Here is a 52,747-nt window from a genome sequence, read left to right as displayed (position 1 = left end):
TTTTTTTTTCTCATCTTTATAATGTCAGTCTGTTCCCCACCACCACCACCACCAATTAATTCTCCCGATGCAGCTTGGGCTATCCTCAGACTCAATTCTGCTGCCTCAATTTAAAGGCTAATATTCCAGGTATGTGCCCCAACGCCAGGCTTCCCCCTCCCTTGCATTTTTTTGCTGCTGCTGTTTTTGAGACATAATCACAAAGGCTGTGTGGCTCTGGCTTGCATGGAACTCACTGTGTAGTCCAGGCTGGCCTCAAACACGCTGTGTAACCAAGTATGACTGAATTTCTGACATGCCACCACACAGTGTCACAAGGTGCTAGGAACTGAGCATTCAACAAAGGAGCCGAGTCTCTGGCCCTTCCCTTTCCCCCCATTCTGTTTGAAGCCAGGGTAAGGGCAAGGTTTTTTTTTTTTTTTTTCCTTTTTTCCCAGCTTCCCTGGAACTCTCTGGCTCCAGATAACTTTAGTTTTAAAGGGCCCTAAACAAACAAACAAACAAACAAACAAACAAACACCCAAGGCCCCTGTTCTGTGTAAATCAAACTGCTCTGTATCCCAGGGACTCTCCTGGTGCCTGCCTGGTGCCTGGGCCAGGTCCTCCTAGCCTTCTCCCCTCCCTCCTGTCCCTCTGTCTGACGTGGACCCTGGATAGTCTTTTGGCCAGGGTTGGGTGACTAGACTGAGAATCTACCCAGCGTTAGCCTCAAACATTCTCTGGGCTGAGGCTGGGGCTGAAGCCATTGTCCCTGCCAAGGAAGGGCCCAGCAACCCCCCCCCCCCCCTGCATCTAACCTCTCCAGACCAGTGGCAAAAACAATGGAAACATCCCTAATCTGTAGAAAAAAAATGAAATGAGTAGGCTTGTTTTTCCTCTTTGCACAGCCTCACCTGACTGCTGTAAACCTGGACAGATGTGCACACTCGCACGCACTGGTTGGGGGGGGGGGGGGACTAGAACAACACACTTGGCTCATATCTGACCACATCCTTCTCTCTACACAGTCTCTAGCTATGCTATGCAGGCGACAGCCACTCTGGCTCAGGTCTGTCAGCCAGTCACCCATGGGCAGTCTCTGGGCACTAAGCCTCATTGTATAGCTTAGTTATCCCCCCGCCCCCCCACACACACACCCAGAGAAGAATCACAAGATTATCCCGAAGGCTCTCCTCTGGATTCCTAGTCTTGCTAACAAGATTCTTCCATAGAGATGTGGGTGCCCCCAACCTAGCAGAGCCCCAAATATACTACTTCCTGAGTTGCTGGGGTTTCAGAAGACTATAAAATATGTGCTTAGGTAGAGCCCAGAGCAGACTTGTTGCTATGGCAACTGAGGTAAGCCAGGCTTCTGGTACCCAGCAGATGATGTCACCTGACACTGCTTACTTCTCTGTACATTACTGCTCACCTCTCTTTGTTAGTCCACACCCCAGGTCCTTGGGTGGCTGCTGCTTCCTGCTTTGTCTTTTACCCAGCACTCCAGGGCTGAGTGACACAGAGCGTTTGGAGCTGTCTCTGTGACAGCAGATGTGATTTCACAAGGACAGATGTTTGCAAGATAAGCAGGGTCAGGGAGGCAGGAAGAAGATAGGAAGAGACCCTTCCTGGATAGCTTCAGTCCTGAGGGAATGAAGCCCAGTTTCCTTTGAGATTGAGTCTCGTTTGCCATTGCATGCTCCAGGCTAGCAGGCTAGAGAGCTTCTAGAAACTCTCCTGTCTCCACTACCCTTATCACTCTGGGGCCCTGGGTTTAAGGCTGCACTACCATGTCCAGCATTCTGTGCATCCTGAGGACCCAGCTCAGGCCTCAAACTTTCTTTCTTTCTTTTTCTCTTTCTTTCTTTCTTTCTTATCTATTTATTTATTTCATGTACGTGAGTACACCATCACTGTCCTCAGACACACCAGAAAAGGGCATCAGATCCCATTACAGATGGTTGTGAGTCACCATGTGGTTGCTGGGAATTGAACTCAGGACCTCTGGAAGAGCAGTCGATGCTCTTAACCACTGAGCCATCATCTTTCCAGTCCCTCAAGTCTCAAACTTGCATGAGTACTATATCCTTGGGGCCATCTTCCAGGATTTACCAACTAAACTTTGAGCCCTGGGTGGGGCTCTGCCCTGCTGAGAGGCACTTGCGGCAGGCCTCAGGCACGAGGTGCCCATACCTGCTAAGTGCTCAAAGTGCAGCCTTAAACCGGACAGGCGATGGTGCTGCACCCCTTTAAGCCCAGCACTTGGGAGGCAGAGGTAGTCAGATCTCTGAGTGCCGAGGCCAGCCTGACTTGAGAAGGGGGGGGGGGGGGGGGAGGGAGAGAGAGGAAAGGAAAGAGATAGAGGGAGGGAGGGGGAGAAGGAAGAAGAGAGGAGGAGGGAGGGAGGGAAGGAGGGAGAGAGAGGGACCTAGCATCATTACTGCAATGATTTCTCTAGGATTCAAGATTACAGATGGGCCATAGGCCTCTGCTCGGACTGCCCTTGAAGTGTTCTGAGAAAAAGACTCAGGTTGTCTGGGTTCTGTTTACCTGTTAGATGGGTCCCTTACCTGAGGGAGCCCCTCCCCCAAATACCCTACCAGGGTCCCACGGCTTGGCCTTTCCTTCTCTATTCCTTTATCTTCCCCCACATGGCCACATCCTTAGGGGATTGCCAGGTCAGCTTTGTCTGACAGAATGTGTCAAGCCACTGCCCGCCCTTTGTGACCCTAATATGGGGAAACAAAATATCCAGGGGGCTGGGAACACAGTTCAATTGGTAAAGCACTTGCTAGGCAAGCCTGATGCCCAAATCCGATCATCGGAACCCACAGAAAAAGTAGAATTCATGGTGTGCACCATAATCCCAGTATTCTTAGAGCAAGATAGATGACTTCCGGCAGGGCACACGTTTTTTATCCCAACACTCAGAAAGCAGAGACAGATCTCTGAGTTCCAGGTCAGCTAGAGCTACAGAGAGAGAGTTCCTGCCTCAGAAAGGCGGAAGGCAAGGACCCACTTCCAGAAGTTGTCCTCTGACCACATGCAGGAGGCAACCTGTACAACACACGGAATATTTTCAAAGCTGGGTGTGGTAGCATGCACTGTAACCCCAGGCATATGGGAAGTGGAGTCAGACATATGATATGCCTGGGGCTTCCAGGCCTATGCCTGGAGGTTGCTAACCTAACCTCCTAGACAAGTTCCAAGCCAGTGAGCCTGTCTCAAAAACAAGAGCTCTTGAGGAATGATACCGGAGGTTGTCTTCCGGCCTCCACAAGCATGTGTGTGCATCCATGGTGTGTGATCTCCAGCCCCACCCAAACCGATCAGGATACAAAGAGTCACCGGGACATCAGCCACAGGATCCCAGCTTCTGTGACCAGAACCACCATCAGGTTCAAGTTGGCATTTTGGCTTGATGGTGGTGAGAGGTACTTTTAGGAAGATGTCCCCTAACTCCTCTTTCACGAGTCCTTCAGTGGCCATTTGTACACATGGGAATCTGGGGGGTACGGTTGGTTACCAGAGACTAATCTAGTTAGTTTGGTTTCCCTCTCCTGGGGTATCCACCACCCGAAACTCATTGAAGAACAGCAGTTAGTTCGGCACACTGCTCGGCAGCCATGTTCCCGGAATAACTCAGAAGCAAAGGCACAAATATCATCTCTGGGTGGGAAGGGAAAGAACACTGAGGACCTACGACTAGAGGCTCAGCGAGGTGGCTCCTCCCGGAGAACTGCTGCTGTCAGGGTGGCCCGCTAGGCCAAGCTGCTCGTCTAATCTTTAGTGCCATCACTGCTAACCATAGCCGCTTCTGCACCCTGGCTTTCTGGCTTTCCAGATTGCCTCAGGCTGCCCCTGGCGGTACTCCTCCACCCCCATATCCAGTCAGCTGATTGGTAGAGGCGCCCCCCACCCCCGTCACTCCCCGCCCCTGTGAAAGTTTGGTCCCAGCGGTGCAAGATTCCTACTCTAGCCTGTGAATCCTAAACTCTAATTCCTGCGCTTGGGCGTGGGAGGGTTAACTTGAAGGGGTGGAGATTCCAACAAGGAGGCTGACCTCCAGCTGGGTCAGCCTCCCTTAGACCTAGGAGTCCTGGTGTCACAGGCCACTGGGACACACGCACCCCTGTGTGCAGGCTCCTTGCTCACTCCAAGTCAGGAGAGGGCGTGGAGAGATGCAGGGCGGCTAGGCCGGTTGCGATCTCCCTGGTCTACTTGTCCCAAGCCGGTGGAAGCTCAGGGTGGGCAGACCCATTCAATCAAATCAGTCTTTCTAAGGACAATTTACTGCCTTTGGCCGAAGATGAAGCCCGCAGGTACCGGGCCCACAGTCTCTTCCGGGGGCGAGTCCACCGACGTGTCCCTCGGCTCGCCGTTCCCTTGGCCCTGTTCGCCCGACGTGCGGCTCTGTGGCCATCTGAGAAAGCAGAAGTCCCAGCGCCGCCGCTTTTTCGTGCTGCGCGCTGACCCACCACGCCTGGAGTGCTACGAGAGCGAGAAGAAGTTCTTGGCCAGCGGCTGCCGCCCACCTCGACCCCGGCGTACCGTGAGCCTGGAAGGTGCCTGCACTATTAGCAAGCGCGCGGATGCCCGTCAGCGCCACCTGATCGTCATCTATACCAACGACAGCAGCCTGGGCGTGGCGGCGGCCAGCGAAGCGGAGCAGCAAGCGTGGTACAGCGCCTTGCTCGAGGTGCGCGCCACCGCCGCTGCAGCTGCTGCTGCCGCTATGGGTGAGCCCTGGGTGACCTACGGGGAGGTCAGGGGGTTGCCGACTTAGTTTATCTTGAACCGGTTTCCCCTCAGATCAACAGAGGTTCAAATCTTAAGTTTTTACTTAAGTCTTGGTCACCTGGCACCCGGTGACCCCAACCCATGCCTCCCAGTGACTTGTCCATTCTCCCCAGGTTTCAGTCCCCAAGAGGCCCCTGAGTCTTGGATCTTCGCCCCATTCCAGGACGTCTGGCCTGTGACACTGCGGTCCAAGGGGCTGGGGAGAGCACGAGGCCTGAGCAGCGGCAGCTATCGTCTGTGCCTGGGTTCTGGGACCCTGAGCCTCCTGCGAAAGCCGGGAAGCAAAGGCTCCAAAGACGGCCGGGCAACGCCACCACCAGTCCTGCGCCTGTCCTTGCTCAGCGTCCGCCGCTGCGGCCACGCAGACTCTTTTTTCTTCCTGGAACTCGGGCGTTCAGCGCCCATGGGTCCTGGTGAGCTGTGGCTGCAGGCCCCTGATGCAGTGGTAGCCCAAAGCATCCATGAGACAGTCCTGGCTGCCATGAAGAGGCTGGGGAGCAGTGCAGCCAGTGGCAAAGCTGAGCCACCGTCGCCGCCGCCCGGAGATCCTCCAAAGAGTGTTCCCGCAGCTCCTACCCTGGCACCATATGAAATCCCTGCTTCGGCATCGGCAGCACAAGCAAGAATCCCGAATGACCGAGCAAAGCAGGACTACTTTAAGCCCCCGGAAAGGATGGAATCAACGAGCTCCTACAGGGGGCTAGATCTGGGCGGGGACTACATCACCATGGGAGTCAGGAATGAGTATGTGCACATGCGGGGAGGAGAAGCAGGTGACTATATGTGGATGGCGCCCCCGGGCCTTCCTCCCACCCCTGCCAGGGCAGATCCCAGTAAGCAGCCTGAGGATTGTGAGAGCACAGAGTACGTGCCCATGAACAGATTTTTACCGGGGCCTTTTTACTATGAGCTCAAAGCCAGGGAGTCTGAATTTGGGCATCCGGGTGCCCACTGTCGCATTAGGGACAGATGGAGACCCACAGTGGCTCAGCCCCGCTCTTCCCAAGGGTCAGAGCTCTCTGGGGACTACATGTACATCCCTGACTATGTAGGAACGGACAGTGATAGGGTGGGGTCTCTGGACAGCTGCCTCAACTATGTGGACCTGGACCTAGTCCCTCCCCTGGAGGTCCCTGGAGCAGCCCCAGGGAATAGTCCACATCGCTATGCCAGCATCAAGTTCTAGAACTTTTGGGAGGTAGGTGAGGAGACCCCGGCATTGTCAAGGAAGAGAGGAAAAGAAAAGAAAACCTTAGTACTGTTCAGCTCAGCTCCTACACACATGAGCCAGGAACCTCGAGGTTCATAGCCACTGTGAGCTGCTTATGCTGCCCCCTTGCCTGCTCTGTCCCTTCCAGCTGTACCATCTAAGAAACCCCTAGGAAGAAGTGCTCCAAAGAAATTAGATTCTTTTAAGAGAAAGTACTAGAACTTCTCTCTGCCTTCCCAAACCCTCCCCCACCCCAATCCAAATAACAAATAAATAAAACCCTTCCCAGCTGAATGCCTACAGAGTCAGTCTAGGCTAGCTTGTGGCCAAAGCATGGATGAAGACTTTCACCCTGGTTTGGGACAGCTCTGTCCCCTCATATGTTGGCAGCTAGATATCACTGTGTCTCCTCAGCCAAAGCATTATTCTCACCCAGTGTTTTCAAGCCAGAGCATAACTTCTCCAAGGCTCAGAAATGATGGGAGGACCAGGGACCATGTCAATGCTCCCCAAACAGCCTGTCCTCCCCAGTCATCCTGCTCGGGTCCGAGTCAGGCTCACCTGACCCTTTCTCTGGGCCTGGCAGGCATGATCGAGTTCCTTATTTCCCAGAGTATAGCCCAGTCCCAACTGTGGACCCAACCCACCCATTATAGGTGCCCTGCTCCCTGACTGTACTGCTCAATGGCTGTCCCAGTCCCAGGTAGTGGGTGACCAGTGAGTAAGGAGACCCGGAGGAAGAGCAAGTGAGTTCATTGGCATACTGGGAGCCAGCCTGCCTCCGCAGCCCATGCCCCACCACAGACAGCCTGGTTTGCAAACTCTGATTTATTGTCAACAAAAGAGCTTGGGGGGAAGAGAGCACCCATGGAGGGAGAGGCAGGGTACACTATGGACAGTAGCTATCGGGGTTCTGTGTGGGTTGTGGGTCAGGGTCAGAACAGCTCTGGCCACCACTGAGGCCTAGGTCTTCAGGGGCAGGGTCTGGGCAGCTGGTAGAAGAGAGAGAGCTTGCCAGGGAGTTGGGGGTCTGCTCTGCCTGGCCCATCTGTAGCAGCCCAGCAAGGGCGATCATCTCCGCCTCAGTGAGCCAGGTGGAGGTGGAGGAGGAGGAGCAGGCCTGGGATGACGGCGGAAGCACAGAGGCCGGCACAGAGGTAGACATAATGGGAGGTGGGAGCAGCAGCCTCCGTGGGTCCATTGCCTGAGAAGACAAGAAGGGAAGCTTGTTCTCCCAGCTTTGCACAAAGAAAGGGAGCAGAGAATGGAGGGAGGCTCACTCTTACCTGCTGAGGGGGGTTGGACAGGCATAGGGGAACACGCTGCTGCCCAGGCAGTAGCAGGGGATCCAAGAGAAAGACATCTTCATAGCTTTTCACTGGGAGCCCTGAGGAGGAGACCCTGGTAGCTTGGTGGCCTAGGCCATCCACCCTATCCCTCAATGCAGTTTCCCCAGCAACTTCACAACTAAGCTGAAGGGCCAAGAGATGTACCTGTGTCCCTAGACACCACCTGCTCTTCTTCTGGATGTCCTGAGGTAGTAAGGTTCCTGCCATAGTTATCATACATAGGCCAGGAAGGATGGCACAGTGTCCTGCCAGACAAAGATGCCGCTGACCCACAGCTGGGCCCCTGTGGAGAACAGGAAGTTACAGGGCTCCGTCTCTCTCCCTGCATCTCTGCTACCTGGGGACTGAGCCACAGATACCCCAACTCACCACCGGCTGAGACCCTGCATTAGCCTGGTAGCTGGGATCCCAAGGTGGCAGTGGAGTCGTCCTTGAGAGGGTACCCTGGGAGGTCACCCGGGGAGAAAGAGGTTCTGTGAATGAACGAGACGAGATTAGAACGGGCTCTGAATCTCTGGGGCCTTGTGGGTAAAAACAGCAAGACCTGGTGCCTACCTGGGGCTTCTGCAGTTGGCTTAGTAGCCAGCTGCCTGGAAGGCTGCAGCTGATCTCTCCCGGTCTCAGATGGGCTAAGGGCCTGGAGCTGTGAGCTGTGTGAAGGGAAGGACGGGCTTCCCCACTCACTTCCCTTCCTGATGCTGACCCGAGTTAGTCACAGGACCAACAATATACCCATTTCCCAGTACCGACCTCCTAGATTTTGTTCTGGAAAGCGCCAGAACAACGCCTCCTAGCGGCCCCCAGCAAGCCCTCACCTGTCCTGCACAGGCGTTTCTTGCTCTTCCATGGTTTCCTCTCCAGAGCTCCAGGCCTCTCCTTGGGCACTGCCCGTGGAGAGGCCTAGCCCCTCTGACGCCTCCTTCTGGCCTGTGCCCCATGGCCCAAGCCAAGGTAACATCCCGCGTCTGGTGAAGCACCAGGCAATACCCACCGCCGTGCTTGCGTGCGGCCCTGACTACATGAGCGCCCAAGTCCTAGCCCACCTCAGAGGTGTCGCCACAACGCCTGCGCCAGCGTTTCTCCAGCCACGTGGCACGCTCCCACCAGGTTCTCAAGGGCTCCCCCTGGCGGCAGAGGCACGGGGCACTTGTACCCGTATAGCTCCTCTACCAGGCATAGAAACATAGCACTCCACGGTGGGTCTCACAGTAGAGGACTCAGGTCCCCAGGAAGCGCACGCATTCATGGACAGGCAGGCAGACAGCCGAGGGCCAACCTACAGGCCTTTGGGCTTCTCTTTATTGTGTTTGACACAACAGTCTTCACCCAGATGGGGGCTGCACCCGAAGCAGCCTAACGGCAGGGGGATACCCAAGGCCAGCGCTACACACAAGACCATGGTCACCAAGTCCTTGTTAATTGGCAGGGCCCAGGTGTCATCTGCTCCCAGGATAGGTCAGGGGTAGTTGGGGCCCAGAGCCCCAACCTCTATCCCTAAGGCTCTTCCAGAAGTGCGTGAAGGACAGCAGCGATGTGAGGGAGGCCCCTTCCAGGGGCCCCTTCCTCTTCCAGGATGTGGTGGGGCTGGCACAGGGACTCCTGGGGGGAGGGGCCCAGGTTAAGTTTTCCCCTCGAATTCCCCCAGCAAGGTTAAGAGGGTGGCGGGTAGACACTGCCCCACGCCTGGGCACAAATGACACACGGAAGCTGCCAGCAGATAACAGAAGGGTGGTTAACACAGGGGGCTTGGGCAGGAGAGGCCTGTCATTTCCAAAGGGCAATGCTTGTACAGGCAGGTAGCCCAGGCAGGACGAACGAGGCCTGGCTGCAGCAGGAGCTCACACAAGCACACACAGAGGTGACAGTCTATACAGTTTATACAGAGCCAGGGGCCCAGACTGGGCTCACATCCCCTACAAATAGAGTCTCTCTACAAAACAGAGATAACTTAGCTCCCCCATAGCAGCCAGTAGGGGGAGGGAGGACAGAAGGGAAGCCAAGGTCCTGTCATCCCTCCAGGGACAGAGGGCTGGTGGGGAGGACACGAAGGCACCATCAGCACTAATGGGAAGGGCTATTGTGGGTACTAGAGTGGGGCCTCTGAGGTCAGCGTTCGTGAGGGTACACTAGTGTCTTTGGTAGGGCTGAAGGCACCGCCGGTGGGAACAGGCTCAACAGGAGTCTTATAAATAGAAGGTGGGGAAGGAAGGGCAGCGTGGGTCCTAGGAGCCCAGGAGCCGCGTGTAGACGGCATAGAGCAGCAGCATGGAGACCACGTAGAAGAGGAGGAAGCCACCCAGACCAGAGGACGGCTGGCCTAGCAGAGGAGCCTCGCCCCTAACCAGGGTCACAGCCTCCAGTATGGTCTGCAGCCCCTGGGGGGTGCCCCGGAGGAGATCCGAGGGCGAGCACAGGTCAGCCTGGGAGGGAGGACAAGGCAGATGGACAAGGACAAATAACACAAGTTAGCAGCATCAAGCTGCAGGCCTTCCCACCCTGCCCTCACAAACCAGGACCACAACCAGGGCCATACTGACATGCAGACATGCAGACATGCGGACATGCAGACATGCAGACATGCAGACATGCGGACAGGGAGGCAGGAGGGAGAGCAGGGCAGATGTGAGGGGTGGGACCAGGACACATGCTTCCTGTAGAAGTAAACACCCCTGTGGATGGAACTCCGCCCCTCATGCATGGTATCCAGCTGAGCCCTAGAAACCAGCATCCTCCAGAGCAAAGGGCAGCCCCCATACCTCAGGCACACCCATTTTTCGACAGGCTTCTAGGAAACTCTCTACATTCTTCCGAGACTTGAGGGCACTGAGCTTTGGCTGAAGGAGGAGGAGAAAGGAGAGGAATTTGGAAAGGCAAAGCCACAGTCCCGTCCTGCCCCTCTTCCTCCTTTTGGGCTCCCACTGACCACAGCAGGTGAGGGCACATGAATGAAGGGTACAGAGCGGGGCCGCAGCTGGTTCGCCAGCTGGCAGAGGATGACCCCATTGGCGAGAGCCTCTGCCAGATCCTCAGGCAGGGGTCGCTGCAACCGTGACTCTAGGACCTGGACACAGACACAGGAGGAGCAGGTGGGGTCAGCAGGGTCACTCCATCCCTTCCCCTCCTCAATGACAGTTAGGAATTGTTGCAGGCTGTGTGGGTCCTGAGAAAGGAAAGGGGAAGGGGGTACCATGCTGGGCCAGGCCTCTGCTCAATGGATTTTGCTTACCTGGCGAAGTTGGGATATTAGCTCCTTCTCCTGAGGAAATGGCCGGGGTCTCAAAACAGACTCTGGAGAGGACGGGCCTAGGAGGAAAAGAAGGACGTGGAAAGCTCTGCTTCATGGATAAACTTTGGAGCCTGTTTCCAACAGTCTGGTACCAATACCAACTCTTGCCTACGGGATTTTCCATGAAATCCCATAGTTAGTGCCAGGAAGAGAGAGACTTACTCGAGCCACTCTGAGAAGAGGAACGGAAGAGGAAGCTGTTTGGTCTCTGAATGGAGCCCAGCGGCCTGGGAACGGGAGCAGTCACTGGGGGGGGGGGGGGGGGGGAAGCCAGGGACAGGCAAGAGAGACGTCTCCTCAGTAGCTCATTCTTCCTTCAGGCCTCTATGTCCCAACCACCTCCAAGCCATCACCTAAAGATACTGTCCTACCTGGTCCAGATACAGGAAGGGGGTCTTGGGAAATGGGGGGCGGTGTGGGAGCTCCCTGCCCCCCTGAAACTCCCACTTGGGTAGCACTGGACTTCGGTGGGCCACTGAGGAAAGAAGAAGGGACTCAGAGAAGGCCATGAAGAAGACCTAGGGAGGTGGGTCTTGGACGACACCTACTTGCAGGTGGCCTGTGTGGACGGGGCCGCAGCACCTGCCCCAGCAGCCCTGATTCCCCGCTTCAGGACGCTGCAAAAAGCAAAAGAGGAAAAAGCTGGGCAGTCAGGCCTCACATTCAATAGAACAGAAGTCTGAGAGGCATCTGCCTCTGCTTCCTCAGGCCCCGAGCCCTTACCTGTCCTTCCTGGAGGACCCCCACACCGCACTCTGCTGCTGTTGCCTCCGCTCCCGCTCCTGCCACAACTGCAAAGTGTCTGGGCGCCGCCTCTCCTCCCCTGCTGGCTCCTCCCGCCTGGCAGAAGACAGGACAAGAGAGACCTTTGTCAGGTGAAGAGGAGGTGCCCAGGGCTGCTGAGTAGGAGGCAGAAGAGTGGGTGTGGGGTTGGAATACCTGCTGCTAGATGGCTTCTCCATATCCCCTGCCACAAGGCTTAATTCAGAAGGCAGCTGCTCCTGAAGAGAGGACAGCAAAGGCTGAAGAGAGAGGCCTGGCCCCCATTTACACTGATTTCTCCATTCAGAGCCTCTCCACCTGCCAAAGGACAGCCCTGGGTCCTAACCTCAGCTGCACTTCGCTCTTCATCTTCCCCAGGAACATGGCTGTCAATAAAGTCAATCTGCTCCAGGTCTCCATCGCCTGCAAGACCAGGGCCCATCAGCGAGCGAAGAGGAGGGGGCTTCCAGGCCTACACTCACCCCTCACTTCCTGGGCAAACTCCCTCACTCACCAGAGCCATCTTCCCTAGGTTGTCTAGGCCCCCGGGGCTCCCGAGCCAGTTCTGAGATCCGGAAAGACAGTTCTGAAAAATCATCTGTGGACTTTAAGGCAGAGAGACAGAGATGGGACATGGGCTCCCTGCAGGGCTGGGGACCATAAGGGTTCAGGCTGCACAGTAGAGACTGGGGTCAAGTGGAAGGCCAGCCTCTTGGGCATAGTAGGGGAGGAGCCCCAGCCATGACCTCTTACTGAGACACCAACATATTAGGTATAGGGTCCCCAGTACCAAGTTTCTCTCCCAATCACATCCCTAAATGCCTTTATAAGGGAAGTCCTCACCTCATTTCCTGACCACCTCTTGCTGCCACTGTCAACGCTATGGAAGCCCGAGTCCAAGCCACCGTCATAACGACGTCCCGGAAATAAATCTTCGGCAGGGCTGGAACAGCCAGGAAGACCCAATGAGCCCCAGGTTAGTGGCACCCCTACCCTCCCACTGGAATCCAGGGGAGTTCTTTGGTCCCAAGAAGGGGATTCCTTCCCCTGGGCCTTACCAGGGACTAAAACTTGGAGGGCGGGAAGGGACCAGGTCCCCGAGGGCAGCTCCCCTCCGGCCAGCTTCCATTGTTAAGTACTTGAAGATGTGAAGTTTCCCCTTCAGGCATATCTGTGGGAGGGGCAATGCACAGAATGAGGGGGCTCCCCAAGCCCTGGTGGACCCTCCCACTACCTCACGGCACCACAGTACTCAAGGTCCACCCAGGCTGCACCTTACCTGGGCAGGTGGACTCTGTAGGGGGTTGCTATCCAGAAGAATGACCTGCAGGTGCCTGAGGCGGCAGAAGGAGACTGGGATTCGGGAGACACGGTTACAGGAGAAATCCAGACGGACCAGAGGAAGGTCCCCCAGCTCTAGGGTCAGGCAAAGGGAGAGTCAGGAGATGCCTGGGCCAAGGCCTTGAATTCCCTTCCTTACTTGGTTCTGAGCAGTCAATCGCCCCTGGCTCCTTCATAGCACCTCCAACCCTAGCCGGCTCAGCTCACTTCCCACGAACAAAAGGCTGTCCATCTCCTCAAGTCGAGCAAGCGAGCGAGCGGAACCCTCTCCACTTCAGCTCTGCTCAGCTCTGTGCGCCTCTCCTGCCAGCCCCCCCCCCCACCCCCGCAATCCACCCTACATTCTCCAGGGAGCAGTGCAAGATACAAACCAGCGGATGTTACTGCTCAAAAGCCCCCCAAAACCACATAGCCAGGCCTGCTAAAGTGGCAAACGCCTGTATTCCCAGCACTCAGAGGCTCAGCAGGAGAAGTGGGGTTCAAGGCCATTCTTGCCTACACACTGATTGGAGGACAGTCTGAAGTACAAGACACTGCCTCTCAAAACAAAACAAAAAAGACAAAATTCCAGCCAGGTAGGGTGGCACATGCCTTTAATCCCAGAACTTGGGAAGCAGAGGCAGACAGATGCCTGTGAGCTCCAGGCCAGTCTGGTTTACACGGTGAAACCCTGTCTCAACTAAACAAAAAAAACAGGACAAAACAAAATTCCTTGGCTTCACTTATTTTGAAACAGAAAAGTAATAAAGACACTTAACAGACTGGGAGGGCATGGGCAGAGGCAGACGGGGTGGGAGGACGCAGGGAAAATGGATGGCCGTTATTCTTGGTCTTCAAAGCCAAGTCTGTACCCTTCCTTCCTCTCTCTAGCTTGTCTTTCTAACTGCCCAAGATAGATCAGGCTATCCCTGCCTCCGTGCTCTGTACATGGTGCTCCTCTGCCTGGACGAAGGGCAAAGCATTCTCCTCTAAGATGAGTGCCTGAGGATCTCTCAGACGCCCCAGAAGAACCCTGCTTCCCACTCCTGGGTTCCCAAGCCACATGCTTTAGCAGTTCCCTATGAATGGCTATCTCTCCTCCATTAAGCCACTAAACCTTTGAGGGTTGGTCTTAGATCTCAGTCACATCTATTGGGCTCCCACCTGAAACACAGGAAGCACACACGAGCACACAGGAGAAGGCATGCTGCTTCCCAGCAGTGACTATCCAATGTTGGTGTGTCACAATGACCCCATTGAACAGGGCTGCTCAAGTTCTTATGTCAGATACCCTGCAGGTCAGAGTCCTCAAGAGGAGATTCAAGAGCATCACCTGACTAGTGTTGGTCCAAGAGCTCCTGCTGGGGTGAGGTGGTGTTGGGTGGGCTTTCAGGTCCCTTCCTACCTTAGTGTTCTACAGTTGCCTGATTCCCTCCTACCCTTCTTTCCTACCCTGTCTCCACACTCGTAAAAGCAGAACTAGGAGTCCATGCCTTCTCAGCCTCAGAGGGTTGCCATGGTCAGAAGCAAATACAACTGTTTACTGTTTGCTTTAGATACTGAAAATCCCTGAGCAACTAAGGCTAGATTATTTTTGAACGGTTTCTTTCCTGTGACTTCTCCAAGGTAGAGGCATTATTTCAAGTTAAATGTTTGTGCTCCGCCCCCATTCTGTATATTTAAATCATAACCTTTAAAGTGACTGGTACTAAGAAGTGGGGCCTAAGGGCGGTAATTCAGGTCATGAGGACAGAGTCCAGAGAGGATTAGCATCCTTATAAAACAGAGCGCAAAGACCCTGGAGCCCTCTCTGCTCTGTTGATGAGGATACAGAAAGGTGGTGTTTTGTCATCCATGGAGAGCCCTAATACCACCTACAGTATCGGACCTGACTGTAGGAAAGGCCTGTGCTGCTCAGAAGCCACCCAGAGTATGGCACGTGTGTTCCTGCCGCTGAGCTGATGAGGACAGACAGACAAGCATGGACACCACCATGCCCTCTGGTTTACTTTCCTTACCATCCGGCAGGGTACTGAGCTGGTTCCTTCGAACATTGAGATCCCGCAGGGCCCGGAGGCTGCACAGCTCCACGGGGAGGGACCGCAGCTCATTGCTGCTCACATCCTAGGTCAGAGAAAGCTCTGTAAGCCCAGGGCTAGCAGAACTCGCTCTGCCACTGCTCTGGCTACTTGCCTTTCATGTAAGCCTTTTCCCAAAGGTGCCTCCTACCTTTCTCTAGCCAGTCCCTCCCCAAAGTCCCTGGGCCCTGGCTCAACAGGCCCTCTCTGGCCCTATCCTCACAAGCTGCCGCAGGCTTCCTAAGGTGCTGATGTCTGGAGGCAGGGCTTCTAGCTTGTTGTTGCTGATGATAAGCACTCGCAGGGGCAGCTGGCAGATGTAGGGCGGCAACGAGGACAGCTGGTTCCGGCTGTGGACGGGAGAAAGGCAGCAGGCTCACTCCCCAGGCAAGGCATACAGCACCCGGCCTCCAGTGGGGACTGGGAGGGATAAGGATCTTCGAGCGAAGCCCACGGAATCAGCCCCACTACCTGAGGTTGAGGTAGGTGAGGGCTGTGAGGTTCCCCAAGGCTGGGTTTAGGCATCTCAGGCAGTTGTGGTAGAGGCTCAGGCCTTCCAGGGACACCAGCTGGCAAGCTGCCTCGGGCACCTCGGGAAACCGGTTCCGAGATAAGTCTAAGGAAAGCAAGGGTCTGCAATGAGCTGAGAAAAGGTCCCGGAGTGTCCCCTGAAGCAGCTGCCAGCTCCCTATCCCCCACTGACCTAAAGACTCAAGCCCATAGGGTTAAGGCGAGAACTAAGTGGGTAAAGGCTTGCCACAGTGAATGACGACCTCAGTTCAACCCCCCAGAATCCGTGTATAAAAAGCCAGTCATGGTAGTGTTGGCTTGCAACCCCACCCCTGGAGAGGTGGGATAAGTGGATCCTTGGTGCTCATTGGCCAGCTGACCAGTCAGTCTATCTGACTCAGTGGCCAGGTCACTGCAAAGTGGACAATACCTGAACAGTTGAGACTGATCCCCTAGCTTCCACAGGTGTGTGCACACACGTGCAACATATGAACACATCTAAGTTCATAAACCTGGCCTCCCTGGGGAGACAACCCGTCTTCTATAAACCAAAGCACATTATAAGCATGACCAGAAAGGCAAAGAGAAGCCCTGACTTGGGAGAGTAATAACAGACCATAAACATAATCTTTAAATTCACATATGAAACTGCATGCGGTGGCTCAGGCCTGTAATTGCAGCAATCAGAACGCTGAGAGACAAGAATTCAGGCTTCTCCAGGGGTGGGATGGCAAGTGAACACTGCCATACCTGAGTTTTATTCAGAGTTCAGGACTAGACACTGTCCCACCCAGCAAAATCTAGGACAACTGAAGACTTCCACTGGCAGTGTACAGCAGGTGGGTTCTATGACACTGTGGTTGTGTGCTGAGATGTCAGGAGAACTGAAAGGAGGTGGGAGATCACACAAGGGGGCCCTGCTTGTTCAGAGAGTCAGGGGGATAAACAGAAGGTTCAGTGAAGAACACACTAACTGCACACGCATGAGGACCTGAGTTAGACCCCAGCACTCATGTAAAACACTGGGCATGGGCACATATACCTGTGACCTCAGTGCTGTGGGGACAGAGCAGCACCCCAGCATCCTCTTCTGGCCTCCATATACAAGCATGCACTCTCTGCCCCACTTCCCACCAAAACTCAGGGCCTGGTTAGGGGCTGGATACGACTCAATGGGTCTAGCACAGAGCAGGCTCTGGATGGGATCCCAGCACAAGAAAGAGAAGCTGAAAACAACAGTAAGGCGATAGGCAGGAAAGGTCAAGAGGAGAATGCAGAAACCTCCGGGGAACCACAGGCTCCAGCCCTTCCTCCTACCTTCAACCTGTTTTCAACACAGGGAAGAAATCACCTCAAGAGATACATCGCCTTTTGTGATTAAGTGAAGCCCTCCACTTGGCCAGTTTTTCATGAGCTTCCAAGACCAAAAGACTATGAACACTTAGCTTCAGGAAGTCAGGGAGGGAAAGGCCGGTTAAGCTGGAGCTGTTCTCAGAGAACTCAAGGTCTCTGGTCCCCAGGCTGGCTGCCCATTTTCAACCTCAGCAGCGTCCCTCTGCTTCCTCTCTGCCCTGGGCCTCAGGTCCAGAGTCTTTCCATTTACCATGAGCAGAGCAAGGAGAAGTGAGAGGCTGACACCCTCTTATCTCAAAGACTGACTCACTATGGCAGTGGCAGAGGCAAGCCCATAGTTCCCTCCAGTGTGGAGACATAGACCACAGACCCCTAGAAGCCTGCATTTCTGTCTGTTCTGTTCAGCATGCCCTAGGAGGTGTCTGGGTATTCTAGGGGAAATCCCAGGCCAGAGTGCTTGTGATCGGCTTTAAAAGCCTCCTTCAGCAGGGGGCAAAAGCCGAGAGGAAGAGAAGCTGGGGAACATTCCCCCAAGGAAACGTGTCTTATGACAGGAAATGCAGTAGAAACAGTCCATTAGCTTGTGGCTTGTACATCTGTTTCCCAGGGGACAGTAGCCTGGTGCCCTACAAACGGTGCTTCTTCTTCTTTGCCCCTGCCCCAGTGGACAGACAGAGCTAGTATAGGAAGAGCAGTTCTGCCAGGAGAGGGTGGGAGGCCTGCATCTGGTCCTCCACCCAGGCCCAACACCTGCCTCTTTCCTTTGTGCTCACAAATGCATATGTGTTATGCATGCATGCATGGGAGTGGAGACCAAACTGGGACTGGGTAAAGGGTAGAGGGGCAGAAGTCAGGGGCGGAAAGAGCCCAGGCTGGAGGAGGCAGGGCTCAGGGGCACAGGATGTGGTCTGTGGGAGAATGATCGACACTTCTCCTTTGTTAGAACTTGCCCTGCCCCAACCCAGGTCTCTACTAGTAGGCCAAGGGAACGCAATCCTTGGTTGTCAGGGAATTCCACTGAGGAAACATTCAGGGCAGACAGCAAGCAGGAGAGGGTTCAGAATCACCCAGCAGCACAACCCTGAAGCACACAGTCTGGGTTGGAGGGTGACAGGATGCAGAGGACAGGGCACCAGGTAACTCTGCGCTTCTGCCATGCACAGAGAAAGAGAAGACAGAGGAGGACAGCTGGACATAATGGAACCCACCTGCCTAGAACCTGGGCTCCAACAAGACTGAAGGAGGCAGAGAGGGGCTTTCAGGAGGCTGGGAAGTTCCCACAGCACACAAGTGAACCTGCACCCAGGGGAGCCCTAGCTGCACCCTGAGCCGGAATGTTGAAGGAGGAGACTGGGTTGGGGCAGGAGCTGGGAGGGGCTGGGAGGGCTCGGTAGTTTTCCCAAGAGTCCACTCACTGAGACAGAGCCCTGAGGAAGTAAAGAAAAACATTTGGTCTTTGTCAAAAAACAAGCAAGGGGGGGGGGAGGGGAAAGGGAACAGACGGCCAGTGTCACACAGCTGCTGAGGTCAATCTGGAGCTTGCGGGTTGGGGGGACCTGGGAGGGGTAAGGATGGCTCCTGGGGCTCACCCATTCCCAGGACTCATTCAACCATGTAGGGGGAAAATAATTTAAAAGCAGAGAGATTTAAACTTTTTCTCTGCAGAGCTGTAAGGGGAGACTGTGCCCCAGCCAGCCCAGTATGACTGCAGGTGGGCAGGCACCTGCCGGAGCTCTTTGATCCAGCTCTATAGGCCCTGGACCAGGAGAGAGAGGCCAGGAGAAGGGGCCCTCACACTCCAGCCCAGGCTGGGGTGGGGCTCCCGGAATGCAGTCCTCTGTTGTGATTCCCCGCCCTCAGTTGCCAGCCCAAGTTCATAGGCTGCCTTCTAAGCAGCTGAAGCCTGACTCACCTGTCATAGTACAGTTCCCAGTGCCTGGCCATAACAGACCCAAGTGGAGAGTGTACATGATTAGAGGAATCCCAAACACACACACCCCAGGGTGGAGGGGACATGATTAGAGGGATCCTGAGGGCAGGGACTGGAAGGAGAGTCTCTAGGAGGTCAGCACTCCTAGCTAAGAGCCACAATGTCCTTCCTTTCAGCAAGCTGCCTCAAGTTCCTCCCCTAAGGGAAAAGCAGAATTGTAGGGCTCCTATGAGGTCACAACCTCCACAGTGACCTCACAGAGCCGGGAAGGAGATAAAGAGGACAGGGATAATGGATGGGAAGTTAAGGGCGGGAGATTCACGTCTTTCACATAGACAAGCTGAGGTGGACGGCAGAGAGGGGCTGGAGACTGTGGAAAAGCAAGCAGAAACGTCGGGTTGTTAGGGGCCACCCTTAGGAAAGGGAGAACGGGGGGGGGCTGCTTGTTGGGATCGAGGTGGACCGGTGAGGAAGACGTAGGAAACGATTTAAAGGGTGAAAAATGAAGCGATTAATGATAGGTTATACATGGAGGCTTGCCTTAAGGGCTGATCAGATCTAGGGTTGAAGAAGCCAACTCAGTGAGGGGCGGGACCATGCTACAGGTGCGCAATATGCAAATAAAGGGGAGAGTCTGACAGAGCTCGGCCAAAAGTGTTCTGTGCACTCTTGAAGGAAACGCATTGTCCAGTGGTTCTTACAGAGGGGAGGGGAGGTCGCGGGCTCAATGCCAATCCCAAGGGGCGAGCATTCAAGACTGCCAGGTGAAGGGGTGGGCCCGATTCGAACGCGAGGCGGGGCTATGCAAATGAGGGTCGCGGTCCGGTGTGGGTCCCCTGCTCTCTAGGCACCAGCGCAACTCACCAGCCTGGGTGATGTCTGACAGGTCGTAACTGCGGGCCGCGCCCCGGGGGAAGTGCTTCAAACGCCGGTTGGACAAGTTCAGGGTCCCGGTGGCCACAGCCTCCTCTAAGGCTCGCTCTGCGCTACGGCTCCCGGGTAGACCAGGAGACCCCGGTACGGAGACTGAAGCAGCAGCTTCCTCACCCCCGGCGCCGAGTGGGCCCGCTACCACCGCCGCCATCCGCTCCCGGCGGCTCCCCTTGCCTGACTGACGGCACCGGCCGGCCCTTCTCGCCCTTCCCCCTCCTCGGAGCCGCCGTAGTCTCCACGGGAGGGAGGAAGCGAGGGTCAGGAACCCCGCGGACCAATCATAAACCAGAGACGCGTTAGAAGTGCCCAATCAAAAACCGGCAAAGGGGCGGAGCCTCTCAATTCTAGACTACACTGAGGAACGGGAGGGGGCAAAAGCGGAGCACCCCGCCAACGGCTGCGGTTCCTGGTCGGCCCGCCCCTCTCTGCGATATCCAATCACAACTCTTGAGACTGGAGATGGAGCCAATGAGACCCACCCGGGAGGCGGGGACTACAGCTCCACTTTAGGGGATTAGAGACCCAGAGACCACAAACCTGCGGGTCAACCAAGACCAATTGCAATGTAGATTGAGGCGAGTGACTGAAGAAAACCAATTAGAACCTTCAAAGGGAACCTGTTTCAGCCTATAGTCTGAGGGACGGTTCTGCCTACCAATAGCACGGGCTAGGAGATACTCCATTCACTAGACAGAAGGCGAGCTAGAGTTTTTGAGATCCAGGTAAAGACAGTAAACGCGGCGCGCTGGGCTGGCTGACGGTGCAGGAGTAGAGCTGGGTGGTAGCTGGACTTGTTGGGGAGCAAGCTGGCGTCCGGGAAGTGAGAAAAGGCAGGGATGCCCCAGTCAGCACTCAGGCTGTTGTCTCAACAGAAGGGACCATTTCCGCCTGCGCAGTCTGGGGAACGCCTGGGTTGACCGGTGAGGGTGTTTCCAGCTCAGAGAGGGAAAGTTGTCTGACCTGCCATCTCCACCAAAGTCCCCCCGGAGAAGACTTGTGATGGCCAGACTAAACTTTATAGAGACTACGAAGGATCTCATGGTCTCTAGAACAAAATCTTTGGGGTTTTGGTTGGTTGGTTTTCGAGACAGGATTTCTCTGTGTAGCCCTGGCTGTCCTGGAACTTGCTCTGTAGACCAGGCTGGCCTAGCACTCAGAGCTCCACCTGCCTCTGTCTCCCGAATGCTGGGACTAAATGCGTGCATCCCCACCGCCCAGCTTAGACCTTGGTGGTTTGTTTGTTTGAATAAATGAGGAAAGGGAGACTGGACAAATCTCAGGCCTCCACGTAGAACTACCCCCACCCCCCACTTTCATAACAGACTTTGTTGGAAGCCTCTTATTTGAAGCCGAGTGTGGTGGCATGAGCCTGTCGTGAAAGTTCTTAAAAAGAGTAGGCAGAAGGATCAGGACTTTGAGGTCAGTTCCAGGAAAGCCTGGACTACATACATAGTTCAAAACTAACATTTTTTTTTTTTTAAAAAAACTTCTTGAGATACAGGAAGGAGTCCCAGATGTGAAAGATGGTAGTAAAATAATACTTTTTTTTTTTTTGAGATTTATTTACTTTTAAAAGTTAGCATTTAATGAACCTCCCTGTGTGGCTTCGAGTCACTAAGAAACAGGTACCCCAATACCCTTAACCGCCTCGGCTCTTCCCAGGTTAACCTGTGGTGAGGCATGCCACTAAGTGTCCCCCTTGTCCCCTTGGGCGACTCCACTGCTCACCAATGTGGCTGTAGCTGTGGCTAACATGGCCCTGTAATTTCAGTCTTTTTTTTTTCTTAGTGTGGGTGACATGGTAACCTGAAGGAAAGACGGAGACTAGCTTTCTGAGACAAGATCCCCTATTGCCGTTGCTCGCCTCTAACTGGTGATGTAGCTAGGAGTGACCAGGAACAACTCCTGACTGTCACCACCTCTCACGTGCTGGGATTACAGGTGTGCACCCTCATGCAGGGCTCTCTTAGAGAGCTTAAGATCTTCTGTAGTGACAGAAGACCCCAAGTCTGCTTCCTGTGTTGCCTGACCACCAGTAACTGAAGCTTCTCTGAAGTCATACCTGCTATGCTGACATGCCTAAACACTAGATTATTAAAGACTGGGGGCTGGAGAGAGAGTTTAGCTGGTTAAAAATGTACATTGATTTACTATTGGAAGCACCCAACAGAGTGGCTCAAAGCAGCCTTCATCTCCTGCTCCAGGCTATCCAGTGCTCTCTTCTGGTCACCACAAGCACTGGACTCACAGGCATGTCCCTAGACACACACACACACACACACACACACACAGGCATACACAATTAAAAGGAAATTAAGCCTTACGGGGCTGGGGAGAGAGAGATCTGAGAAGTTGTGAGCACTGGCTGCTCTTGCAGAGGACCCAGGTTTTATTTGCAGCAACCACATGGCACCTTACAGCCATGTGAAACTCCCAATTCCATGGCATCCAGGCATTGATATGGTACGCATACATGCGGCAACACACACACACACACACACACACACACACACACACACGCTTGTTTTACAAAGTAAATTTAAAAAAAAAAAAAAAAAACTTGGATGTATCGGCCCATGCCTTTAGTCCCAGTAATCAAGAGACAGAGGCAGGTGGATCTCTGTGAGTTCCGGGCCAGCCTGGTCTAGGACAACTGAGTTCTAGGACAGCCAGAGCTACATAGTGAGACTCTGTCTCAAAAAGAAAAATAATGTAACACTTAAAATTTGGACTGGATAAATGGCTCAGGGGGTAAAGGAACGTTCAGTTCCCAGGACCCGCAGGCTAGGAGGGAAGAAAATGCTCTCAAGTTGACCTCCACACTTAACTTACACACGCACACATGCATGCACGCGCACACACAATGGATGTAATGGAATTCCTTCTCATCATTAAAATTTCCTTTTAGGATCCCAAAGTAGCTGTGTGCTAGTTACCGTAAGAAGCAGGGGTGGGAGCCCAGGACCATGCACATGCTAAGTTCAAGCCCGGCAGGTGAGCTGCATCTCCTGCTAACACATACAATGACGTTGGTGCAGGTGATGAACAGCTGGCCAGAGCCATCAAGGAATGCATCTGCTGGGCTCTTATGCACTGGTTGTGTAACAGGATTGAATCCTCTGAGCTCCTGAGAAAGCCATATTCCCTACGTGTGTAGATCCTCCCCTACCTATCAGATATAACCTCATCTGCTGTTCCTCCCAGACAGGATGTCACTCTACAGGAAACGCCAAGTGCCTGGACTCAAGGATGCCCTAAACCCCACAGCTCATTCACCCTTCCCCCTGTCTCAATAGCTTGTCCTCTACCAATGCAGCCAGGCTGCTGGTCATCAGGAAAGCAGCACATGAATCTGGACTTGTTTTCAATGAGACTGTAAAGAATTTGCAGTCAATTTTTCTCACTTGCATCTTGCTTTTGTGAGCAGGAAGTTAGGTGAGGGTCTCCTTTTCTCCGTTGTCTTTGTCGGTCAACGTTTTATTTTATTTTATTGAGATAATGTCTTATGCAATGCAGTAATGCAGAGTGGCCTCAAACACGTTATGCAGCCAACAATGCCCTTGGACTCCTTTCCTGATCCTCCTGTCTCCACTTCCCCCATGGTGGGATTGCAAGTGTGCAAGGCCATATTGGGCTTTATCTGGTACTAAAGAATCAAACCCAGGGCCTCATGCATGAGAGACAAGCACTCTACCAACTGAGCTAATTCCAGCCCCATACTTTTGGGGCTTTGTACTCTGAAGATACAAATCCCTGGAGGCCTGGGACTACTCAGGAGTCCCCAGTATTTCTCTTCAGAGTTCAGCTGAAAACCGAGAAAGTCTACTGCTACTTCCTAAAAGAGGAAGGACTTACCATCTATCAATAGTTCACTCTTTATATCTCCGGTAAAACATGTATCCCATGAGCCCTCTCTGGCAGCCATATCTGAGCTAGAACCCAGAAGCTACCTCTGGGGTCAGGCTAAGGAGGATAGGTCACAGTTGCTGGACAGTGAGGTCACAAAAAGGTTTATGTGCCCCAGACTCCATGGGGGTGGGGCCTAGATGATAGGGGGCCCTAGAGGCCCCCCAAGCCTAGACTGGGGACATGGTGTGGGAAAGGCAGCGGGGACCTGGGGCCTGGGCAGCCAAAGGGCCTGGAGAGATGAGGGCAGGAGCAGGGAGGGGCCAGTCAGGATGGTGAGGAGAAGCCGGAGACAGAAGCTGAAAAAATTGACCAGGCTGTGCAGACAGGAGGAGGGGCTCAGGGTGAGGGGGGTGGCAAGGCAAGGGAAGGGCAGGGAGTTGATGAGAAGTAAGAAATCCAGGGACAGGTTCAGGAATAAGGCAGACAAGGGAGGGATGAAGGCTTGAGGTCCTGGAGAGAGATGGGAGGGCTGGATTTGCTAGCATAGAGTTGGAATTGGTTGAGCCCCAAGGCAGGAGTTTAAAAAAAAAAAAAAAAAAGCTAGTTTGAACAGCAGAGAAAAAAGAAACAGCTGTGACCCCCACAGAACCCTTTGTCCCCTTTCTCCTCTGACAGGTGAAGCGCAGCTGCCCTTCTTGTGGCCTGGAGGCCGGGGGTGAAAAGAAGGAAAGAGGGAACCCGATTTCTGTTCAGTTGTTCCCCCCAGAGCTGGTGAGCCTTTAGGGTTTAGAGGAGGACGGTGACTGCAGGGCTGAGAGGCATCCTGTGACTCCCCTTCCTCCCTCCTGCTCCTCCACAGGTGGAGCACATCGTCTCCTTCCTCCCTGTCAAAGACGTGGTCGCCCTAGGCCAGACCTGCCACTACTTCCATGAAGTGTGTGATGCCGAGGGCGTGTGGAGGCGCATCTGTCGAAGGCTCAGCCCACGCATCCGTGACCAGGGTTCTGGTGCCCGGCCCTGGAAGAGAGCTGCCATTCTTAACTGTACACTTCCCCTCAGTAACTTCTTCCTCTCCCTGCCTCAGCCCTTCCTTATTCTAGGAACTTACTTCTCTATCAAGTTGTCTGATGATCTTTGTACCCCCTGGCAGCCTTGTTAGTCTCCAACATACCCCACAGGGTACTTCCTCCAAGGTTTTCAGGCCCCTCTGATAGATAACCCATTCACAGTTCAATTACTGTTTTAGCCATGTGTCCCCCGCATGCAGCAACTCTTCCAGGTCTAACCCTAGAGACAGCCCTATTTCCCAGATGTGGAGTTTCTTCTTTTAAATCAGAATTAACTCTCTCTCTCTCTCTCTCTCTCTCTCTCTCTCTCTCTCTCTCTCTCTCTCTCTCTCTCTCTCTGTGTGTGTGTGTGTGTGTGTGTGTAGGCCAGAGGTTGACACTGGTTGTCTTCCTCTTTCTGTCCCTCTCTACCTTATGTATTTTTAAAAATTTACCTTTATTTTATGTATATGGGTTTTGGCCTGCACATATGTCTGTGGGCCACATGCATGTAGTGTCAAGCAGGCCAGAAGAGGGCATCGGATCATCTGGACCTGGAATTACAGATGGTTCGGAACTGCCACCAGGGAGCTGGGAACCAAACCAGGTCCTCTGGAAGAGCGGCCAGTGCTCTTAAACACTGTGCCATCTCTCCAGCCTGCTACCTTCTGTTTTGAAACAGACTCTTCCTCTGAACCAGGAGCTTGCCGTTTTGGCTAGACAGATGGTCAGCAAGCCCGAGGGAGCCTTCTGTCTCTGCTCCCCCCCACCCCAGCAGTGCATGCTAGGGTTAAAAAGGTTCCACACCAGCTTCTCCGTGGGTGCTGGGGCTCTGGACTCAGATCTTCATGCATGCATAGCATATAACTACACCTAAGCCATCTCCCCAGACTTTCTGTCACTATTACAGTTGAAATGAAGTAATAACTTTTTCCCCATGTTTGTGTGTGTGTGTGTGTGTGTGTGTGTGTGTGGTGTATTCATGTTTGCATGTGTTCAGACACGTGCACATTAGGATGTGTGTGTAGATGCCAATGTTGGTATCAGGAATCATCTTCAGTCACCCTTCCAGTCTCTATTCAGTGAAGCAGAATCTCCCAGTCAGAACCAGCACTAGTCTTACTGATTAACTTGCTCTGAGAATCCCTATCTTCCAAGACTAGAATTGCAGACAGGCCAAGAAACCCATCCAGACTTCTCCTATCTCTCTTAAGTCTGGGCCTCATCCTTGCAAGACAAGAACCTAACTCCCAAGCCATCTCCCCAGCCAGAGACGAAATCATTTGTTGTAGTGGTGGCTGTCCTATTTATTACGTAATAGGTAGCAGTACCAACTCCCAGTGTCTCTGAGGGACAGCATCATCACCCCAGCTTGAGAACAATGACTCAGAAAGGCCCTACCTAGTCACTTCTTCCCCATCCCCACTCTCCCAACACACACAGAGTTTAGAGAAAGCTGACCAGAAAGCCAGAGATGAGAGAAGATGGCTGGGTTGTCTTGGTTTTCCCTGTCTCTCTTCTTTCTACTTCTTTTCTGATTATTCTTGTGCTACCTTGATAGCTCCCTTACAAGGGGGAGCTTTAAGAGATGCTTACTGTGAAACATAGGTGTGGCCCTTGGATGAAGTAGGGCAGATGAAGGGTATAAACCCAAGTTTTCTGTGTCACCCGGGAAAGGGTCTGGTCCCTAAGTTTAGAGATGGAAAAGTAAAATCTCAATACCAGGGCATCTAGAAAACAAAATCTAGCTCGCCCAAGCTTTGACTCTCAACTCTCCTATCCCCTCAACCCTGAAACCATGCCCTCCTGTTCTTCAGATACAAAGGGCCTGTATTTCCAGGCCTTCGGAGGACGCCGTCGATGTCTCAGCAAGAGTGTGGCCCCCATGCTAGCCCATGGCTACCGCCGCTTCTTACCCACGAAGGACCATGTGTTCATTCTTGACTATGTGGGGACCCTCTTCTTCCTCAAAAATGCTCTGGTCTCGTCCACCCTTGGCCAGATCCAGTGGAAGCGGGCCTGCCGCTATGTGGTGTTGTGTCGAGGCGCCAAGGATGTGAGTAGAGGAGTTCTGGCCTCAGGGGACTCCCCTCTCCTAAGGGAACTCACCAGTCCTGAGTCTCTCCCTCTCAGAGGACATCTGAAAGCAATCCATTTATCTATCATTTTCTTGTTTGTTTTGTTTGTTTGTTGTACTGGGAATTGAACTCAAGATGTCATATACACTAGGCAAGCTTTCTTCAACTGAGTCAGATCACTCTTAAGTAATCTCCCATTTCTTAACCTTGGACCCACACATTTCATTTCCCATCCCACGATCCACTTGCTCTAGCCTCTTCCCACCTAGAGCCTTAGATCCCCAGACAGCGTCCTCTTGTTCCACAGTTTGCGTCTGACCCAAGATGTGACACGGTTTACCGGAAGTACCTCTATGTTTTGGCTACTCGGGAACAGCCGCCAGTGGTGGGTACCACTGATAGCCGGGCCTGCGACTGTGTGGAGGTCTATCTGCAGTCCAGCGGTCAGCGGGTCTTCAAGATGACATTCCATCACTCCATGAGCTTCAAGCAGATCGTGCTGGTTGGCCAGGAGACCCAGCGGGCCCTGCTGCTCCTCACAGGTGTGACATAGAGGTTTGCAAATGCCTAGCAAATTCTTCAGGAACTGCTCAAGAGGGGAGAGAGAGAAAGGGGTCTGCCAGCGAGAGAGCATTCTACCTGCTGCCTGCTCCGGCTCCCAACCCCAAAAGTTCTAGAATTCGCATAGAATTTCAGATAAATTCTCAGGCTGGGGCTATAGATCAATCTACATGAAGCACCATATAATGTGGATGAACTGAACCATGAGTGTCCTCCCAGCACTGCGGAGGTGGAGGCAGGGGAGTCCTGAGGTCAGGGTTCTTCTTAAGCTACATAGAGAGTTTGAGGACAGTCTTCATAGACCTTGTTTCAGAAATAAAACAGGAGAGTGGAGTAGATGGTACAGTGGTTAAAAGACTCGGGGTAACAGGCATGAGATGAGCGTGGGTTCCCAGAACCAACGTAAAGGCCAGCACTGGTGGTAGTGCATGTCTATAATCTTCTCATGGAGAGAGGCCAGATGGAGACAGGAGAATCCCCGAGCCCTCGGGCTCGCTAGTCTGCATACATAGCGGTAGGGATGAGACTGGCACACAGACAGGGTAAAAGGTAAACCAGAGGCTGTCCTCTGACTTCCCCACATGCACTGTGGCGTGTGTGTCCCCGCTATCACAACGCTTTGTTAAGTAGTTTGGAAAACACTGTTCTAATGAATATCTGATTTTAAAAGTCCGATCTCCTCCTCACCTCCATGCGAGGCACTTCACTTTCAACTCCAGATTGCCCACTTTCCCAGAGACTGAGATCCTGTGGACTTCTGGATGGCAGGCGGGAGCCTAAATAACCAGGCTTCATCCTTCCCAACACTCAATTTAAGTCTGCAACGGCTAATCACTGGGTCTGCTCCCCACTCGTCTCCCATGCCGACATGCCTCCTGCTTTATTTTCAGGGTTGAAGTCTGGGGGCTGGAAGCCATCCTGTCTCTTTTTTCCCTTCCCTTTTTCTATTCTTTCTTTCTCCTTATTTCATTTCTGTTGTTGTTGAGACAGAGTCTCACTAAGTAGTTCAGTCCTGGCTGGTCTAGAACTTACTATGTAGATCACGTTGTCCTTGAGCTCACAGAGGTCTGCCTGTCTTTGCCTTCCAAGTACTGAAATTAAAAGCATGTGTCACTATACTGTATCCCCCCCGCCCCCCGCCACCGTGTGGTGTGTGTGTGTGTGTGTGTGTGTGTGTGCAGGCATGCATATGTCATGCACATGCGGAGATCAGAGGACACCTTTCAGGACTCGTGTTCTGTTCCCACCGCGGGTCTCAGCAGGTGGACTCACTTGTCACAAGTGCTTTTACCCATGTGACCGTCTCATTGGCCCTTCATCCTTTCCCTTGCCGCTCTACTCTAGGGAAGGCAGCGCTTCTGTTGAGTGTCCCAGGGGATGCTGGTCTGGCTATGGATGAATTCCTTCCTCCATGTAATGGTCTGCCTCCCTTCATACCCCCAGAGGAAGGAAAGATCTACTCCTTGGTTGTGAATGAGACCCAGCTGGACCAGCCACGCTCCTATACAGTGCAGTTGGCTCTCAGGAAGGTGTCTCGATGCCTGCCTCACCTGCGTGTGACCTGCATGGCTTCCAACCAGAGCAGCACCCTCTATATCACTGGTGAGAAGCACCTCCCAGGGGCTGGGAAATGACTCTGTGGTAAAAGTACTTGTTGTGCAAGATTAAGGATAACTTCAAGCCCCCAGAACACACACAGAGCAGGACCCAATGGTGGGGGTAGAGGTGAGGGTCCCTGTAAACTTGTAGGCCAGCCACTCTGGCATTAAATCAGCAAGCAACTCTCCTTCAAACAAGGTGGAAGGCACAGAATGACACCTGAGGTTGTCCTTTGACTTTGACACGAATGCTGTCCACATACATGCCATACCTATATACACACACACATCACATCACATCACACACACACACACACACACACACACAGAGAGAGAGAGAGAGAGAGAGAGAGAGAGAGAGAGAGAGAGAGAGAGAGAGAATTTTAAAAAATTGTCTCCTGCTCTCTTAAGGCTCCAATCTTGGCAGATCCCCCATACACTCAACCTCCTTAGGGCATCCCAGCGACTGACTAGGCTGTCAGTCACTGTATCAGAGCTGATGTGTAGACTGTGAGATTTCATCAGTCTCTCAGCTTTCACCGTCACAGGTGGGGCTTCATCCCTAGGAAATGGGTGCCCAAAGCTGTGAGCTGAGGGCTCTGACCCCCCAGACCAGGGGGGAGTGTATTTTGAGGTGCATACCCCAGGGGTGTATCGTGATCTCTTTGGGACCCTTCAAGCCTTTGACCCTCTGGATCACCAGATGCCGCTTGCTCTCTCCCTGCCTGCCAAGGTAGGATACCGGTGTGGAGGATGGTGGGGGCAGTTTAGGCTGGTGCAGAGCAGAGGGTTGGGTTCTAGGCGTTGGAAGACTAGATGTGGGTGGGACAGGGGGACTCAGGGAGAGAAGGACAGAGGGGACTGGTCAGGGGGCAATTCTGGAAACAGAGTGGCTCACTTGCTCTCGCTGTCTTAACCTCCCTAGGTCCTCTTCTGTGCTCTTGGCTATAACCATCTTGGCCTGGTAGATGAATTCGGCCGGATCTTTATGCAGGGAAATAACAGATACGGGCAGCTGGGAACTGGAGACAAGATGGACCGAGGGGAGCCCACACAGGTGAGGTGGTTTCTTGGTGACCGTCATCCAGGCTCCTAACCCTGCACCCAGCGATTTCGCCATATTTCCTAGAAACCACTTTCTCCTCCCCCGGGCCAAGCTAAGCCCATCACATACAACATCCGGGGTGCTGCTGCAGGGTTTCCCCAGAAGGTCTGCTCTGTGCAGTGCACACCATGTGTGCAAAAGGAATTGAGAGGAAGAGTGGGCTGGGGGAACCTGGGTGTGCTGAAGTACTAGGAAAGGTGAGAAGCGGCCCGAGAAGACAGCTCAGAATGTAAAGTGCATGTCATGTGAGCCCAGAGACCTGCATTCAGATCCCTGATACCCATGTAAAAAGCTGGACATGGTGGTAAGCACCTGTGATACCAGCACTGGGAAGGGAGACAGAAGGCTCCTGGGACTTGCCAGCCAGCCAGCCTAGCCAGTTGATGAGCTCAGGCTCACTGAGAGACCCTGCCTCAAAAAGATGGAGGGCAAGTGAGAGACACTCAGCATCGACTCCAGCCTCAATAGCAACATGCATCAGTACGAATTCCCTACACACATACATCCTGCTTTAAAAGCGTAAGATGCTAGCCGAGCCTGTGGGTCTGAGAAGGTTCTGGTGGGGATAGGGAAGTGCATTCCATGTAACGAGGACAGGGTAATGATGAAACTTACACATAAGACAGGAAAAAAAAAAAGCTGGCCAGATGGACTAGGTGGATCCCAGCGGTAGAGAACTCACCTAGCATGCACGAGATCCTAAACTGAGACCCTGGTAGGAAAAAAGAAGTCGAGGAGGAGGCAGTGGGAGAGGGCTGGGGATTGTTTCAGCTGACAGAGCTTTCTTTATATGCATAAATCTCTGAGCTCCGTTCCAGGTACCACATTGAAACCTGACATGGTGTGGTATAAACCTGTAATCTTTTGTTCTGTTCTCCGAGACAGCTTTTCTCTATGTAGCCCTTTGTAGACCAGGCTGGCCTCAAAGTCACAGAGATCCACCTGCCTCTGCCTCCCAAGTAGTGGGCTTAAAGGCGTGCACCACCGAAGCCCTTTGTAATGACACTTGGAATCTTAGTGCTAGGTAGAGGCAGAGAGGTTGTGAGTTCAAGGCTGCATACGCAATTCAAGGCCAGCCTCTGGGGTATAGGAGATCCATCCAGTCTCAACGAGAGAGAAAGAGAGAGAGAGAGAGAGAGGGAGGGGGAGGGGGAGGGGGAGGGGAGGGGGAGAGGGGGAGAGGAGGAGAGGGGGAGAGGGGGAGAGGGGGAGAGGGGGAGAGAGAGAGAGAGATGGAGGGAGGGGCAGGTAGAGAAAAGAGAACAAGAGACAGGTCAGATGAGAGCAGAGAGGACGTGCTGGAAACCACTGGGCTGTGAGGCAGTGTCTTTGCGGGCACAGACATGGCTGGACAGATCTGGAAAGGAGACATTGCAGAATTTACAGGTCCTGGACTAGATGTATAGATGCAGCTATCCCCAGGCGACACACACAGGTAGCTGGCTGCCTGTAGGTGCATAGGAGTCCAAGAACACAAACACCACAGGATGCCTACAGGGGGCAGGGTGTGTGCGGCAGCACTGGAGACAAGGCTCTGGCTGATGATATGTGTCAACAAGAACCACAGCAGGAGATGCTTTAGGGAGACAGGAACAGACATTCAGAAAGAGTGGTTTGAAGAAGGAGACATGGCACAAGTTCAGACTGTTCTCACTGAGAGTAAAACACTGACCTGCAAATGTACATAGGATAGCTAGGTTCCAGGCTGAGACAACTAAGCCTGAGACAAAGGGGCAGCTGCAGGCCGTGCCCATGGTTGTCACAAAGGAATGAGAGGGGTATCCTGAGCCAGGGATAGACAGCTCGCCTGGCATGCTGACCCTGAGTGTCATCCCTGGCACTACCAAAACCAGGCCTAGTGGTGTGTGACTGTAACCCCAGTGTGTGGTATGTGGAGACAGGAGGATCATAAACTGAAGATGGTCAGCTACACAGTGAGTTCTAGGCCAGCCAGGCTACATGCGGCCAGTCTTAGTCCCTGTTCTATTGCCATGGCAACCGAGGCAACTCTTATGAAAGAAAGCTTACCTAGAGTTTAGTGCAGGAGAGTCAAGGTGGCGCTGGAGGTCACATCTTTTAATCCTTTCATTTTCCTCAAACAGTGCCACTCCCTGGTGACTAAGCACTCAAATATATGAGCCTCTGGGGCAGTTCTCACTTAAACTGAAAGATAGAAAAATCATAAGTTGATCCCCTGAACCCTACTTTTAAAAGCAAAGACATAAAAACCTGTAAGTCAAACACTGTGTTGCCTCAGTCCCAGGAAATTAGCTGACCATTTGAACAGATGGCCCTAACTAAACAAATCTTAAGATTCATGGTGTCAGGATGCTATGGGCCCGAGATTAGCTTGGCCGGGCTTTGAACTAACAGCCCTGAGACAGTTGGTGCCAGGATGCTAAAAGTTTGAGATAAGCCTGACCCCCTTGAACTGGAGCTCATGATATATAGTGTGAAACTACTTCGAAATAACCAATTATAAAGTGACACACCATCCATCTTAGGAATTTGAGATCAAATGTATTGATGACCTAGTGACCTGTTCCCCCTCCTTCCCCCTTCCCTAACTCCACTCTCAGCCTTCCCCCTTCCCTAACTCCACCCCCACCTGGTTTGTAGATTCACCCTTAAAAGCTGTAAACTTCTTTTGTTCTTTGGCTGAATTCCGCTGCCCCTGCTTGGGCTTGAAGGAAAGACAGCCCTGGCTAGCCAGTAAACCTCTTGCGATTTGCATCAAGTTGTGTTTCTCGTGAGTGATTTGGGGTGCATCTGCAGTTCTCCACGGATCGGTGAGGTCCTTTTCATTTGGGTTTTACAAAACCACCACAGGACCCCATCCCAAAATAAACAGAGCTGTGGGGATGGTTATCAACTAACAGTACTTGTTACCAAGTCTGACGACCTTAGTTTAATCCCTGGGAGCCCTCATGGTTGAGAGACAGAACCGATACGCAGCAGCTGTCCCATGGGTGCTGTGGCATCACACAAAACAGACAGAACTAAAAAGCAAGCAACAAAAACCTTATGAAACTATATGACACACTATAATCACACCTTTTATTAAAAACACATAATGTTTAACCAGGCCTGAGGGGAGGGGAAAAGATCTGTTCAAAGCCAGCCTGCACTACACTGAGCTTAAAACCAGCCTGGCTATATCTCAAGTCTGTGTCTCAAAATAAAAAGTCAAAAATGAGCTCAGGGTGCACTTCAATAATACAGTGCTTGTCTGGCATGCACGAGACTAGATTCAGTCTCAGTCCTGTTTACGAAACTGTAAGCGTTTATTTAGGGAAACAATAAAGGCAGTCTAGTACACTGCTTGCTTTACTAGCAGGAGGATCTGAATTTGATTCCCAGAACTCATGTTTTTTTAAAAAAAAAAAAAAAAAAAAAAAAAAGCCGGGCACAGTAGTGCATGATTATAGGCCCAGCCACGGGGAGGCAGAGGAACCTCCAGGCTGTCTCAGAGAATCCAGGTAAACTGTGCCTCAAGCATGACAGCTAAGGTTGCCCCCTCTGAACGTCACACATATGCTCACCTGTGTCTATACCTTAAGCATAGCCACCAAGAAGTTAGTAGTTAGTGGCGGGATTTCCAGTTTGATTTTTGAGACACACTCTCACTGTGTAGCCTGGTTTGGATTGGAACTCACTTTAATCCTCCTCCTCCTTCCCCGTGCCGGGCTGACCTTTTCATTGTTAACTTGCTGGTATTTCGTCATTAAGGATTTCTTTTTTACAGTGTGTGTGTGTATGTGTATGCATGTGCAAGAATGCACATGTGTGTGCAAACATGTGTGCAGGTTCCCCGGGAAGGCCAGAAGAGGGCAGCAGGTCTTATCCTTAAGGCAGAGCCTATTTCCTTCCTAAGGAGCCGAGTGGCCAATACAGTCAGACTTTGGGGGCTTTGTGTGCACAGGAATGGAGGAGAGCTGCCAGCTTGCAGGGCAGGGCAGGGCAGGGCAGGGCAGGGCAGACTTTCTGGGACAGGACCCTCTTTTCCTCCAACTCCCAAGACTTCACTCTGCCCTAAGCCTTGCATTCAGCCTTTTTCCTACCTGGGGTCCCTACCCCCCTTCCAGGCCACTAGTATTCCCACCTTAAACCCCCTCACCATGCTGTCTGTCTGTCTGTCCTCAGGTTCATTATCTGCAACGCCCCATCGCCCTGTGGTGTGGCCTCAACCATTCCTTGGTGCTGAGTCAGACCTCGGATTTCAGCAAGGAGCTGCTGGGGTGTGGCTGTGGGGCCGGAGGCCGGCTTCCTGGCTGGCCCAAGGGGAGTGCCTCCTTTGTCAAGCTGCACATCAAGGTCAGAGCAGGGTCAGGCGAGCGGGCACTCAGGGATGGTGGAGCAATAGAGCCAGGTGGCCCATGGGACTTAACCTCCCTTCTCTCCAAAGACTTTAAAATTTATTGGGTGGGGGTGGGTATGCCACAGTGTGCCTGTGGAGGGCAGAGGACAACTCGTGAGATTTAGTTCTTTCATTCCCTGATATTGGGCACCAAGCATGGCAGCAGGCTGAGCCATCTCACTGGGCTTCTTTTGCAAGTAGATTCTCACTGTGGAGCTCAGGCTGGTCTTAACCTCTAGTTTTTCCTGGCTTCCCTGCATCACCATGCCCAGCTTATAGCTGCGACCCCTGTAAGGGACCCATTGGTTCCATTTCCCCTGTACCGTGAAGTCTCCCTTCCTCGCCCACACTGCTCCCCGCTCTCTCCTTAGCCGACCCTGATGACTCTGTCCAAGTTCACATGGGTCCTGGAACATAGCAAGCTGAAGCTTACTTGCTGGTTCAGGGCCTGTCTGAGAGGGATCAACATAGCATCAGGTTTAGTTGGCTTCCTGGAAGCCCCTGGCAGGGTTAAGCCTCCCTCAGCTCCACCCCTTCTCTCCTCTAAGGTTCCCTTGTGTGCCTGCTCCCTCTGCTCCACCAGAGAGTGTCTCTATATGCTGTCCAGCCATGACATTGAACAGTGCCCTGCCTATCGAGACCTGCCAGCCAGCAGGGTGGGAGGGAGCCCTGAACCTAGCCAGGGGGCCGAAGCCCCTCAAGACCCTGGGGGAACAGCCCAGGCCTGTGAGGAGTACCTCAGCCAGATCCACAGTTGCCCCACGTTGCAGGACCGAATGGAGAAGATGAAGGAGATTGTGGGCTGGATGCCCTTGATGGCAGCCCAGAAAGATTTCTTCTGGGAGGCACTGGACATGTTGCAGAGGGCCGCTGGCGGGGGTGACCCAGGCACCTCGACTCCTGAGAGCTGAGCCCCTCTTCCTAGCCTTTCCTCCTGAAGGAAGTCGGGCCCTGGGATAGAGCTGAGAAGAGACAGAGTGTCAAAGGACACTGTGTACATGGGGTGGGGGGTGGGGTTGTGGGCAGTAGTGTGCATATTCGCAGGGAGGGGAGGGACCTCTTTTATAAATGTGCAGGGGGCTGCCCAGGAGGGGCCCCCAACCTGACTATCATGAGCGAGAAATTTGATGGACAGTAGAATAAAAGGCTAAAGCATAGCCTGTTTTGAAACTCTGAGGCCTCATGGAGGGGAGGGCCAAGGGATGAAGGGAGGCCTGGCTGGTGAGGGAGGGAAGACAGAAAGAGCCCAAGCTGTTGTTTTACTAAGAAAGTGCCAGCAGCCTCAGCTCACCTGCCCCTTCTCACTCCAGAAGCCCCACTTTGTGATGTGGAGGTCAGGCCTGGTTTTGTGGAATAACTCGAACGACAGACATACCTTACTTCCCCACTTGGAGCCTCTGTTGGGTCTGGAAGCTTAACTTGAGTCTGTTGGTTTTGTTTGTGACCGAGCCTCACTGTGTGGCCCAGGCTGACCTCTTTAACCACGCTGACTCCATCTCCAGAGAGCTAGGATTGCAGGTGTGATGACCATTAGTCTGGCCATCACTTGAGGGGGTGGGTATCTCGCCCCTAGATCTCAGTGGAGTCAACATCTTGTCCTCTATTGTCTTCCAACCCCAGTCTCTTCTATCCTTTCCCCCTTTGTCCAGGGACGCTCCACACTTCCCTTAACCCTTCCCCAGTACCTTAGAATAGTTGGAAAACGAGTGGTCAGAACTCCCCTTGCGTGACCTGGTCTGATCCAGTGTTAAAGGGAAAATCCTAAGTAAGTGCAGAAGCTCCTGGGAAGGGGGTGCAAGCCTGCAACCCCAACACGTGGGAAGCTGAGACAGGAAGATCGGAAGTTCCAGCTAGCCAGGGCTTCGTGGCAAGACTGTCTTAAGCAACAAGAACCATCCAGAAATGTGCGGTGGGACAGTGGATAGCCAAGAGACTCAGACATCCTCAGGACATCTTCTCTGGATGCCGAGAAAGCAACAGGTGAAGAGGGGTCCAGTCTGCCCCTGAAAGTCCACGGCAAACGCCAGGTCCCCAGGCTCAGGACAGAGGGCAGGGGCACATGACTAGATGTCTAGAGGATGCTCTCTGCTCCTTCTTGTTCCCAGTATTCTTTAGTCAGTTAATATACATGTCCAAGACCTAGAGAGGCCCCTATAGGGACTCAACCACTGTCCCAGCTGTCTCCCTGTCCCGCCTCCCCTGCTGCCCGCCCAGTTGGCCAGTCCCCACGCCCACACACCCGGGGCTGCTTCATCTGGTACTGATTATCCTGCTGCTGCTGCTGCTGCTGCTGCTGCTGTTAAACTCAGCTGCTGCTTCCAGCACTTCCCCCTACACAATGCTGCCTGCTGCCCTAACCTCCCTTGTGGGGCCATTCCTTCTGGCCTGGGTGCTGCCTCTTGCCCAAGGCCAGACCCCCAACTACACGAGGTAGGTCTCATATCTTTCAGATGGCTTCCAGAGGGAGCTTCAGAATGCTTGTGAGTCCTGGGAGGGCTGGGCCTGTGGGTCTCGCAAGCTCTTCTGTTAGCAAATGCCTTTTCCTCTTCAGATTCGATCCTCCCTGTCTGCTGCCAGGCCACGCTGCTCTGTAACATCCACTGTTCCCACTCCTTCATTTCCGTTCTTCTGCCCTAAATGTCCCTCTCCACTTAGAGACATGCCCATCCATGGAGCTTGAACCAGAAAGCCAAGACCTCGAACTTGTCTGTTAGCTGACATTCAGGAAATGAGATTGGGGGAAGGGCAGCAAGCAGAAAGTCAGGTACTAGTCCTTAGCCGGAACACTGAGTAGGGCAAAGGTGGGAGCCCCTAACTCTACTGTACGTCCACTGTTGCTCTCCTCATCTCTCTTGCCCCCTCCCCCTCGTGGCCTCGTGGCTTGTCACATCTGGAAGTAGTTAGGCCGGGCTCCTGTCCTTGACTGCCAGGCAGGACTGGGGGGTGGGGGGGGGGGAAGAGGAGGCTAGGGGGACTGAGAAGGATTCCCGGAATTCCTGCCGGCATGGGGGTGGAGCCTCTAAGGGGATGGAGAGGTGGCCCCATTGCCTACAGCCACTTCCCCTGGTTCTTGGACAGGAGTCTCTCTCTGCTCACAGGCTGGGGCTTCTCCAACACCCATCTTCCCTTTATTGCCTGGGCTTCCCATTCTCATGAACCATTTCTGCAGTGGTTCTGCCTGACACCTCCTCTGTCCTCCAGACCCGTGTTCCTGTGTGGAGGGGATGTGACCGGGGAGTCGGGTTACGTGGCAAGTGAAGGCTTCCCCAACCTCTACCCCCCAAACAAGAAGTGCATCTGGACAATCACGGTGAGAAGACCCCTCTGGTCCCCAATGCCGTTTATGTCTCCCAAGCCAAACCTCGACAGCCCAGAGATACCATCCCCACCACCAGGCATCACCTCTGGGAAACTCTCTTTTTCTCTTTGGTCACAAGGGCATCAGGCCCCACAGTAACAAGCTCTGGAGCATCCTGACCTTCCTCCTCTTGTCCAGTCCTACTACTGGAAATTGAACCCTGGGACTTAGGCATACTAGGCCAGAACTCTACCACTGAGGTACATCTCAGCCTTTTATTCATTTAGGCTTGTTTTTGTGGTTTGTTTGTTTTTAGTGTGTATATCAGACATGAGTTTGCACACCCACACATGCGTATATGCAGAGGTCAGAGCAGATGCTGGGTGCTCCAGAGTTATACTGTTCTCCACCCTATTTTCTTGACATAAAGCCTCTCACTAAATCTAGAGCAAGTCTGAAAGCCAGCAAGCCCCAGCAGTCCTCCTGTCTCTGACTCCCAGTGGGGCTGTGGTTACAGGCATGTGTGTGGAGACTTCAATGCAGCCTTCTATGTGGGTTCTGGGGATTTGATCTTGAGTAAGCACTTATACCCACTGAGCCATCTCCCCAGATCCTTTCCCCTTTCATTTTTGAAACATGGTCTCTGTAAATTATGGGTCTTTACATTTATGATCCTCCTGCCTCTGTTTCCCAAGTACCTGGGATCCCAGGCACACACCACCACTTCTGGAGCTGAACCTTAAGTTTTTAGAGACAGGTTCTCGCTGTGTTGCTTAGGCTGGCCTTGAACTTTGAGGCAATCCTATCAGTGCAGTAAATCCTGGGATTACAGGTGCGAGCTGCCATACCTGGTTGAAGCCTTAATTTTATATGAAAAAAAAAAAAAATGCTGAGACCCCACCCCTAATTCCCTCCTGTTCTCTCCCTCCAGAGACCACAAGGCAGGAGCAGAGCCCAGGCCCTCTGTGTTGCCTTGGCCAGGGGCCTTTCCAGTTATGGCTATTTCTCTGTCTAGGAAGTACTTGGGGGAGGGGTCGATGTCCACAGGGTTGTTTGGGGCCTGATTTTGCGGGACCCCCATTCCCCTTTTGTCAGGTGCCTGAGGGCCAGACTGTGTCCCTGTCCTTCCGAGTCTTCGATATGGAGCTCCACCCTTCCTGCCGCTACGATGCTCTGGAGGTCTTTGCTGGATCTGGTACCTCAGGCCAGCGACTTGGACGCTTTTGTGGCACCTTCAGGCCTGCACCTGTAGTCGCACCTGGCAACCAAGTGACTTTAAGGATGACAACTGACGAGGGCACTGGGGGACGAGGCTTCCTGCTCTGGTACAGCGGTCGGGCCACCTCAGGCACTGGTGAATATCCTTGCCTCCTCTTTCCCCTCTCCTGACCCCACCCCGGTTCAGGCCCCCACCCCTGCCCTAACTTTGATCCTCCCCAGATTACTCCCAAGAGTTAGGGCCACCACTACTCCCTTTCTTCTCACTAACCGCCCCTTCAGTCCCTCCTCCCGGTCTTCTCTCCCTCTTCCCGCTCCCACCTACCCCTCTTCCAGGGCCTCCCCCAGGTGCGAGGCGGAAATGGGTCATGGACCCGCGGGTGGAATGGGCGGCCTGGGGTTACTGGGACGGTGAGTAACTGCCCGCCCCCCTCCGCAATCGGGCTCCTCTGACAGGAGTAAGGGGACTGAAGCTGGGGGACTAGGATTCCCTCACCTGGAGCCTCCTATACCCAGCTCTGGGATCCCGATTGCGGTCCCATCACCCCCTCCCGGCAGCACAAGTCTCTCTGGAAATGTTTCAGGCTGAGACCTCAACAGAGGGGAGGGCGCCCTCACAACTTGAGAGCTCTCTAGCCTGCTTAAGAGGATTCTTCTGCTAGGCCGGGATGGAGAGATGGGATCTCCTAGGGGAAGAGGCGTGGTGTGGCGGTGGGTCGGGGAGGGGCCAGAAGGGATCCATTCAATCATCTCCTCTCTGTTGGGCATCCCAGTCCCATATTCCCAGGCGTTTTGGTAACCCGCGCTTTCTGCTGTAACCCCTCATCTTGAGACCCAGACTTCCTAGCTGCCTGCCAGAGCTAGAGCTCTCCCCTAGCTGACCGAGGGTCTCCACCGCCCCCCACCCCGTCCCTCTCTCCCCTTCTCAGAGCACCAATTTTGTGGGGGGCGGATGGAGAAGGCGCAGGGAACCCTGACTACGCCCAACTGGCCTGAGTCGGATTACCCCCCAGGCATCAGCTGTTCCTGGCACATCATTGCACCCTCAAACCAGGTACTGACCTTCTTGCGTTGGCTGCCCACCAGGCACCCAGGCAGCATCCTTAAAGGCGCACAGCCAGCAAACTTATTGAACATCTATGTCCTGATCCTAGAGCTTGCCCCGGTAGAGGCCAAAACCCCGTAGAGACCAAAACCAGACCCATCTTAAGAGCAAGCAAAAATGATAGAAGTCTTTTTGGAGTTCTCCAAAGGATGCTCCCTGTAGAGTATAGGGGTGTGTGTGTGTGTGTGTGTGTGTGTGTGTGTGTGTAAGACCCTCAGGCTTAGTTTGCAGACATTAGAGGGAACAAGGGGACTCACTATAGGTGCTAGTTCCAAGTACTCCTAACACTGAGAAGGGTTCAGGGCACACTATTTGGTCCTCCTTGGCCTGTCCTGCTCCAGAGCCCAATGCCTCTACCAGGTGATCCAGCTGACCTTTGGGAAGTTCGATGTGGAGCCTGACACGTACTGCCGATATGACTCTGTCAGTGTGTTCAACGGAGCTGTGAGTGATGACTCAAAGAGGCTGGGGAAATTTTGTGGAGACAAAGCCCCTAGGTGAGTGATCCTTGCGATGAGCAAAGCGAGGGGGCTAGCTTTGCATCCCTGTGTGAAGGGTTGGGAGAGGCTCAGCCGACCAGGCAAGGTCTGAGCTCTAGGATTCCAAACTATTGATCAGAACAAGTACAGGAAGTGGCAAAGGTTTAGTGTATCTTCTGAAGTCTGCAGAGCTTTGGGGTGGGAGTGGGTTGGGGGGGAGGGAGAGAGTGGTGGGAGATTCTGATGTCAGAGGACTGGTTTATTAAGCTTGGCCAGAGGGGACAGAACAGAGTGCTGAGTCTACCTGACACCTCAGCAAATGCGCCTCTGCCCGCTGCAGCCCCATCTCTTCCGAAGGGAATGAGCTCCTGGTCCAGTTTGTATCAGACCTCAGTGTCACCGCAGATGGCTTCTCAGCCACCTACCGGATCCTGCCACGAGATGCCGTGGAAAAGGAGGCAGCCCCAAGTCCACGGGAGGATGTACAGCGTGGTCCTCAGTCCCACTCTGACCCTAAGACAGGAACTGGGCCCAAAGTCAAACTACCCACTAAACCTAAATCCCAACCTGCAGAGAAACCAGAGGTCTCCCCTGCTACCCAGGCAACTCCAGTGGCCCCAGGTAAGTGTGGGAGGGTGCAAGAAGGTACTGAAGAGATGACTCCATGGTGAAGAGCACTGGTTACACTTCCAGAGGACCCAGGTTTGATTCCCAGTACTCACATGACAGCTCAAAACCATCTGTAACTCTAGACATACATGTAAAACACTGTATACATAAAAGAAAAAGAAAGTGGAAGAAGGGGATTGGCCAAAGGAAGCACTATTCATCCACTCATCTACCCACACACCCACCCATCCATCCATCCATCCACCCACCACCCACCCATCCATCCATCCATCCATCCACCCACCCATCCACACATCCATCCATCCATCCATCCACCCACCCATCCATCCACCCACCACCCACCCATCCATCCACCCACCCATCTACCCATCCATCCATCCATCCATCCATCCATCCATCCATCCATCCACCCATCCATCCATCCATCTCTCACTGGTGCCTGCCTCCTATCAATGTCTGGGACTGGTGTTGGGACGCATTACTGGGTAGAACTCTGGGTTTACATCTATACGGCTGTTGTAATTTCAGATGTGACTAGCGAGGGCAGGGTTTGCCTAGAGTCTGCCAGTGAGGGCTGAGGGCATATGCTCAGAAGTAGAGCATTTCTAAAACCCGCCCAATAAGGGGCTTAGAAGCTAAGCTAACTGTAGAGTGCCTGTCCCAGAATCCTCTAGTGAGGATCCAGGGTGTGACTCAGTGGCAAGGTGCTTGCTTGCCTAGAATCCCCAGTGAGGGCAGAAGGGTGTGGCTCAGCTGTACGGCACCTGGCCAGCAGGCACCAGACTTGGCTTCCATTTCTAGCACTGAAAATGAAGGAAGAAAGAGGCTAACATGAGGAGAATGGTCCTGCCTGCTAGGTAGGCCATCCTCCACAAACAGTACTGTCTCTTCCTAGATGTTCCCAGCATCACCTGCCCAAAACAGTACAAGCGCTCAGGCACCTTGCAGAGCAACTTCTGTTCCAGTAGCCTAGGTAAGACACCATCCCACCCTTCTGACTTCCTGTACCCTTACCGGAGCCCAGTCCTGCCACCTGACTCTTCATCTCTCACCGATACAGTGGTGACGGGAACAGTGAAGACCATGGTTCGGGGCCCAGGGGAGGGCCTCACTGTCACCGTCAGTCTCCTTGGTGTCTACAAAACTGGAGGACTGGACCTGCCCTCTCCGCCCAGTGGCACCTCTCTGAAGTTCTACGTGCCCTGCAAGCAGATGCCCCCCATGAAGAAAGGTAAGGCACATGGAAATGGAGTGAGTGCTGAGCACACACTCAAGGTGTGGAGCTGTCAGATTAACCAGGAAGATGCTTTCACAAGGTCCTGATAACTCAAGCTCTCGATCCCACCCCTCCTCCTCTCCAGGAGCCAGTTATCTGCTGATGGGTCAGGTGGAAGAAAACAGAGGCCCCATCCTTCCTCCAGAGAGCTTCGTGGTTCTCTACAGGCCCAATCAGGACCAGATCCTCAATAACCTAAGCAAGAGGAAGTGTCCCTCCCAACCTAGGCCAGCTGCCTGATGTCCTAGCCAGATACAACCTCAGAGTGTGGTGCGCTTATCCAAATAAATGTTTGTTGACTCAGGAAGGGGTCGTATCTGAGGTTCTATGGTTGGTGGGGGTGGGAGGCGCATCTTGGATTTCAGAATACCTTTTCCTTTGGGTGGTACTAAAGACTGACAGAACTCAGGAACTTACACATACTAGGCAAGTGCTTTATCACTGAGCAACGTCTTCAGCATTCAGAATAAGCTTGAGAATGTATGACGGGGCAGGGGATAGTGCTGGCACACACCTTTAATCCCAACACTCAGGAGGCACAGGCAGGTGAATCTCTGTCAGTTCGAGGCCAACCTGGTCTACAGAGGATGTTCCAGGACAGCCAGGACTACACAGAGAAACCAACTCTGTCTGAGAAAACAAAGAAACAAACAAGAACATACAGTAGGGGCATGCAAGATGGCTCAGCAGGTAAAGCTAAGCCTAAGAAACCTCAATTCACACTGTAAAAGGAGAGAATCGACTCCTGTAAGATGTCCTCTTACCTCAACAAATGCACTGTGGTACACACACACACACACACACACACACACACACACACACACACACGAATACAAAACATTAACAAAACAAAGGGAAACAAGTTGGGGGGGCCGGAGAAACGGCTTAGCCAAGTGCTCACCGCGCAAGCGTGAGCCCCTGAGCTTGAGTCCCAGCACCCACATAAGTAACCAGGCATAGTGGCATGGACTTGTGTCCCCAGCGTTGAGCAGGCAGAGATAAGGGGGGACCCCTGAGACTTGTTGGCTAGCTAGACTGGCTCAGTGAGCTTCAGGGTAAGTGACAGACCCTGTGCCCAGATGAGGCTGACTGATGGGAAGGATGAAGGGCTAAAGGCACCTGCCACTCAGCTGATGATCTGAGTTCAATCTCTAGGACCTACATGGTGGAAAGAGAGAAGAGACTCTCACAAGTTGTCCTCTGACCTCCACACATGCACCATGTGATGTGCGCCACAGCCCATATGTCCCCACAAATATATGTGCACCAAAAATAAAAATGTAAGTTTATGCCAGGAGGTACTGGCACACACCTTTAATCCCAGTGCTTGGGAGACAGAAGCAGGGGGATCTCTGTGAGTTTGAAGCCAGTATGGATATATAGAATGAGTTCCAGGACAGCCAGGGAAACCCTGTCTCAAAAGTAAGTTAGATGTTGCCACCCCACTGCTCTGAGAATGGCTGGCTGCCAAGCCTGATGATGTGAGTTTTCTCGTCAGGACTCACAGAGTGGAAGGGGAGAACCCACTCCTGCAAGGTGTCCTCAAATTCCACAAATGCTCTGTACACTCAACAAATAAACAGGGCTGAAGAGATGGCTCAGCAGTTAAGACTCCTGGCTGCTCTTCCAGAGAATCAGAGTTCAATTCCCAGCACCCACATGGCAGCTCACAACCTTCTGTAACACTGGTTCCTGAGAATCTAACACCCTCACACAGACATACATGAAGGTGAAATACCAATGCACGTAAAATTATTAATGAATGAATAAATAGATGTAACTTTAAAAATTCTGAGGATGCCGGGCAATGGTGGCGCATGCCTTTAATCCCAGCACTTGTGAGGCAGAGGCAGGCGGATTTCTGAGTTCCAGGCCAGCCTGGTCTACAGAGTGAGTTCCAGGACAGCCAAGGCTACACAGAGAAACCCTGTCTCGAAAAACCAAAATAAATAAATAAATAAATAAATAAATAAATAAATAAAATAAAAAATAAAAAAATAAAAAAAAATTCTGAGGATGGTTCTCAAAATACAATCCAGGTTCACTGTGGGTCTTTGCTCTCACTGTTCTACAGCCTTTCTTCCTCCCTCCCCCACTCCCTCCCCATCACTTACTGTTCTATCTGGCACCTCATTGGTCCCCAGTCATTACTTCCTTCTTCTTAGTCCTCCTCATTGTCTTCTCTTCCTCCTCCTCCTCTTCCCCCTCTTTCTTTTCTTCTCTTCTTCTCCTCCTCCTCCTTTTTTCTTGTTTTAAACAGGGTCTCACTATCTTGCCCAGCATGGCTTTCAATCTACAATGTAGCCCAGGCTGGCCTTGAATTTGCAATTCTTAGTACTTCAATGGCAGGCCAGTGCCACTACACCAGTTCTCTTTGTGCATTCTTCTCTCTCTCTTTTCTCTGTATCTGTATGCATATGTGTTTAGAGCCACCCTTGGGTGTTATCCCCAAAATCACCATCTACCTCTTATTTCTTTTAATCTTGTAATTTTTAAGAGGGGTGTGTATATGTGAAAGAGGCCAAAAGAGGGTGTTGGATCCTCTGGAGTAGGAGTTTCGGTGATTTGTGAGCTGCCTAACATAGATGCCTAGGTCCTCTAGAAGAACAACAAGCCCTCTTACCTCTGAACCATCCCTCAGCCCCTCCTCCATCCTCCCTGTCACTGTTTGGAAACAGAGCTGGACACTAACTTCAGGAGTTCCTCCACAGGACCATACAAATGCACTGCTATGCTTCACATTTTTGTTTATGGATTAGAACACGGGTGTTTGTGCTTGCAAACCATCCTCCTTCTGGGTTAGCTCTGCTTCAAGATTCTGCAGTTCCCTCCTTCTGGAATTCTTTCCCATAGGTACATTTTGGATTCCTTCCTGAGTCTAATTAGATCTCTGCTCAAAGTTCATCGAATCCATTCCTTTGTCCTGGCCAAATGGCAGATTGTCTTCTTTCTTTTTTCTTTTCTTTCTTTTCTTTCTTCTGTTCTTCCGTTCTTCCTTCCTTCCTTCCTTTCTTTCTTTCTTTCTTTCTTTCTTTCTTTCTTTCTTTCTTTCTTTCTTTTTTTAAAGTTTTTTGAGACACGGTTTCTCTGTGTATCCCAGGCTGTCCTGGAACTCACTCTGTAGACCAGGCTGCAGTCAGTGCTCTTAACCTCTGAGCTGTCTCTCCAGTCCCAGATTATTTTTTAAGTACTGAAAATACAAAAGAAAACAAACATCCCTGGTTTTGGACAGGACACTTTCCAGAGAGGAGATTAACAAAATATGATGGCAAGCATCAAGAAACATGCTATAAAGAAAGCAAGGAAGGTGCTGATGGCTCATGGGTGGGAGAGAAGCTCAGTGGTTAAGAGCATTGGTCTGCTCTTCCAAAGGTCCTGAATTCGTTTTCCAGCAACCACAAGGTGGCTCACAACCATCTGTACTGGAATCTGATACCCTCCTCTGGCATGCAGGTGTACATGCAGGTAGAGCACTCATATACATATAAATAAATAAATAAACCTAAATAAGAAAGAAAAAAAAAAGTGGTGGTGCGTTCCTTTAACCTCAGTACTCAAGAGGCAAAGGAAGGTGGATCTCTGAGTTCCAGGCCAACCTGGTCTATAGTCAGAGCCAGTCTTGAAAAATAAACAAACAAAACCAAAAGCATGATAAACCAGTTTTCAGGAAAGTCTTTCCCATAAAAACAACTCACATTTAAATTTTTTTACATTTATTATTATTTTTAGTTTCCGAAACAGGGTCTCTCTGTGTAGCACTGGCTGTCCTGGAACTCCTTCTATAGAGCAGACCCACCCGCTTCTGCCTCCCATGTGCTGGAATTAAAGGCGTGCACCACCACGCCAAGCTTTACAGTTATCCATTGAGGTGCACACAAGTGCACACGTACGCATACGTGCATGTGCATATATGCACACAGCTCTGCTCACGCTCACGTGGAGGTTGGTTCTCTCCTCCCACCATGTGAGTCCTGAAGATTCAACTCAGGTCTTCAGGCTCCACACAAACTCCTTCACCAAGTGAACCATCTTGCCGGTCCAGTGTTGTTGGTTTCGATTTTATTTTGTTTTGAGATAGGATCTTACTATGTACCCCTTTGCTGTCCTCAAACTCACAGAGATCCATCTGGATTTGAGGTGTATGCCACCAGATCACCCCACCCCACCCCCAATGTTTGTGGTTTTTGAGACAAGACTTCAATTCACTATGTAGCCTTGGCTGGCCTAGAACTCCCTATGTGTGACAGACCAGGTTAGTTTCTAACTTGTGCCAATCCACCTGTACCTGCCTTTAGTATTGGCACTACAGGACTTTACCTGGGTACTTTTGGTTGTTTTCTTTTTCTCTTTGTTGTTTCTTTTTTTCCTAATCATCATATTAATTACAGATAATTATGAGTTTTATAGAAATAATCTAATGAAATTTTTTATATAAAAAATGTATAAATGTAGTTTGAACACATTCATCGCCACTATATCTCTTGTCCCACATTCCCGTCCCTTCCCAACTGGTTCTCCTGCTTTCTTGGTGGTTCTTTGGTTTTGGATTTTAAATTTTAAATTTAAATTTTAAATTTTATTGATGTTGCTTCCAGGAGCATAGGCAATTTAATAATGGTTATCCCAACGAAGAAAATGTTTCTCCCTTCCTAGCTACTATTAAGTACCTATAGGGGAAGGGCCTTGTAAGTGCATCTTTAGTATCGAGTGTTTTCTCTGAATGTATATGACCCATGTACTGGCAGAGGTCAAATGAGGGCGTCCGATTCCCTGAAACTGGAGTTATAGATGGTTATGAACCACTAGGTCAATGCTGGAAGCGAACCTGGGTCCTTTTAGCCACTAAGCTAACCCCTTCAGCACCTTAAAAAAAAAAAGTGTAACAGAAGCTGGTTAAGATTCCTGCCACATCCAATTCTGCTCTTATTATTGACTTAATCTTAACGTTTCCCAGGCCCAAAAAGGGAGGAAAGAAAAATGAATTTAAAACTAATGGATGACCTCAAAATAACCAGATAGATAAACAAACGCTAGGTAGTAGCCCAGTTCCGCCTCTCCCACTTACTCTCAGAGAAGGAACCCAGAACACACAAAATTCTTACCCAAGATCGAGCCAATCAGTGGTGCCGAGGGAGGCGTGTTTGGTCTTTGAGCAGCATCAATCAGCGTACGGTGGGGCGGAAAGGAGACAGCATCCACCAATGAGAGAGGCCGTACGGCGGAAGTGCATAAAGGAAGATGGCGCCCTTAGCTTGGGCACAAGTTGACTGGAGGAACCTTTGACCGCAAGGTGATTATCATAGTACAAGCGGCCATTCACAGGCGGAATCCCTGGCAGGGCACAGGCCGAGCTGAAGGAACGGGGTCGGGGACACAATTAGGTGCCCTGGAGATCAGGAACTCTCAAGGGAGCGGAGTCGATGAGACCCGAGCGGGAAGACCCGGAAAAGGCGTGGCCAGAACCGGGGCAGCTTTACTGCGCCCCACGCCAGAGGACCCGGATTGGGAAGCCACGGGGCGGGACAGAGTTTTAGCCAAGTGGGCGTGGCCACTGCGGTGCGGTTTGGGGGCGGGACCTATAGGAACCTGGGGCCCAGCTGGCAGGGGAAAAGGTTTGGGAACCCGGGCCTGGGGCTGCGGGACCCACATCTAGAGGGGTTCCAAGGCAGCGGTGACATCAGGCCTCGCTCTGCTCATGATCTCACCCTGTCCTCTTTTCGTCCCTCGCGCCACTAGCCCTAAACTCTAAGACCCTCTTGTCCTCCTGAGCTCTGCCCTCGGATGTCCGACCGCCCAGAGCCTGCATGCGCCGTGGGGCGCCCCAGGACCAGGAGCTGGTGGGTCCGGGGGCCCCTGGGCGGGGGTCCCGGGGGTCCCGGGGCTCCCCTCCTTCTTCAGGACCCGTTGTCCCGGTGCTGGTCTTTCCCCCGGATCTAGTATTCAGGGCGGACCAAAGAAGTGGACCTCGGCAGCTGCTGACCCTCTACAACCCCACGGGAACCGCGCTTCGCTTCCGAGGTGAAGAGACGCTAGGGCTCTGGGGGTTGGTAGCAGGAATGGGAAGATTGTGTGGGCTGGAGGAATTAGTCAAGAGGCCAGATGCCCAGCTTTGGGTCTAAGAATCATGTCCATCTCTGGGGTTGGGGTTGCTGACATAAAAAGGCCCTGGTGAAGCACTGTAAGTTAAGCTTGCCTGAGCTCTCTTGGCGTACTTTTATCCGACAGTTCTGTGTACAGCACCTGCCAAATATACAGTATTCGATGCAGAGGGATATGTGAAGCCTCAGTCCTGCATTGACATGTGAGTGGGGAGGTTGGGGAAGCAGCCAGGCGCCATGGCCACCTGTTGGTACCTTTGGTCTGAGAATCTTTTCTTCTGCTGACTGCAGTCGCTCTGGAAAAGTTTCTGGGGAGGAGATCTGGATTTACTTGGTTGGTTGCCTCTCACTTCCTTCCTCCCAATGGGTCAGTGTGATACGGCACGTGGCCCCCATCCCTGGCCACTATGACGTCCAGGACCGATTCCGAATTGAGCTATCTGAGGAAGGGGCTGAGGGACGAGTGGTTGGAAGAAAAGACATCACCTCTGTTCTTCGGGCCCCAGCGTACCCCCTGGAGCTTCAGGGACATTCTGAGCCAGTGCCCAACCCAGGGCCTCCTGCGTGGACGGGACCAACCCCAGCCAGACATCTTCAGGAGAGTGAGTGGAACAGATTCCTTGTGTGCATGCGAATACTTATGTGTGTGAGTGCTTGTGCACTTGTGTTCACAGTTGTAGAGGCTAGAGGTTGATTTTCCTCAATCTGTCCTCACCTTTTCTTTTTTTTTTTTTTTTTTTTGAGACAGGCTCTCACACTGACCCTAACATACATTCACTTGGCTAGGCTGGATGGCCAGGGCAGAATCCAGAGTCCATCTGTCTCCTCGACCCAAAGACTGGGATTATAGGTGCACACTTCCATGCCCAGATTTAAGTATGTTCTGGAGATCTGAACTCAGGTCTCCATGCTTGCATGGTCAGCCCTTTACTGACTGAGTCATCTCTCCACAGGGCTTGTTTTTCTGCAGTACTAGGCATTGGCCTCGTACCTAAGGCACACCAAGCAAACAGTCTACTTTTGATCAGTAACCCAGCCCTGCAGTTAGGACTCCTCAATTCTGTAGGGAGAGACGAAGCAGCCACGTTACCCTAGAAATAAACTAAACTGGGTTTGAAGAAGTCTCTGGGTTCAGGGGTGGGGTGGGGTGGGGTGGGGTGTGTGTGTGTGTGTGTGAGAGAGAGAGAGAGAGAGAGAGAGAGAGAGAGAGAGAATGTGTATCTCACCCCCATATGTGTGTATGAGAGAGTATGTCTCTCTCTCTCTCTCTCTCTCTCTCTCTCTCTTTCTCTTTGTGGGTGTGTGTGTGTGTAGATGATCCTGGTTGAGGTTTTCTATCAGGTGAGAGGAAGAAGACTTCACAGTTGTCCTGGTTTCTAGCTTCTAATCAGAGGGACAAGCTCTTCTCCAGCTCCAACTGCAGTAACTCTTATCAGGTGCCAGCTATGTTCGGTTCAGTGAAAAACCTGTACTGAGCAGTCAGCTTTTGTATGCTGGGTATGAGAGATAGAGGTCCCTGCCTGTCAGCTCAGGACACTGAGAACATTGTGGAAGGCAGGGGACCAGAGGACAGAGCTTGTGGCTTCAGGACAGAGGTGCCAAGGAGAACATTCCCAGGGTATCCTTAGAGGACAAAAGAGTGTAAACACAAGGACATGATGGCACAAGCCTGGGATACTACCTTGTGGGGGTTTGCAAGCAAGGAGAAAGGAGGATTGCAGGTTCGAAGCCAGCCTGGGCTACATAGTAACAGTTTGAAAAGCAGCCCCGTGAGAGTGTTGGGGAGTTAGCCCAGTTGCTGAAGTGTTTGCTACGGAGGAACAAGGACCCCAAGTTCAGTCCCCAGCACTGACAACATGGTAGCAATGCGTTTGTAACTCCAGTTCTGAGGATACAGAGACAGGCAGATCCTTGGTGCTGGCTCACCAGTCAGCTGGTCTGGCAGACAAGTCCAGGTTCCATTGAGAGACCCCATTCCTCAAACACAAATTAGACGGCACCTATGGTGGCTTTCTGACCTCTGTATGTAGCACACACCTGTACATGTATTCATCCACGTACACACTCAAGAAAGGTGGTGTATATTTGTAATCCCAGCACTTGGGAGGGGGAGGCAGGAGGATCAGAAATTCAACACCCATTCTTGGATACATAATGAGTTTGCGGCCATCCTAGACTACATGCATGTGAATCCATGTTTCTAAATAAATAGTATATGAATAAACCCCAAACAAAGAAATTTCACCTTCCTTGTTCATCCCTGTCCCCGAGAGACCTTGGGGTGCTCATCTCCCTCCTTTTGCAGATGCCCCCCAGCGGCTGGCCACCAGCTCCTTCCTGCTCTTCTTGCTGACAGGCGTCATCTCTGTGGCCTTCCTGCTTCTGCCACTGCAGGACGAACTTGGCAGCCAGCTGCCTCAAGTCCTGCATGTGTCCCTGGGACAGAAGCTAGTCGCCGCCTACGTCTTAGGTGAGCGAGGTAGGGGAGCACGGGGTCCACTTCCGGAGGAAGGACAGGAAGAGGAAGGTTCCTACATGGAATCTCTTGCTTTTCCGCCTTCAGGCCTCCTCACCATGGTGTTCCTCCGGACCTGAGCTCCCTGAACCCACCGAACCCACCGAACCCACCGCCTCCTTCGCAGGCAGGGACCTAAGGCAGCCACTGTGATGATTGCACCTCGCTCCTCCTCCCTCCCTTCCTCCCATCCATCGACTGTCAGCCTCCCCACAGCAAACACCCAGGGATTTATACTCATTTTCCAAGTTGAATAAAATAAATTTTAAAAATCAAAATGAGAAACGTAGGGTGCCTACCCCCCAGCTTCTTACTTCTTCTTGTTTCATGGTGTGTTTGTGTGCACGTGCATATGGGTGCATGCACTCCCATGTAAGCGTGCACACTAGAGGTCAGGTGACAACTTTCAGAAGATGGTTCTCTTCTTCTGTCTTGTGGATCCCAGGCACTGAGTGGATCACCAGCAGACTGGGTGGCAAGTGCCTTTACTCACTGAGCCGTCCCATCTTAATTTTTGAGGCCAGGGCTCTCAACAGTTGGCTAAGATCAGTGAGCCGGGTGTCTGCTTGTCTCCACCTCCCTGACACTGAGGTTACACACTCATGCAGCTGCACCGTTAATTATGGACTTGACAGATTCCAGAATCAGCGGGGAGATGGGCTGCGTGGCCTCCAGAGGAGGCTTATACTGATTAGGGTATTGGGATGGAAACCCCACCCTGTATGCCCGGCCGCAGCATTTCATGGGTTTGGTCCAGGAATGAATGGAAAGGAGAGGCGGGAACCGGGCATCCATACTCATTACCCGCTCCTGACGAGATGTCATGTGACCAGCTGGGTCAAGCTGCTGCTGGTGCTTTGACTTCCATGATGGCTGGTCCCTTGAACTGTGGGCTAGAACAAACCTGTTCTTCCTCATGTTGCTTCTGGTTGGGTATTTTATCACAGCAACAGCAAAGGAACTAAGACAGTGCAGGTGCTGGGGATATGAACTCATCCTCCGGCTGGCGCGGCCGGCACAGTAGTGACGGAAGCATCTCCCCCACCCCTCCCCACTTTTTACCTTTTAAAATCATTTCTGATTTCTTAAAAAAGATTCCTTTTTATGTGCGTGAGTGTTTTGCTTGCATGGATGTATGTGTACTACATACACATGTCTGGTGCCTGGCAGAGGTGGTCAGACGAGGGTATTGGATTCCCTGGAACGAGGACTACCATGTTGTTGCTGGAGACGAAACCTGGTCATCTGTACGAGCAGCCAGTGTTCTTAACCGCTGAGCCATCTCTCCAGTGCTACTGCCCCACCCTTATCCTGATTCCCAGACAGCCTCTTGTTACTCCCACTCCCACTCCCACTCCCACTCCCAGGGATCCAGGGAAAGTTAAAGGCCAGCGTGGGCAAAATAGTTAGACCCTGTCTCAAAATAAAAAGCTAAAGGAGGGGTAGGCCCAGTGCGGTGGCACAGGCAAAGGCAGGTGGATCTCTGAATTGTGGGCCAACCTGGTCGACATAGTTTCAGACCAGCCAGGGCTATGTTAGGATGTAGCTCAACAATATAACACTTGACTGGTGTAGGTGAGTCCCTAGGTTCAGTTCCTGTTACTGAAGGAAAAAGAACCTCGTCCCAATGCTCAATGCGCTCGCGTGTGCGCGCGCGCACACACACACACACACACACACACACACACACACACACACAAGCACACCATTAGAATTGGGTCTATGGCTCAGTACTTGGGCAATTTTCAGCGTATTTAAGACCTTGGGTTCCAATCTAAGCACCACAAAGGTTTAAAAAAAAAAATCTCCTTTACTCGAACATCAGGAATCTGCCCCTCAGCCAGTATACCTGGCCTACAAGGAGCATCTAATCAAATCTGCCATCGTCTTAGCCGTCACTGTGACCATATCTGAAATCAACTAAAACAAATGGGCCTGTCTGTAAGGGTTTTCTTGATTGGATCAGTTGAAGCCAGAAGGCCCATCCTAATCTGGGCCACACCTTCTGATGACAAGCCCACATG

At 52.4% G+C, this 52,747-nt stretch overlaps 6 protein-coding genes across 12 annotated transcripts; 4 read left to right on the top strand and 2 right to left on the bottom strand.

Moving 5' to 3' along the window:
* The first annotated feature begins 3,991 nt into the window (after positions 1-3,991).
* On the top strand, positions 3,992-6,279 carry LOC143437962 (uncharacterized). Its single transcript, XM_076923331.1, has 2 exons — positions 3,992-4,718; positions 4,893-6,279. Exons 1-2 carry the CDS (start codon positions 4,289-4,291, stop codon positions 5,963-5,965), a joined length of 1,503 nt encoding a protein of 500 aa, XP_076779446.1. The 5' UTR covers positions 3,992-4,288; the 3' UTR covers positions 5,966-6,279.
* A 523-nt stretch (positions 6,280-6,802) lies between these two features.
* Positions 6,803-8,457, bottom strand: Sap25 (Sin3A associated protein 25). The gene is made up of 6 exons (XM_076923330.1): positions 8,154-8,457; positions 7,894-7,988; positions 7,708-7,811; positions 7,483-7,621; positions 7,276-7,376; positions 6,803-7,193 (listed from the first exon to the last, which is right to left on the bottom strand). Exons 1-6 carry the CDS (start codon positions 8,294-8,296, stop codon positions 6,879-6,881), a joined length of 897 nt encoding a protein of 298 aa, XP_076779445.1. The 5' UTR covers positions 8,297-8,457; the 3' UTR covers positions 6,803-6,878.
* A 153-nt stretch (positions 8,458-8,610) lies between these two features.
* On the bottom strand, positions 8,611-19,742 carry Lrch4 (leucine rich repeats and calponin homology domain containing 4). 2 transcript variants are annotated; one of them, XM_076923320.1, is made up of 18 exons: positions 19,442-19,727; positions 15,256-15,400; positions 15,008-15,134; positions 14,725-14,830; positions 12,666-12,802; positions 12,445-12,557; positions 12,230-12,329; positions 11,901-11,991; positions 11,733-11,809; positions 11,564-11,625; positions 11,348-11,464; positions 11,173-11,241; positions 10,996-11,099; positions 10,787-10,870; positions 10,565-10,641; positions 10,262-10,399; positions 10,095-10,172; positions 8,611-8,937 (listed from the first exon to the last, which is right to left on the bottom strand). In XM_076923320.1, the coding sequence occupies exons 1-18, from the start codon at positions 19,659-19,661 to the stop codon at positions 8,833-8,835; spliced, it is 1,950 nt and encodes a 649-aa protein (XP_076779435.1). In that variant the 5' UTR covers positions 19,662-19,727; the 3' UTR covers positions 8,611-8,832. The 2 variants fall into 2 exon arrangements, with proteins under 2 accessions (XP_076779435.1, XP_076779434.1); XM_076923319.1 differs by lacking the exon at positions 8,611-8,937 and adding an exon at positions 9,198-9,758 and having other exon boundaries at positions 19,442-19,742.
* A 3,333-nt stretch (positions 19,743-23,075) lies between these two features.
* Positions 23,076-35,168, top strand: Fbxo24 (F-box protein 24). Of its 2 annotated transcripts, none has more exons than XM_076923321.1 (10): positions 23,076-23,691; positions 24,035-24,130; positions 24,219-24,402; positions 26,223-26,461; positions 26,791-27,025; positions 28,488-28,646; positions 29,254-29,375; positions 29,568-29,699; positions 33,891-34,061; positions 34,653-35,168. In XM_076923321.1, exons 1-10 carry the CDS (start codon positions 23,557-23,559, stop codon positions 35,013-35,015), a joined length of 1,836 nt encoding a protein of 611 aa, XP_076779436.1. In that variant the 5' UTR covers positions 23,076-23,556; the 3' UTR covers positions 35,016-35,168. The 2 variants fall into 2 exon arrangements, with proteins under 2 accessions (XP_076779436.1, XP_076779437.1); XM_076923322.1 differs by having other exon boundaries at positions 23,595-23,760.
* A 774-nt stretch (positions 35,169-35,942) lies between these two features.
* Pcolce (procollagen C-endopeptidase enhancer) lies at positions 35,943-42,417 on the top strand. 3 transcript variants are annotated; one of them, XM_076923325.1, is made up of 9 exons: positions 35,943-36,084; positions 37,306-37,414; positions 38,498-38,756; positions 39,550-39,674; positions 40,086-40,222; positions 40,545-40,825; positions 41,730-41,807; positions 41,895-42,065; positions 42,196-42,417. In XM_076923325.1, exons 3-9 carry the CDS (start codon positions 38,543-38,545, stop codon positions 42,348-42,350), a joined length of 1,161 nt encoding a protein of 386 aa, XP_076779440.1. In that variant the 5' UTR covers positions 35,943-36,084; positions 37,306-37,414; positions 38,498-38,542; the 3' UTR covers positions 42,351-42,417. The 3 variants fall into 3 exon arrangements, with proteins under 3 accessions (XP_076779440.1, XP_076779438.1, XP_076779439.1); XM_076923323.1 differs by lacking the exon at positions 35,943-36,084 and adding an exon at positions 36,347-36,534; XM_076923324.1 differs by lacking the exon at positions 35,943-36,084 and adding an exon at positions 36,760-36,868.
* A 4,881-nt stretch (positions 42,418-47,298) lies between these two features.
* On the top strand, positions 47,299-51,001 carry Mospd3 (motile sperm domain containing 3). 3 transcript variants are annotated; one of them, XM_076923327.1, is made up of 6 exons: positions 47,299-47,400; positions 47,847-48,128; positions 48,336-48,411; positions 48,500-48,810; positions 50,514-50,678; positions 50,772-51,001. In XM_076923327.1, the coding sequence occupies exons 2-6, from the start codon at positions 47,915-47,917 to the stop codon at positions 50,801-50,803; spliced, it is 798 nt and encodes a 265-aa protein (XP_076779442.1). In that variant the 5' UTR covers positions 47,299-47,400; positions 47,847-47,914; the 3' UTR covers positions 50,804-51,001. The 3 variants fall into 3 exon arrangements, with proteins under 3 accessions (XP_076779442.1, XP_076779444.1, XP_076779441.1); XM_076923329.1 differs by lacking the exon at positions 47,299-47,400 and having other exon boundaries at positions 47,656-48,128; positions 48,581-48,810; XM_076923326.1 differs by lacking the exon at positions 47,299-47,400 and having other exon boundaries at positions 47,656-48,128.
* The last annotated feature ends 1,746 nt before the right edge of the window (positions 51,002-52,747 follow it).

Source organism: Arvicanthis niloticus, chromosome 24, assembly GCF_011762505.2.
Source record: "Arvicanthis niloticus isolate mArvNil1 chromosome 24, mArvNil1.pat.X, whole genome shotgun sequence".
Taxonomy (NCBI): domain Eukaryota; kingdom Metazoa; phylum Chordata; class Mammalia; order Rodentia; family Muridae; genus Arvicanthis; species Arvicanthis niloticus.
Note: the sequence above shows the minus strand (reverse complement) of the source record. Positions and strands in the feature narration are given on the sequence as shown.

What these genes read in the sequence shown, in the direction of transcription:
- Sap25 (XM_076923330.1), bottom strand. Translation starts at nt 8,296, where the DNA reads ATGTTACCTTGGCTTGGGCCATGGGGCACAGGCCAGAAGGAGGCGTCA. An exon ending in GCCAACTGCAGAAGCCCCAG is followed by an intron (nt 7,812 to 7,893) that starts GTAGGCACCAGG and finishes GTTCATTCACAG; the next exon opens with AACCTCTTTCTCCCCGGGTG. An exon ending in GGTGGTGTCTAGGGACACAG is followed by an intron (nt 7,377 to 7,482) that starts GTACATCTCTTG and finishes TCTCCTCCTCAG; the next exon opens with GGCTCCCAGTGAAAAGCTAT.
- LOC143437962 (XM_076923331.1), top strand. Translation starts at nt 4,289, where the DNA reads ATGAAGCCCGCAGGTACCGGGCCCACAGTCTCTTCCGGGGGCGAGTCC. An exon ending in AGCTGCTGCTGCCGCTATGG is followed by an intron (nt 4,719 to 4,892) that starts GTGAGCCCTGGG and finishes CATTCTCCCCAG; the next exon opens with GTTTCAGTCCCCAAGAGGCC.
- Mospd3 (XM_076923327.1), top strand. Translation starts at nt 47,915, where the DNA reads ATGCGCCGTGGGGCGCCCCAGGACCAGGAGCTGGTGGGTCCGGGGGCC. An exon ending in AACCGCGCTTCGCTTCCGAG is followed by an intron (nt 48,129 to 48,335) that starts GTGAAGAGACGC and finishes TTTATCCGACAG; the next exon opens with TTCTGTGTACAGCACCTGCC. An exon ending in AGTCGCCGCCTACGTCTTAG is followed by an intron (nt 50,679 to 50,771) that starts GTGAGCGAGGTA and finishes TTCCGCCTTCAG; the next exon opens with GCCTCCTCACCATGGTGTTC.
- Pcolce (XM_076923323.1), top strand. Translation starts at nt 36,443, where the DNA reads ATGCTGCCTGCTGCCCTAACCTCCCTTGTGGGGCCATTCCTTCTGGCC. An exon ending in TCGGGCCACCTCAGGCACTG is followed by an intron (nt 38,757 to 39,549) that starts GTGAATATCCTT and finishes TCCCCTTCTCAG; the next exon opens with AGCACCAATTTTGTGGGGGG. An exon ending in GGCAACTCCAGTGGCCCCAG is followed by an intron (nt 40,826 to 41,729) that starts GTAAGTGTGGGA and finishes GTCTCTTCCTAG; the next exon opens with ATGTTCCCAGCATCACCTGC.
- Fbxo24 (XM_076923321.1), top strand. Translation starts at nt 23,557, where the DNA reads ATGATAGGGGGCCCTAGAGGCCCCCCAAGCCTAGACTGGGGACATGGT. An exon ending in GAGAGCTGCCATTCTTAACT is followed by an intron (nt 24,403 to 26,222) that starts GTACACTTCCCC and finishes CCTGTTCTTCAG; the next exon opens with ATACAAAGGGCCTGTATTTC. An exon ending in GGCCCTGCTGCTCCTCACAG is followed by an intron (nt 27,026 to 28,487) that starts GTGTGACATAGA and finishes TCATACCCCCAG; the next exon opens with AGGAAGGAAAGATCTACTCC.
- Lrch4 (XM_076923319.1), bottom strand. Translation starts at nt 19,661, where the DNA reads ATGGCGGCGGTGGTAGCGGGCCCACTCGGCGCCGGGGGTGAGGAAGCT. An exon ending in CCTCCAAGTTTTAGTCCCTG is followed by an intron (nt 12,330 to 12,444) that starts GTAAGGCCCAGG and finishes TGGCTGTTCCAG; the next exon opens with CCCTGCCGAAGATTTATTTC. An exon ending in ATGTGCCCTCACCTGCTGTG is followed by an intron (nt 10,173 to 10,261) that starts GTCAGTGGGAGC and finishes CTCCTCCTTCAG; the next exon opens with CCAAAGCTCAGTGCCCTCAA.